Source organism: Lactuca virosa, chromosome 3, assembly GCF_052849685.1.
Source record: "Lactuca virosa cultivar CGN04683 chromosome 3, Lactuca_virosa_CGN04683_v6, whole genome shotgun sequence".
Taxonomy (NCBI): domain Eukaryota; kingdom Viridiplantae; phylum Streptophyta; class Magnoliopsida; order Asterales; family Asteraceae; genus Lactuca; species Lactuca virosa.
In genome coordinates, this window is record NC_136428.1 from 242,457,243 (window position 1) to 242,529,331 (window position 72,089).

Sequence of the window (72,089 nt, forward strand, 5' to 3'; positions counted from 1 at the left end):
AGTCAGCCCCGGTGGGTGTTTATGCCAACTGCCTTCGCATCCTTCGGCGTAGTTGTGTTGCTACTACTACGTCCTTCCCTCCAGATTTCTTTATTCAAGGCGTTCTTTCGCCTACCGTCTTGGTGTTGCGTGGTAATCGCCAAGATCAGGTGCTTCTTCATTCGGCGACACGTTCTTCGTTTTTTTGGCACGTGCGTTGTTTCCAATGTAGCGGTGGGCTGGTGGCACTGTGTGTGGGTTGAGGGCAACGATTGTGTATGACCTTGTGCTTGTACTAAACTTCACTGTTCCATGGATTGTCGATGGTATAGCCCAGAGCTGGAAGAGCGTTGGGCGTCCGAGGATCATGACATCGTCGGTTGGGCGACGTACTACCGAGAACTCTATTACCCTTGTGGTTGTTTCTTTCCCGTCATGGCGGACTAAGGTAAGTGGGAGGTTTATGGTGCCTAGTGGCCATAATTGATATCCTGTGATCCCGACAAGTGGACCCCCAGTTGAGGGTTTTAGACCTTCTTTCTAGGGGGCTGGAAGTTGGCAGAAAAAGTGTTCGTAAATAATGTCGGTTCTATTGCCATTATCGATTAGAACTCGATGAATTTGCTTTTGATGCACATAGGCCGTTATCACGATTTGGTCTCTGGGGTTCCAATTGGGCATTCGTGGGTCTTTTAATGAGAAGTTGATATTGAGGATGTTTTTAGGTAGTACCTCGATGTTGCCGTATGCCTCTTCGCGCACGCTCTGCTCGTGAGGTCTCGTGATGGTAAGAATCTCTTCCTTAATCTTGCGTTTCCCCCATCCTTTTGATCTCAAGTATTCCTCTAGTCAGCGTCGAACTTGGACCTCAAGTCCTTTGCAATTTCCGTGAGTTCGTCCGTTAAGTGTTTTTCTTCCACTTCCCTCCTCAGAACCTTGCACTCACCGGTGTCGTGGGTTTTGCTATTATGGTACTCACAGTATTTCCCTTTTTCTTTGTCCACCTCAGTCCAGTGGTTCCGGGGCTCGTCTTTTCCTCAAGGGAAAAATCTATGAGGTGGATTCTGCGAGTGTCGGTTGTGCTTGTTGTGGCTTCTGTCATGGTGATCTCGGTGATTGGGGATTATGCGGGAGTTTTCTTCTTCTTGCTTGATATACGCGTTTGCGACGGCCTTTAGGTTGGCTTCCTTCTGTTCATCACCTTTGATTTTCCGGAGGTACTTCTCAACTTTGTACTTGAACTCGTCTCTCGACTGAGGTACCGTCTCCTGCATTTTCTTTGACAAAGGGTCGGGGAGTAGACCTTGGGCTAAGACGCTAATTACAAGGAACTCTTCATGGCCCGGGACGTTGAGTGTCGCCAGCGTGAATCTATCGTAATATGCCTGTATCGACTCTTCCTATTTTTGCTTGCATGCCATTATGGAGTTTGCATCTCCCTTCCCTTTCCTTAGTTACATGAAATTGTTGAGGAAAATGTATCTTAGCTGTTTGAAACTTTCGATGTTGCCCGGTCGTAGTGCCTTGAACCACTTCTCGTTGTTTTTGGATAATGTAACAGGGAAATACGTACACACGAACCGCTTGTCCATCCTCAGTGATGTCATCGTCCACTCATAGGTATCGATGTGCTCGTCGAGTTCAGTTGTTCCGTCATACTTGTGGATATTTGGTATCATTTGCGAGTGTGGGATCTCATACTGTAGGAGCTCCTGGAAAAAGGCAGAACTGGTACTTCTCTTCGGGTTTTCCATGTGAGCGTATGGAAACCACCGTACATCGTAAACTGTTGAGCGTAATACGGGTTCCCTTATGGTTGATTGTAGATTGTTGCTTGCGAGATGTATGGTTGCTGCTGGGAGCTCGATTGCATGCTTTGTTGTAGTTGTGAGCTTTGCTCTAGCTGTTGAAGCATGTTCGGAATTGACCCCTGAGGCTGTTGAACGAAGGTGTTGAGTTGCTACGTCGATGACAAGTGAGGGTTAGACTCTTGCGACGGTGGTGTTTGGTGGTTGGATCTATGCGACTGTTGGAAATAGGGGTTGAACATCGGAGGTTGTTGAGCGAAAAGTGGGATATGCGACATTCCTGCTACTTGGGAGAACTGATAGCTTGACATTGGGTATTGTGTGGTGGACAGTATGGTCCCTGGGGACCAAGTGTTCATCCCCGCCTGTTGAAGTTGCTTTTGTGACTAAGAAAACGTCGGTTGCGACTGTTGAGTCGTTGTCGAATGAAGTGCTACGGTCGCGGTTGCAACCGGTTGCTCTGTTGTGACGGGTGATGGTCGCCATAGAGCATCGATTGCTGCCGATACGGTTCCCGTTATTGGACTTGGCATATGCGTTTCTGGCGTGTGGGTGGTGGCTTGTCTGTCTGAGGCAGATGGTTGTGTGTCATCGATCGACGGCATTGATCTGAGTGGGTTCGTTTCCCCCTGCCAGACACAGCATGTGCCTTTCCCGTCATTGTCGTCGGGTCGTTTTAAGGTTGTGTAACTCTTAGTACACGCCCGGATGGATCCAAATGTTGTGATATGTCTTTGAGCTTAACGACGTCTGTGGTGGTTTCGCCTTAATTAAGCCTGAGAATCATAGCAAAGAAAGAGACGATGTTAGTCGTCGTCTGGGAGGGGGTCACGGAACGAGACTCGGACTGTCTAGTCAGTAGTTGTATGAGATAATTAGGGTTTAATTTGAGATGGTGAAAGAGGCGATCCCTTCTTCTGGAGAAGAAGGGTCTATTTCATACTTGTCGTCACGGGAGCATGTCCCCGACAATACTTTTTAGTCTTGTATGGACCGTCAAGACGCGGAGGCGTCCTATTGGCAGTGCATGCACCACTAGTGGTTATCTGCTATTGGTGCAGAACCACCCAAGGGCAATGCTCTGAGCACTACACTTGTCACTCTTGGGTGGTTGGTACTGTTTTGGCTAGTTATAAACCGGAGCCTCTCGTTCTGGATTGGACCTTGGCGCTAGAGTGTCGGGGTATAAATGTGAGGCCGCGAGGACGAGGGCCCGGGCCTAGCACTAACGATGGGTAGCGACCATTAGCTAGGTCGTCCTTTAGATAACTGCTCTGTTATCTTTGACGTATTCCTGGAGGGATACGTTAACACACACACACACACATATATATATATATATATATATATATATATATATATATATATATATATATATATATATATATATATATATAAACAATGTACATAGGCATCCTAGTCCTAAACTTCTCGTTATAAGATTTTAATTTCTTATATTTTGGTTGTTTAGGAATAATCTTTGATTGAAGTCTTTTATTATTTGAGATTCATAAGACTTAAAAGATTTCTAAATTTTCTCATCTGTTATGAAGAAATTTAGGCAGCATAACGGCTATTTTTATAATATTTTCCAGGTTTCAACCAACATGAAACCCACAAATTTCATAATATTCGATAAGTTGCATAGATTAATATGATATATAATTTATTAGGTAATTATTCTTAATATCCGAGAATCAATTATGTTATCATATATGACGAATTTCATATTTCAGTAAAAATGATTTATATTTTTACAATAATTATAAAAATATAATAAAAATCGTTTTTATGTTCATTTTTGCACAACTTCATAGAATATATAGTTATTAGTTAATTTTTGTTATTATTCAACTAGTTATCAAATGATTGTTCCCACTCCGTTTTTTCAACTAATTTAGGTAATGTACTTTTATATTATACATTTTTAGTTTGAAAAACAGCTAAGTTATATATAATGTCATTTTATACATCCTTGACATATTCGAGACTGATATTTAACAAGGATCTTAATTTTCATAAATCAAAGAATGTACTTGCATACTTATAGCAATCTACTTATAATCTTGAGATTTTTCTTAATAATTAAATTCATATTTCACACAAGATGTAACATCCCAAAAACAGTGGTAAAATTTTTATTTTTCAAGCACCCAAAATATCATCAATTTGTTCCAAACAACCATAATACAAAGTATTCTCAACATCATAGTGAAATCAAAAATCAATGCGGAATAAAATCAAGGGGGATGTTGTGTGATCACGTCTGGTCATTCCTTTTCGAACTGGAAGTACCTGAAAATGTTAAACCACAAAACCGTAAGCAAAAAGCTTAGCGAGTTTCCCAAAATACCACATACCATATAAATGGGCTCAGCCCAACATATAAGCAGATGGGCCCAGCCTAGCATATAAATGGGCCCAACCCAACATACAAACAGTCCCATTCCAACATAAATAATAATGGGACCAGCCCAACATAAATAATAATGAGCCCCAACCCAACATACAAATTGGCTCATCCCAATATAAACATGCAAGAGTCACAACGACAACTAGCATAATCCAGTGGGCCGGCATTAGTGTTTTCGACTCACGAGTACAGTGAGAAGCTTAACTCAATCTGAAGACAAACAAATCTCACACTTGAGTTGTTGAAATTGGAATTCCCCACACTAATTAATATACCATAAGACCCTAATTAGAAATCAAAGCAATAATTCACACCCAAGGGTCATAGACCATAATCACTCTCTCTTTCTGGGTAAAAGACCATTTTACCCTTCCATAGCCATCATCCACCCAACTTGACCTAATACCTATTTTGACCAAAATTCCACTTTTGGGTTACGCCATGTGTACCATGCTCTACGCCCAGCGTAGAGCCTTTGGATAGAATCGGGACAAAATCAGGCTACGCCCTACGTAGCCAAGATTACTCCCCGTGTAAATGCTATGTTTTGCCAACTTCTTATTAAGTCCTTAATTCACAAGGACCAAACGTCCAACTCTCAGGTCTGGTCCCCAAATAACTGTTGGATCTATATGCCCAAGAATCATTATGGAGTGATATTGCTAATAATATATGATCCTATAGGGTCACACCTTTATCAAGTTGGCACATTTTGTATATTTATTATTAATATGATTATTAATAAATAATATCGATTCTTGTATTTTAATTAGGGAATAATTATTGTTTTGTAAAAAAAAAATTATTATAAGAGAGTATTACTAGTTATTATTTCATATGGTATGAATTAATAAGTCATGCACAACCTTTTGGACTAGTTGGATTCTTTTGTCTTTTAGCTAAAGACAAAGTTTATATATTATAAACTTGGAGTTTATAAAAAATAAATAATCTTTATTTTTAAAGAGGTATGGACGAAACATGATGATAGTGTGGGAGGTTGCATGTCAACCATCCTCCCTTTGTCTCCCATGCTTCTAAAGACTACCATTATTTTAGATTATTTTAATGGTTAGGCTTTACTTTGCATGGACTATATAAGATATGCATGAGGCTTGCATTTTGGCCAAGTGAAGCACTTCTTCTTCCTCTCTTTTCCTCTCTAAAACTGTGGGCTCTTCTTCTCTTCTTCCTCTCTCTCTCTCTCTCTCTCTCTCTCTCTCTCTTTTGAAGTTAGTTTGGTGGTTTAGAAGCTCTCTTGAGTTGTATCCTTTAGTGCTTATTTGATGTAAGCACTTAAAGGCTTAATACACTCAAGAATACAAGAAGGAACTATCATTCCAAGTGCCTTACTCTTGATGGTGGATACTTGTAAAGAAATCATACACTTTGATTTTGCTATCTTCATCAACACCCCAAAACCAAGTGGGTTAAAAGGCCTCAAAGGTTATCTCTAAAACATCCTATGGTTGTTTTTTATTCTAACCTCTATAAATAGATCCATGATGGTTTGGTTTTTTTATGAACTAAAAATAAACTTGTTATTTTTAAAGTCTTTCGTTGCCGGTTTTTGTGAAAAAGAAACTTTTATTTCATATCAAAACCCAACAATAACATCCTAAGTGATAAAGTCTTCAACTTTATTCCTTTGAATTGCTTAATGGAGCATAATACCAAACTATGTGTCTAAAACATACTTCAATGCCTAAAGCATAAGCATGGAAGGATGTGAGTGACCAAACTCCCATTTTTATCACTCTACAAGCTCAGAAATGTTAGAAAATGCCACTCATGAGGTATGGATTAGCTCATACTCACTTGGACCAAATTCAAGGGACAAAAAGGTTATAAAACTCATAGCTAGCTAGATCTATCAAATGAATCATCAAGGTTCAAGCTTTATACCTCTTGGATAATGTTGAAGAAGAGAAAAGTATGGATCTACAAGCTTTGGACTCTCAAGTACACCTTCAGTGGCCTCTTTCTTCACCAAAACACACAAGGATCACTCAAATGGTTTAAAATCCATACTAAGGGGCTAGGGTTTCGTGATGAATGAAGGGAAGGGCGGAGGTTAAGTATGGAGATGGTCTCAAGAAGTTAAGGACCTAAAATAGGGCTCACAACCCCACAATTAGGGTTTGAACCCTGCGTGCTTATGTCCTGTGTAGGGCATTAAACCCTTGCAAGGACTTGTTGACCTATGACATGCGTAGGTGACTACCTACGCCCCACGTAGGACCAATTTTCCCAAATATAAAACTAAGGCTTTAAAGAATATAAGAAATGTATCTGAAGAAACAGGTGTTACATAAGGTATAAGTATATCATATTTTAGCATTCTACTTTAGCTTATAAGATTCATTGATGTTTTTCTCATTTTACATTGCTATTTCATCAACATTTGACCAATAACAAGTATGATGAATTTTAACATGTAAAAAAAACTTGAAAAACGTCAAAACTTCGATAGACACGCATGTATTCTCCCCCAAATATGAAAGTCGTAAAAGAGTGGTCGTAGAAACTCACCCTTGAAGTGTGAGTTCGATTTGTGTTGTTTCATTTTTGTGAAGCTTCACATGATAAACCGCATCTTGATGCCTTTTTTAGCAAAAACAAACCTCGAGACTATTTTTGTAATATTTTAAACCAAAGGGACTGTTTTGATCTTTTAAAAACAATGTAGGGACTGTTTTTGGTTAAAATATACAAGCAATGGTTGATTTGGTAACTTAAATCAATGGGGGTTGTTTTTGACCATTTGATAATAATGAGGGGCTGATCTGGTCTAGCCAATAACCACAAACGATGGGGACTTCGGTCCTCATCTTCAACAAATAGAGAGGGAACGGACGATCGAACGGAGACAATCGAAGGGAGCTCCGGTGGTGGCTAGGAGATCACGGGGGAAGGGTGATGGGGTTTGTCGAGGACGGCGACCCTTTGTGGATTTACTCTTCGTCACTGTCGTCTGCAAATCGGAAGGAGAAGCATTAACCGAAAGTAGCAGTAGTCGACATTTGGGGGAACACCTCCGGTGCTGGCTTCAACTGGAAAAGGGAGAAGAATAATGATGGTGGAGGCGACGATTTGTGAAGGAAAGGAGGCGAAGGCGATCACTGTCATCGGTGGTGGTGAGGGAGGCTGCTCCGACGGCCTTCCTTGTCTTCCTTCCTTCTGTTTCCGTTAATGAACACGAAGGAACAAACATTAGCAAGTAGGGGGTGTTTGTGGTGGTGCTAGACGAAAACAAGGAGGAAAAATGAGGGTTGATGCTCATTTGGTCTCGATCGGAATCAACAACACATCCCGGTGTGTTTTTCTTCACAGTCGATCCAAGGGTGTTTGGCAGGTGTTACTTTGACGGGAGGAGGAAGGAAATGAAATTGAGAGCATGTGGTGAGAGGGAATACGGGGTTGTTGTCCTCACGGTGGTCGGAAACACCCACATCCGATGGTGTTGTTGGCCGAAAAAATGAAGAAGAAAGGAAAGGACAAGACGAGAGAAAGATGTGTACCTCTTACTTTCATTTGCAGCACCACCCCCTTTATTGAAAGTCTAGAGTTGACTTTTAGAGATATGTTGGGTTATAGTCAAATGTAATGCACTTTTGTGATGTAACTTCCATTTCTCGATTCTCATGCCATCTGTCACACCCCGAAACCGATGGCGGAAACGTTCCAGGGCGGAGGACGTCATGTGTAGCATCATAACCAATGAATAATAGCAATCATAGCAACACAACCAGTACAGTGCATACTAAAATAAAAATGTTTACATCAGTTCTGAAACTTGTTTGAATTACATCATATAACTTGTATGAATATAAACATTAAACTCTTATTGCTTCAACTCTTCAAAAACCCAGCAGGTACCTGTCTACTGACTTCCTGAGAATACAAGCAGTTTAAAAGAGTATCAGCATAAAGCTGGTGAGTTCATAAGCGGTGGTTTGTAGTGAAAATCGTTGATGAGTTCAGAAAATATTTGTATAGTTTCAAGAAAATCCGATATTTTCCTTAGCGAAAATGTAGTGTTACCAGTTCTGTAATAAACCATGAATATCTATATGTTTCCAAGAAAATCTGATATTTTCTTTAGTGAAAAGGTAGCGTTATCGATTTCGTATAAAACCATTAATGTTCGTTACTGAAAACTTAGTGATAAGCGAATATACTACCTCATGAGACTAGCTAAAGCTAATTATGAAGTATATTTTGAATGCTTAGCCATAGCGTAAATGGTTTTGTTTGAAAACCCTGGCCTGGCCAGTATACGTAGTGTGTTTTAGTTCTATTTAGTAAAAATAAAACCATTGAAGAGTGTCAGATTTGTAAACTAAAGGTGATTTATACATAATGTGAGTCGTATAACCATGCTTGATATGACTAGTGACCTTTCCAACGTTCTTCAGGCGTCGAGTTAAATGACATTTGTACATCTCAGGCGTGCCCGCCTAACTGTAGCTAGCAGTCCAGATGTGGGATTGTCAGTCCCGAATAGATCTATTCACAAATCTCACGCTCTCCCTCCAGGAGACTCTGGTTATACAGTGGTAGGATTTATCCATGTACACCTAAGGGTACAGTAGTGAAGTAGCGCCTCACAGTATCGTACAATCTAGTTTACATGTAGTGTAGTAGCGTTCTACCGTAGTGAAAATCTGTATGTATACCGTATATAATGATAATTACAGTTATGAAAAACCATGATAAAGTGGTGATGTAACTGTAAACTATTTCTGTCTTCGTGCATATGTTTAATAGTGAAAGTTTCTGTACTCGTGATGTTTAGAAAATCCCAAACTATACCGATTATAGTTTGCATGAATAGTAAATAGCGTGTCCGAAAAACTATGCAAATTTTTGTGAAAACGTCCCTTATGCTCAACACAGTACAAAAGGGTTAAAGTATGAGATTTGCATAAGTTTTGAAAACATTTATGTTTAGCTTGTATTCCCCCCCCTGAAAACATTGAAAATATGGAAAAATGTAGGGGTATGAACTCACAGTTGTTGCGTGAAATCGTTGACTGAAAATGAAGATCCTCGAGTTGTTGCACGACACTTAACGAAATCCTATTATCAAATAAATACATATATGTATCTAAATTAGCGATTTCGATAAATAAAGTGTCATAAGAACACTTGTATTCGGTTGAGGAATGTTACCGGGACTTGATCGAATCAAAGAGGGTGAGTTTTCAGCCAAAAGCACCACCAAAAAGATGTTTACGGCCGTAAACTCAAGAACAGAGTTTACGGTCTTTGAAGGTTGGACCGTAAACTCTAGAACAGGGTTTACGGTTCTTGAAGGTGGACCGTAAACTCAAGAAAGATGGTTCTGATTGCTGATTTCGAAGAGATGAGCGTTTCCAGACGTTCCAAAGTGACTCCAAACGTGGTTTCTCGATGTTTTCCGAAGCTTGAAGGCGTTTTGAGTGTTTACGGTTAAGATTCTTAGAGAGAGAAGGAGAGAGTTTTTGGCCAGAAATGTTCTAATGAAGGTGGGGGTATCGTATTTATAGGGGTGTTGTGGGGGGGTCCACTCTTCACTGACCGTAAACAGGTTTACGGTCGTAAACGAGTTTACGGCCGTAAACACGTTTACGGTCGTAATCTCATTTAGACCGAAAATGCTCGATTTTTTCGAAATAATCGGGTTTCCGTACGATTTTGGTTCTGACTCGTAAATAATTTAATTAAATATAACTAGATTATTTTCTAAACCAAAAAGTTTGACGGAAAAGTTAACGAATTTGAAATTTTATTAACGGAAATCACGAAACGGAAACGGGAAAAGTTTCGGGTTGTCACACCATCATATTGTCTCCTAAAATTTTTCTGAAAGTGTGCTTATTTTCCCGATCGTGGTGATTCCAAAAATGCAGACGAAATTCAGTTATGATATACAGAACTACGGGAAACATCGTTTAAAGTTTCGCGATTAATTGGATCTAATTCGATAGATTTTACAAATCTGATTTTGGTCGAGATTAAGATGTCATAAAAATGAAATTAAATAATAGACCATAGTATGAGTTCAAAAACATGCTCAGAAACAATTTATGAGGCTTGTAGTTATCCCAAACGAAGCAGTGCACAGTTCGTTTTAGGAAAATCAGATAAATACTTATTATTATGACTTGAAATATGCATAACTTCCTCATACGATCTCCGTTTTGGACGCTCTTTATATCCACGGAATCAGGAGAATATAATCTAGTCAAATTTCTCATAAATTAGTCTTAGGTATACTTGATGCAAAAAATTATTTTTAACGTCACAAATAGAATTGATTTTTAGTGATTTTCGATTCGGGTCTTCAACGATAGACGGTTTGTTGAGCAGTTTGAGACAATCTAAAAGTAATTATGAATATAATATCTTTAATATGCATTATAAACATAAAGTCACACATGATTGATCCTTAACATAGCAATTCACGGTGGTTTGACCGCCGAACTCTGACCGATTTTTACCAATTGTTACAAAATTCATCGTGATCTGAGACAGGGAGACGCTATCTCTCTTTCTGTTCATTTTGGATATGGTGGGGCTACATGTTGCTTTGATTAGAGCCCAATCAGCTAATGTTTTTAGGGGGGTTTCTATTTCTGGGATTGAGATTTCACATCTTCTGTATGCAGATGACGTCATGTTAATGTCTGTCTGGGATCCAGACAATATGAATCGTCTTATTCACATTCTTCGTTGTTTTTATTTGGCTTAAGGTCTTAAAATCAATTTGCAAAAAAAGCAAATTGATTGGTGTGGGTGTTCCTCATACCCAGGTCTCTTGTGTTGCTGACAGGATTGGTTGTGCTGCAGAAGTTCTTCCGTTTATTCATCTGGGTGTTCTGGTTGATTAGACTTTGACTCGATTTTCTGCTTGGTCTCCGTTGATTGATCGGTTTCGGACGAGGCTTTCGGGTTGGAAGGCCAAATATCTTTCTTTTAGAGATCGGCTTACTTTGGTTAAGTTTGTTCTAGGTTCGTTAGGAAGTTATATGATGTCGATTTTCCTTAATCCCATGTCGGTTTTGACTTCTTTAAAGGCTATAAGAGCTAGATTCTTTTGGGGTGCAGACTTGGATGAGAGGCGTATCCATTGGGTCAGATGGGATAAAGTTTTAGCAACAAGGGATGAGGGAGGTTTGGGTGTGGGAGCTTATTTTCTTTCAACGAGGCTATGATGTTCCGCTGGTGGTGGAGATTTTTTCACTCCCCTGATCTCATGTGGGCTCGTGTTATTAGATCTCTTTACGGTTATGATGGTGGTTGCAGAATTTTGATTACAATAAGAGTTGGCTCGGGTCCTTGGTCTGGGGTTATTCGTATGTTCACCCAACTTAGAGATAGAGACATCGACATTCGGTATTTATGTCTAATTAGGTTGGGCGATGGTCATCATACTTCCTTTTGGCACGATGTATGGGTGGGGGAGGCGCCTCTTGCTTCCATGTTTCATAGAGTGTTTGCATTGGATACTTTTAGACATGTGAGTATTAGTGATCGGATGGCTATGGGGTGGAGGCTTCATACTCTTAGACATCCTCCTAGAGGTAGTGTTGAGCAGGAGCTGTGGGATGGCTTAGTCTCTCTTACTTAGAATCTTCAGATTTAGTCGTTTCCAGATAGGTTGGGTTGGATTATTGATACCTCTTATGTCTTTTATGTTTCGTCTGCGCGTCGCTATATTGATGGTAGTATGCTTTATTTAGGAGGTGTTACGACCCCAGTGGAATAATTGGGGGGTTCCCATTAAGTTGAATGTTCTTTTATGGAGGATTTGACTTCTGAGTGAGTATTCCAACGAGGGAGGGGGAGGGGGAGAGAGAGAGAGAGAGAGAGAGAGAGAGAGAGAGGTGTATTCGATTCTTTGCCACATTTGTTCTCATTATATGGAGACTATTGACCATATATTTGCAGGTTGTCATGAACTCATTGATATTTTGGCACGTATCGCTATTTGGTGGGGTATTCATCTTCCCGATGATATTTTTATTAATTCTCACATTTTGTGGTTTGATTCTGTTTATATGAGAGCTGGCCAACATAAGGCCTTTGATGTAGTGGTCATGACTTCGTTTTGCACGATTTTTGGAACAGTTCCCCTAAGAAATCTTAGCTTTTTGATAAGGTTGTTTATAAGGCTTTTTTTTGGATTTCTAATAGACGTAGAAAAGTCATAACCTTGTATCTAAAATAACTTGGTTTAAATAATTAAATCCATATCAAAACAATGTAATGTACTCTGATTTTCTTTAAAACTCGAACATTGTTTAATACCATTACCTAAATTCAAAATACTAGATTGATATTATCTTTTGCATATGTTTTCGTTGTACATAAGGTACAATCCCCCAAAGCTTGATGTAAAACTCCTCAAAGAAAACATAAAACCTTTTAGAATCAAATTTACCAAGCAAATAAGCAACACAAGAAATTTTAATCCAACATATTACGATCCTAAACTATCTCAATCTACGATAAAATAATATACAAAAGTGTCTTTCAGGTTCACACAAACCCACCCGCTAAACAGATCTAAAACCATAGCAATTAATAAGAAAAAGAAAAATCAATGCAATTAGACTAGTACTAGCATGGCCTGTATTAAGGGGCAAAGTTGTAAAAAATGAGAGTGCAAGGGTCGAAGTCGAACCTGCAAGTTGTTCATACTTACTTCATACAACCTTTCTATTCTTTTGATTGATTGAGTGATTGCTTCTTCTTCTTCTTCTAGGGGGGCTGTACATGTTAGATTGTTGTTGTATTGGGTGTATTTACAACTATAGCCTTTGTCTACTTCTGGTGGTGATACCGCCTCTTCTCACACCGGTTGTTACGCGGGTCCCGCTTCCCCAATTCTCATCACCGGAATCGTCATCGGAATCTTTATTGGTGTTCCCGTTGTTCATCACACGGCTTTGTAACACTGCTTTTGTAGTTCCAGGCTTCCTTCCAGGAGGACGTTTCCTTTTAATATTTGCTGTGTAGACCGAGTAGTCAACTGTGTCTTCTCTCAACGCGTTCTTGAATTCCTGTTATTAACAGGAAATTAAAGTCAGGATACTTTTCACATATTTTTTAATCAAAAAGTGGTGAATTAAGTTATAACCTGATATCTTTGTAAAATCTCCTGGTAGGTGGTGGGTCGAGTAGTCTCTACCTCACCTACATTGAATGGGATATTCTGTCGTGAAAGAAACTCCCCTGGTTTTGGAGGGTCAGCTGGAGAAAAAGCCTACAAAATCACAATTTGCAATTGTTTATAATAAATCATAGTGAGACAAAAATGAATGATATTATTAGTAAAAATGAATGAGGGAGTACCTGGCATCGAGCATCATCTAAACTATAGATTATTTTCAGGTGCCTTTTCAGCTTCAGAAGTAGTTGCAATGCACATGCTGCGAGGCAGTCACCCTGGATAACAATGAGAAAGACCATAAGAAGTTAATCAAATGGGTTAACTACTAGAAAGAAATGAAAGTAAGAAGTGATAATAAAGAAATAGTCAGATACATGAAAGTTTCTATACCTGGATGTGTGGAAGATCATCCGGGGATATAATAACAACAGAAATGGCATTGTTCATTGATTGTTGATCAAGATCCATATGCTCGGTTTCAGTGACATTAACCTCAGTAGCAACCACCTCTTCTTTAACCTCAGTGGGAGCCTCTTCTTTAATCTCATTGGGAACCTCTTCTTTAACTGGTGCATTCTCATCTACAATGGGCTCCTCACCAGAAACAGGTTGAGCAATTGGCTCTGGCTCTGGCTCTGGCTCCTGTTGGACTACACTATTTTCAGGTTGTTTTGGGATTTGCTCTTGTAACTTATGTAGGAATGTCTTCATATTGGACTCGATTCCCCCTGACCTAACTTGTATAACTCTATTTATAGCGTAAATCAAATACAGAGGCTCTTCAGGTAACACGAAAGGGAGTAAAGAGAGTATCTCTGTACAGTATCTGAGAGAGAAAATGAAAGAGATTGAAATTAAATTGCAATAAAGAGTTTAGGATAGAATTGTGAGAGAAGTTGAAAACCAACATTAAAAAGGTGACAACTGAGTTATGCCACGCGGGGGTATCGAATTTGCGAACAATTGAGGACATGAATTTATTTCTTGATGCGCGATTTCCACGAATGACCTTGTAAATTCGAGAAACACCGAGTCTTGCATAAGAGAAGGAGCTTCCATCTGGTTTTCCTTTTGTGTTATTAAGTGTCTTGTTTTGGGCATTTGGTGTTTCGGGAAGACTTTGATTCATTGATTGCATGAAGATAAATGACATCTGTAGCCCATCACCTAGACGGCTTTCGAAAAAGGCAGGATACCTGAAAATATGGTTTATGTATTTATTGGCATGAGAAATACATGGATATTAAGGTTGTAACAACAAATTAAAAGGAGTGAAAGGGATTACTTCTCATTCATATTCATGAGCAAATGATGAGCAAGCTTTGAGTTTGCTTCCTGTGGATCTGTTTCAAGTGCTATCAGATATGGAACACATGTAATTGGATGAACTAGACCTTGGCGTAGAACTATTTCCACAATCTGTTTGACAGGAGCAGTAAAAATAGCAGTTTTAGTTAGACCAAATTGCCAGAAATAGCAACCTGCTTTACTCTCGCTAAAAATATTAGTAACTTACTTTATTTGTTGCATATTTGCTATTATTGATGAAGAAATGTAAAGAAAAAAAAAAAGAAATAAGATTGTGACCTTAAGAGCAGACTGGCGAACTTGTTCATTTGCATCCAAACATCTACCTAAAATGCTATTCCAATATAACTGAATGATTCCACCACAGATGTTAGTATCACCTGCACCAGCAGCAACAGGGACATGGCTTGCATCTTTACTATTAACAATTTTTTCATATTCAACTTTATCATTCTCCATCTGTTGTTCTGAATCTACAAGGTACTCAAACAAGTTCTGCAGTGATTGCATCTGATGACCCAAAAAAAAAACTTGATTAAAAAAATTTATTACAAACTAGGATCAAATCAAAGTTGCATGATATTTTCAAACCTTGATGCGAGCATCGGTGCTAGAAGAGAGTGTTGCTTCTAAGATATTTCCCATGTCTTGTTCCAACATACATTCTGGCTTTGCAATTAAAACATAGCCTAATGCCTGCAAACATGATAGTCAACATTATAAATAAATATATAAGAATAATAATAAAGATAAGAGAATAAAAACGATTGATTATTATTAATACCTGCAATGATCTGATTTTGAGAGCAAAATCCTCTGCATAGAAGTACTTTTTGAATAAGGTGAGGCTGCCAGAGACATCAAGAGTCTGTGTGCTGGAAAGTGACATACGTAACAAAGAGCTTCCATAGCGAATAAGCAATCCAAGACAGAAAAGAGATCGACACACTTGCTGAAAAAATAATCAGAAATCAACTTAGTTGATAGTTAAAAAGTTAGATACAGAAAATATCAAATTGGACATTGGTCACTTCACTAACCTGATTGTTTTCGAATCCCAGTGAATCCAAGCGTTTGAAGAATACTTGAATAAGATATCGAATAACAGATGCACCCTTTCCTGCAACTTTGCTCATGGAGCAAAGGCACCTGTAGGTAAATAGATTAGTATCATTAATACATAATAAGAAAATGTAAATGAGAAAGTTAAATGGTGACAAAGAAGCATAATTTGATGAGAGGATCCATTTTAGTAATCTATTTATTGACAATTAAATTTCAATCTTGATGAGGAAAAATATCAACAACTAAAACTACAAGGGTAAATTACAGTTTTCATCCCTGTGGTATGTTGAAAATTATGGATTCCGTTCCTTCCCTTTAACAAAGTTTTATAGCACTTTGCGTCCCTGTAGTGAATGTCGTTAGTTTTAATCCGTGAACCCAAATGTAAAATGACGATTTTACCCTTACTTTAAAACTAACGACATCCATTCCAGGGACGATAAGTGTATCAAAAACTTTGTTGCAGTGATGAAGAACACCAAGAATTCTTCAAAGGGAAGAAGTCGATTATTTCAACATACATACATACCACAGGGACGAAATTGTAATCTACTAAAAGTACAACGAGTTAAGGCATCAAAAGAGAGAAAGAAAAGAATGCACTTTACTTGATGCAAGCATGGACAACAGTCAAAAAAGAATGTCGGACGATCATCTGCTTCAAATCTTGTTCAAGATCTTCAATTACACTTTGAGGAAGCTTTCTTACCAAAGGCAAAACAGAGTCAATCACAAACACTATACTTTCCACTAGTTGGGCAACTGCTCGATTGTCAGCCTGATATAAAAATATTAAAGCTAAAGTACATTGCCAAAAGTGACAAATATATGTTGTTGCAAAATTACTGATAACCTGTTTCTTTAAATATGGCTGCAATGTGACCACAAATTGAGAAGGATTAGAGGCCGGTGCACAAAGTGCAGGATCCACTACACAGAAAGCATGCAAGAGCAGGACATAATGTAGTGCACCCACTTCCATATCATTAACATTCGTTTCCTCTACCTGCAGTTCACAGGTTAAATGTTATACAAGAAAAAAATAAAAAATAAAAAAGAGACAATACCCGTAATATCTTTTCCAACAAGCACTTGCACATGAGCTCGCATCGTTTTCTTACTGATGCAAGCATCACAGGACTGATTCCTGCAGCTTTAGCTGCTTGAGGCAAAAAATCAAGGGCTAAATTACGTTTAATAACTATGACAAGTAATTGATTATTGGGCCTTTTCCTCAGCATTTCAACCATTTGTTCAGTCTTCTTTGCTATTTCCATTGTTACAGAACTACCATCTGCGTACATTTGGTTTTGTGAACCCGAAGGCTCCTCAAACCAGAACTCATAGAATGTCTTGCACACAAGGTCCTGTAAATGCAAGAGGATAAAAATTTCTGTCAGAAAGTAATTAATAATTTTATATTTATGTAGTTATAAAACTAAAAAAATTACCTGAATGCTGGATTCTTCATCGCTAATACGAGAAATGATTTCAATGCAAGCACTGTTGAAGTCCAGGAAATTAGAATTAGAAGTACACATATCCCTAATGATCCTGATGGCTCGTTTCCTAACACTCACTCCAGTATCTTTCACTCTCTCAGCCACCTTCCCATAATACTGATTAGAAAAAGGAAAGGTGTAAATTAAAATAGAAATAAATCAAGCCGAATGTGGAAGGATGAAAAAAATTATGGCCATTTTACCCTCTGAGCAACATCAGGATGTGAAGCAATATATCGTCCAACAAGTTCCAATGCTGCTTCTCGTACAGATATAGCAGAGTCACAAAACCTTCCTTCAACAGCTGTTTGAACAAATTTATCACCTAAAACCTCTGGATCAGCCTCTACAATGATACTAACCTGTTTTTAGCATCAAATTGAAAAGAGAACAGTGAGGGGGACTTTTTTTTTCAATAAAAATGTGTTATGGAAGTTATTAGAAAACATGACTTACTGCACGCAATGCTTTAGCACGAATCACAGGAGAACCCTCCCTTAAACTTGCCTGTAATTCATAGTGTCAACTAAAAAAGAAGCATAAAGGGTATGTTTGGTTGGATGGAATGGATAAGGTAATGATATAAGTAAAGTGATGGAATGAATCATTGCATTCCATGATCATTGTTTGGTCAGCCTGTAGGAATGGAATGGTTTTTTAATACTATATGTAGATACTGTGTATAATTTTGAACTCTATTAGGAATGTCATTTTAATTATAATAAAATTGTAATTTAATTAAGGTAATGAAAATGGGTTATATTGTAATTTTTCATTAGAGTCCATGATGGAATGAAAAAACACCCCTTGGCTAAGGAATGAAAACTATTTATATGGAAGGAATCATGTTCCTTCAAGAATGGTTCATTCCATTCTGTCAGCAAAACAAAGAGGGTTTTTTTCATTCTAATGGAAGGAACCATTCCATTCCTTCAGGAATAGTTCATTCCATTCCATCAGGCAAAACAAACAGGTTTTTCTCATTCCATCCTTCTCCGATTCCATTATACCAAATACTATCAAGTAGTTTTATAGATACTAGAAGCAAATGATGAAAGATATCTGACCAGAAGCATGTGAAGAATTTTATCAAATCCTCTAGAAAAAGAGTTATTCTGTCCCAGTGCCAATGTTATCTTCTTGACAGAACTCCTAGTCAATAAAGATGAACCCATCCCAGAACCACGCACAATTGCTTTTGATTTTAGCCTGGCAAGGTAGTACAAAAACTTCTCTTGACCATTTGGATCATCTTTGTACCACAAACAAATATAAAACCTGCAAACATCATATGATTAATAAATATTGAATTCTTGAAAGACAAGAGTAAATTTTACATAAATAGCCCTCAAGTATCCACTTTTGCAACTTTGGTCCTTATTTTTGTCTTTTAAGTAAAATGACTATATTACCCTTTTCTGATCTGTTTATAATTATTTGTTACTTAAATAAGAAAACAAAATATTTTCCCAGAGAAGATGGTCATTTTGTGAAAAAAAAATCAGATGAAGGGTAAAAAGGTCATTTTATTTAGAACGAAGGCCGAAAATCTTTTGAAAAGTCAATCAACCTCTCGTAAAACCAAAACTGTGGAGAAAAAAATTGGAAAACAAAAACGCTTTTTGGGACCAAACTTGATAAAAAAAAAAAATAGCAATACTCAAGGACCATTTTTGTAATTTACTCTAGAAGATAAAAAGTAAATGATGAATGGTGAAAGAAGTAGAAAGTAACCATCTAGTAAAAATATGCACATCCTCAGCAGATGCAAAATCCTGAAGATGATTTAATAACATCTGTTGCACGATCTCTGTTTTTGTAACATCAGAGGTGTCCTTGTCCTTTGACTTTGACTTTTTACGGGTGTGAGTGCCTTCAACTCTTCCTTGAGTCTTACAATAAGATTGTAAAAAAAGGAGTTGTTTTTTGCAGAGACAGAGCTGACAAAACCAACTGCTACCAGATATGTCATGTTCTCTTACTCCCATACAGTCTACATGAAATAATCTCTGACAAGTTTCACATTGTTCCAATGGCTTTTCACTTTTTGGATCCAAACAAACAGAACATGTGTCGTCTGGAGGTGAAATGTCGGTTTCGTCCCTGCCTAGTAACTCTTTTACAATCCAGAATGTTTCCTTTTTACAGAGGACAGCTTCCCGTTTTAGCCTTGCAGCAACTGTACCAAGAACATCAATGGCAATGGAACGGGCAGCAACGTCTTTTGACTTCAGACCCGCGTTTTGAAGCAGTAACACACAAAGAACCTGCAACCAATTTTGAAAAAACCAATGGTTGGTTTTTGGTTTTTGGTTTTTGGTTTTTGGTTTTTGGTTTTTGGTTTTTTTTTTAAAAAAATGAGTTTTTAGGTTTGGTTGGTTTATTGTTTTTTAAAGTAGGGTAAATTATAGAAAAACCAATATGTTTTGGGCAGTTTTGTGATTTAACCACCAATACATTATTTTTTTCAAATCAAACCATAAAAATTTCAGATATTTTTCCAATTAACGATTCTGACTTGTTATAATGGGTTTCAACGGAAACTTTCCAAATTAACCATTTTGATATGTTATATCTTATCAAAATGGTTAGTTTGGAAAATTTTCTAAGGGTTGATTGGAAATAAAATAGATCATAAGTGGTCAAAGTACAAACTTGCCCAAAATATAATGTTTTTTTGGTAATTTTCCCTTTATAAAAACAGAAAAATAACCAAACTGAACAGAAATCCCATAAGACGTTTTGAAAATAGTTTCTATCAAAGAAGTGTTTGTAACTTTTTTTTAATTCACTTTATTTTTTTTATTGAACTATTGAGTGTTTTTCTAATTCAAATTTGAACTTAATTGTCATTTACTTAACTTGTACTCTTTCTTAGTATATTTTAAAGGGTTTTATGAAGAAAAGTCCCATTATTTTTGGAAAACTTTTGCTAAAGTCCTAAAAAAAATTTGAACAGAAAAGTTGCTATTATTTAACATTTTGCCCAAATGAACGAAAAAGTCCTTTTTATTTTAATAGGAAATGACAGATTATGTGATTTTCCCAACATAATGGGACTTTTCTGTTAAAAAAAACACATTTAGGACTTTATCAAAAAATTCCCCAAAATAATGGGACTTTTCTGCATAAAACCCTATTTCAAATATAGCATTCTTTTTTAAATATTTACCAGCATGGCTAATGTAAAAATACAAATACAAAAAATTCATAAAAAAAAAAAAACAAACAAAAACCTAATCACCTAAAAACCCAACTACAATGGGTCTTTTCTAAAAATCGGTTTCTAAGTTTTGGTTTAGGTTTTGACAAAAAAACAAACCAAACCAAACTCAACCCTAAATAAAGCACACACTTAAGTGACTACAACTCGTATATAGATTACCTCAAGAATATGAGCTGAAGCAGGGTATTCAGGTAAATTCAATGTTGTCAGAAGATCCATAACAAGATTTTCCAACATGACCTTGAACTCAGATGCATCTTGATTTTGATTCTTAGTATTTGCAAATCGTTGAAGCACACGACTCCAGAAAAGACAACATGCATCAGTTACTGCCTCTTGGGATTTATAAGGGTAACTAGAATCAATTCCAATTTCAAATAATGGATTGGAATCAGGTGCTTCCCTCAAAGAATCAGGAAGGTTTGCACTACAATGAATTAACTGAATCAATAAAGCAGATATCATTTGAATCTGCCTTTGTTCTTCATCTGCAAGGTGGTAAGTTCTAGGAATCTTCTTTGAAAATGGTATTTTCAAGAGCAGATGAAGTAAATCGTCCATCACGTATACTCGATGCTGAGTATATGAATAAAATATCTGCAAATTGATAATCAAAATTAAAACTAGATGTTTGCAAAAAAAATCAATACATTCATTTTCAGTTTTTATTGAAAATGATTAATGAAGAAACCCAAACATTAAAAATATAAACCATAAAAAGAAACAAAAAAAATAACTGCATACCCCGCCTATTAGACTGATTGCCTTCAATTGTAAAAGTTGAACATTATCCACCAATAAAGTGGAAAAGCATGTTTTCACTAGTTGTAAGATGCAACTATCTGAGAGGCGCTCTATCATTAATAAATCCTTTAGAAAACCAATTATGGTGCAAAGTTTCTGAAGTATGTTATGTGCTGCAGCAGAAGTCCTGAAAAAAAAAAGCCTTAATTAATCACTGTGTATATTGCTCATTCTGCATTTTGAAAACTAGGGTCTGTTTGGTATAATGAAATAAAATCACAAAGCAATGGAACGCGTCATTCAAACATATTGTTTATTATGTAATATAACACAACAAAATTGATTAAAAAAAAAGAAAAAAGAAAGATATTTTATTAAAAAAACTTCAATCAAATTAATATCATTAGATAAATTGTATACAAACATATTTCATGTCCCTTAAACTATATACTACACGTATTTCAAAAAGTCAAAAAAGAAGTATTTATCATTTAGAGAAAACTGTTTGACAAAAATAAAAAGTATTTATCATTTAGAGAATCATAATATATTTTTTTTTAAATTAGCTTTCAAAACAAGAGAGAGAATTTAATTGAGGTTTTATTTTTAAAGAAACACAGTGTTATTGAAGATTATATATATAGAAAAGTGATTTACAGTTATATTATATCGTTCCATTCCTTCAAGGAATGAAAAGGAAAACACCCTTCTTTTATTTCAGTTAAAACGGAATTATAATTTAAAAAAAGTTATTTTTCATAAATAGAAAGATAATTTAATTGAAGTTCCATTTTTTTATAAAACAGCAGAGTTATTGAAGATTATATATGGAAAATTGATTTATAGTTATATTATATCATTCCATTCCTTCAAGGAATGAAAAAGGAAACACCCTTCTCCCAAGAGAAGGAATGTTGTATTCCATTCCCTCTTGGATTACTACATACCAAACACTACCCAAATTCAGATGACTTTCTATACATACTTGTTTGTTCCTGATCTTTTCACTTTTGCATTCCTAGTAGTTCGCCTTTTCTTGCTAGCAGATCCAAAATCCTCATCATAATCATCATCATCATCATCATCATCATCATCGTCATCATCATCATCATCATCATCATTATCTGACAAATGCAACAGGGGGAAGAGATGGAAAAGTAAATTATTAGAGATATAAGTAAACAGATTGCCAACTCAGCATGAATATCTTTTTAAATCCCAAAAAGATCTACCGAGTTTTTTGCTCAAATTGCCATTGTCAGTTGGTTTGCTGGTGGGACGATGAGATGGATCACAAGCTACCATGACATCTGCTATTTGTCTCCTTGAAAACTCCACAATTCTTTCAATGATCTAATATGCAAATCAATAGAAACACAAGATTGAAACTATTCTCACATTTGGTCCCTGTACTTTTTGTTTTTACCGTGTTTAGTCCAAATTTGAAACTACTTTCACATTTGGTCCTTGTTTTAATGGTTCATATCGATTTTGGTCTATGGAACATTGAAATAAGGACCAAAACTAGAGAATGTTCTAACTTTGGACTAAACAAAGTGTAAATCAGAAAGCACAAGGGGCATTTTTGTAATTTGCTAAAAAAATAATGTATAGTTTGAGCTAGGGCACATACCTCTTCCTTGTAGATTTGCTTTGGCATGCCATTATATGCCATAATTGCAACAGCTGCATGGATGGACTCAAGTGCTACCATAATTGTAGACACTACATCCGAATAAGACTGGAAAAGATAACAATTGACCAGAATGGAAAACATTAAAACCAGATTATCAGAAACATATAAAAATAGTTAATGCATTTACACAAACTCAGTATTTATACAAATAGGAAAAAAGATGAACCAGTTGTTTGTTACATGCTTATAGGTAGTTAAGTAGTAGTGAAAAAAATGCATGACCAATTAGATTTAGAGCACTGTATACAAAGCAAAATTTTCACTGCTATAAATGGGTATACTTTTCATTGTATACAAAGCAAATTAGAAGTACAATGCCTCAAAAAGAAATTTTTGAATAGAAAGAAATAGAAGTAGGATTTTTTTTTTCTATAAGCATGTATATGTAAACATTGCACCACAAGAATTAAAGCATGAAGATAGCAAACTTACACTTTCAGATTGAGTAATGGATAAGCCTTCTGCACTGTGAATATGATGATCTAGAACTTTCAACATTCTTTCAAGAAGACCAACAGGGACAAAATGTTGAATTTTATTTGTTCGAGCTGCCATAACTTCTTTCACAAGAGTTCTAATATTGCCAACAGGCAGAAGTACCCATTCTGCTTCACCTTCTTCCCTATCATCCACAGTAATTTCTGCTTTCCCACATAAATCCTCAAGCACTTCACAAAATCTTTCCACAGCAGCATCTGAACACATAATTCATAAATCTTAAATATCCAGTTAAGACATAAGAAATTATAGGAAAGCAGGAGGGGGTACCTTGGAGTTCAGTGCCTTCTGGTTCAGTTGGTAATGTGTCATCAGATGTTTTCTTCCTGGCTTTTGGTTTTCTAGATGAAGATGTAATAGCATCCTGCAAATTCATCTCCATGATTAGAAAAATAAGAATTTAATAAAATAATCGACAAATGTCATGTGGAAATTACATGTTCATGTTGACGCTGAGTTTCTCCTTTGTCTTTCACAGGTTCGTTGTTAGTGGAGAGATTTTGCACTAACTGCTTCCTTTCAGATACCTTGTTTTTAGGTACAGAATTATTATACATTTGCTGCTTCGCAGAACCTGAGAAACTTAAAAATATCAATAAATGATAAGCAAGGAAAGCTTCAGATATGCCAAAATAGATAAATTGTATTATATCAATTAGTGGCCAACTTTTCTAGTTTCTCATAGATCTATCTTCCCTCTCATCAGTGTTGTAAAAATCAGCCTAGAGGCTAGGTGGATGCTGAGTAAGCAGCAAAATTAGGTCAACCAAGGTCAAAACCGGTCAAAATGAATAAGTGGTCAAAATAGTCAAATCAAAAAGTCAAAATTAATAAAATAAATATCTTAATTTATCTATTCTAACCCTAACTTGAAAAATCTTACCAAAAGAAGTTCTCATATGTCTCTCTCTCATAGATCATATCAACACTCAACAGTTAAACATTTAAGTCTATTAATTAACACCTGAGACTACTTTCAGTATTTTGTTCCATAGGAGACGTATACTATAAATAATAATAATAATCCTATTTTCAGGTCTGTAATTATAAATCACATATTATAGTTGTTTACCTATTTTGTAATGATATTGGTCATATATATAAATAATAATAATAATCCTAAAATTAAAATCTTTACAATTTAAGATCCCAACTAATCGAGTAATCGCCTAGCAACTTTTGCAATTTTGCCTCTCATCTATGTCACACACTTTCTTTAAATATGTTGTTCATTGTTTGCCCTACATTAAATACCAAAATCTCCTGGTCTAGAGTAAAGATGGTAATTAACTAATTATAAGGCATATGCGAGAAGGTTAAGAATCAATTTTTAGAATGCGTTCTCAATAAATGTTTATCTTTTATAGCAATTGGAATTAATAGCGAAAGATAACAGTTTCTTATCAGCATGTATCATAACTATTGTCATCTTCCAAGTGAAATATAAAAATAGACTGCTAACAACAGTAGCGATGACATCTAAGAGCTGAATATTCCATGCTACTTTGGGCTAATTATTAATTACTGAAGAAGAAATTATATATGCATCATGATACTCCCCCGTGTAATTGGTAAAATTCTTTTTCCTCAAAAACAAAAAGTCACTGAACATCTTCAGAAAATTAAGGCTGCTATAAGAATCAATGAACATTAGAATCGGCTTAACAGGCTTTGTTTACCTGGAGCAATGTGCTCAAATGCTTCAGGGTTGCATCTAAGAACCTCATTGTAAAGGTCTAGATGTCCTTCATGACCATAAGGTGACTGGGTTCCTTTCGTTCTAAGATTCCTGCAAGTAGTATTTAATAATATCAGGAAACAATATCACCAGAAGTGACAAAAGGTTCGCATTTGGATTTTGGAAGAAGAAAAGATTTAAGATAAATTACAAATTCTGGTCCTAAATGTGATATCTTGCACACATTTTTGCAAATTGCCAATAGGAAAAGACACAGCAAATGACAAAAAAATGTTTGTATGGGGAAAGAATGTATTCTTATCATAACAGCCAACAGATTTTCCTTTTATATCAAATGTGACCCTAGCCATATATCTCTTTTGTTGCAGGTCTAGTAAGTTGCATACCATCAATTAAAACATGTTAATATTATGCAGCAGCTAACAAAAAATGATGTAAAAGTAAAACCAACACCTTGCATAACATTTCTTACAACTTACATTGAAAATTAAAAATACTCTTCAGCACTTACTTCCATACATCAGATTCATATAGCATGCCAAACCATGCAAATTTTGTAAAAGCACACAACTTTATGTAGTATTACTTTCGTTTCTTAATATGCAACTTAGATACTCCGGAAAAAGAATAAAAATAAAAAATAAAAAGCTTTACAACCAACACTAAGTGATCCACACAAATAGGCTTTTAATAAGATGTCAATGAATAGGACTTCTGCAATGGTGCAAACATGGTGGACCTTGCAAGGGTGCCATTAAAATGGCCATGTAAAGGTGTAGCCTTGAATCAGCCTTGCATACCAGACCAGATTGTCATTGAGAAAGCCAAAAAAACTAATAAATCCACATTTCACCACATACCACATTCATTTTTAAATTTGGGAGATAACTTCTTATGAACTGTAGCATTATCCTACGCATATTAATAATTGCTTACACTTACAATGTAATCTTCTAATAGACCAAATGATATCAATAAATTTTAATGCTGTTCTTTGTTTTTTACGATTTGATCTCTTCCATAGTTCCATTCATATATTTAGTTACTTCATGTGCAATCCTTGTACTATTCAAGGTCTACAACCATCCTTCAGCGTGCTTTTAGTTTTCAATCCGCATAAATGAAAAATGTACCATTGACTTTTCCTGACGACTGTTCCCTCACAAATAAAGTTGATATATACTACTCTAGACTTGACTCCTTCTCACGTTTCACATTTCAGAAAACAGCAACAATTCGAAACATTTTGTTAAGAATGAGCAACATTGATTCAAATTCAAATGCAATTTCAGATCTCAATCTAACATCGCTTTACAAGTTGAGTTTCATTTTTAATTCAGCGTACACGTATACAGTAAAATTCTACATGACTATGTACGCAGAGCATGATAAGCAAATTAAAATTCACAATTCAAGTAGTTCCGATACTCACAGGTAAGACACATCAGTAGACTGGAGAAGTTTGGATATCTTGCTAGCCTGATCGGGAACATCACTACGATTTAACCGCTTGGCCGAACCCGTAGGCTCGTCAATTAACCGCAGGTCCTGGTCAAGAGCGCCGCAGAATACCGGCAGCGACGGCAACGGCAAGCATGGAGCGACTTCGGAATGAACAGTGTTGGCGAGGCTGATACCTCTAGGTATCCCTCCTCCAACTCCGACACGAGAATTCGACATTGAAATTAGTTTCTCCAAACAGAAAAATGTGCGAACAAGTTCATCAAGGGTTTAATCGCTGAGAATTAGGGTTTTCTGGTGAAATTTGGAAAACTGGTGTTCAATTGCTCAGTTTGGAGCCCTGGAGAAGAAATAGTGAGGAATTGGGGCTAAGGGCAGTTGAAAGGGAAAGAAAATATTTGATCTAATACGACTTTTGATCTCTTTTCAAAAATCAAAAATAACTAAACTGATTTTGATTTTGATTTTAATTTTGATTTTTTTTTTCAATTGTCTTGATTTTGTGATAATTAAGTCGAACTATTTGTACGAGTATTAATTAACCGCGTTTACTCGTATATTATTTGGTATTTTGATTTGATGTTAATAAATCGAATAGTCAACTTTGAGAAATATATACTAAATTTATATAAATATTGAACAAAATACTTTACTATAATAGTAATATATTTATTTGGGATATTGATCAAATTAGCATTTATATACGAGATAACTAACAAATATAACCATTTTTTTCTGTATTTGAAAATAGTCATTTTGTCTGTGGACATTTTGGATTAGTTGTGATTGTTCGAAAGTTGATGAGAATTGACGTAAAGGTATTCTGGAATCTTACATAAATACATTCTCTAATGTTATAGTACATTTTATAATGTTATCGAACATTCCGGACTAACATAAAAGCATTTCATAACGAGAAGTTTTGACTTTTTTAGCTATGGAAGTTTTAAATTTTCCTTGTATAGCCACCAAAATTCTAATTATGTTAAATAAATCATTGAAGTCATGATTTTGCTTCCATTTAGCCATTAAGACCTGTTTTAGCATGTTTAGTAGGTTTTATTTATGATTTATGACATAATTGACCATTTAAGTAATATGCTGACAAACACTACAGGACAGACCCTCCCGGAATCACCTATGAACAACGGTACGTTTTCCCAATAAAGATATTCAAAGGTGTTAGTCATTAATTATAGATTACTCTATCGTCCAAACAAGACATGTCATTCGTATAAAGACCAAGGATCGTGCATGAGAGCCACGAGGGCTTAGTGTACATATTAGGGTCATATATAATTGAGGTTCTAAAGGTTTAGAGTGCGTGAATCCGTTCTATTTCCTGTTCCTTGTGAGGGTATGGATTTAGGACAGAGCCCCTCAGTCGACTGTCTTCCATCCTTAACTATACATGCTTCTTAACCGCCAAGCGATTATAGAAAGACCTGGTGAGGATCATGCTATCCAATTTCATCACTAATAATCGAAACACTCCTACTATTAATACTCACTAAACGTGGTACAAGAACGTTCGCGGTAATGATAACAAGGATGAAATCGGGAACATTACAAACGAATACATGAAACACACTCTCATTTCCAAACAACCATCCCTTCCAAGTCAATCCAACCTCTATTACGACAAACTCTAAGGAACCCAACAACGACACTTGGCAGAGGTTGGCTTGATCCTCACCATAAAAATCTCATGTAGAGACCCTACGCCTTAACCAATCGACTAACTAAATCCTTACAACTTATAAGGACAGACCCCCGAATCATTCCTGGCATTTAGACTCCTAAGTACCTATGTAAGAAATACCACGCTCGTTCCTAGCCCATAATAGAGATAAGAAACGAGAAGCAAAGGATATCGAGGGTAACCTAGAGAATTATAATCTTTCCGAAGTGGATTCCAGAAGTCCTTTCAGAAATGTTATCTATACGTGGCAAGTCAAGTTCGGAAATTATACACGATCCACCAAGGACACCAAATTCATCCGGTCAAGGGAATGACCCAGTAAGTGTGAGAGTTACCAAACCAAGACTTGAACCTTAGAGAGCGCCTAATCAACTCATAAAGATGAAAGGCTAAGTGTCCATAGGACCACTGACTACTAAGAATCAAACGAACCCATCCTTAAGGATCGATATCCCCTATCCCGAAACGAAGACGTACTCGACCTGCCCCTAGAAACAAGCAAAGATCAACATCCTACTAGTTCAGAATCCCACAATAAGAAACTCCAATGGCAGCCTAAAAAGTAGGAGGCCAACTACATCACGTGACCTTAACCTTAGTGATAATAGTGTTCACCTTAGGGTTTGGAGGTACTACTTTTGGGACGTCCAGAACACGATCCTCATTAACCATGACCATTAATCCACCTCACCATAGAGGACGTGAAGTCAGAATACCTCTGTGTTGGGCTGAGATGACCAACACCCAACTAGCAAGAGGACAAGCATCGAACAACACTCTTACAGATCCCAAGATCATTCGGGAAACGACGGAGAAAATATTTCAAATCAAGGTACGACCCCAAGCATCGCGAGACCGACAAAAGGGCGATAAAGGGTAAAAGCCTCTGGAGTTTCAAGTAGGAGAGCGGGTGTTGTTGAAGGACTCTACCTAGAAAAGGAAGATCCAAGTTGGAAAGCGGGGCAAGCTAAACCCGCGATACATCGGGTCATTCGAGATTCTTGCCCGAATTGGTCCGGTGGCTTATAAGCTACAGCTACCTGCGGAGCTCAGCAACGTACACCCCGTATTCCACGTCTCAAATTTGAAAAAGTGCTTATCAGATGAAACCCTTATCATTCCTCTGGAATAGATCGAAATAAACAAGAATCTCCTGTTCGTCGAAGAACCAGTTGAGATAATGGATAAGGAAGTGAAGCGCATGAAACAGAGTCGCATTCCGATTGTGAAGGTTTGATGGAACGCTAAGCGTGGACCGGAATTCACATGGGAATGCGAAGACCAGATAAAGCAGAAGTACCCTCGCCTATTCTCTCGTTCGTAGTTCTATCTTTCAAAAGAATTTTGGGATGAAATTCCCTTTAACGGGGGGATGATGTCACAACTAGCATTTCTTGGCTAGAAAATTTTGTTCTCATGTAATCAACTCTTGTATAACTTGTAAAGCTAAGTAGATGTCATGTACTATACTCATTCAAAATCAACCATTGGAATCAAAACTCATGAGTGAAGTTCAAAACCTAATTCAACACATCTCACCTACTCAAATATGGGTTTAAAACCCTAATATCCCAGTTCAAACTCAGAATGGACCAGGATCCCCTTATTGGGCCTAATGGGCCAATAAACTCATAACTTGGTCATTATGGACTAAGAATCCTTATATGGGCCCTAGTTGGACCCATATTCATTAAATAATAGCATTTTGGGCCATAAGACTTCTCATAGGGGCTTATTGGGCCTAAAATGTCTCACCTTGTCATCATGGGCCTTAATGGGCCGTAAATGGGTTTATAAGCCCTATTGGGCCGTAAACCCCATTCTTTTATCATTATGGGCCGTAAACCCCATTCTTTTATCATTATGGGCAGTAAACCCCATTCTTTTACCATTATGGGTAGTAAACTCTCATATGGGCCCAATGGGCCGAAAATTTTCATGTTGGGCCTTATATTTTCGGTTATGTGCAATCTTAGCCCAACAATCAAAATTCCTTTCATACCCTCACTCTCATTCTCGATTTGCACAAAAAAAAAAGAAAAAAAAAACTTAACTAAATCAAACAACATGACACCTCATTATTAACTAGAGGACTTCCAAGTAATTACCTCACATATTTCCATGATTAAGCATTAAACCTCCATGTAATGACCTCCTTTCAAATCACTCTCCTCCTCTCTCTACCTCTCGGCCATAAGGATCCCCACTCACCCCTCTCCATTCAATTATCAACACTCCAAGAATTCTTCTCAAAAACCGTCTAAATTTTCTCTCCTTTTCACCTCCAAATATTCGTGAGTATTGGGTGTACACAAGAAGATCCCTTCAAACTTCATAAACAATGGTAAGTCTTGATGAAACCTCATTGTTTTGTTTCAATTCGATAGCAAAATCTTTGTTCTTACAACCTTATTTTCGTATATGAGGCTCTAGAACCACCCACATCTTCAAGATCTCCACTCAAGAAGCTTATTAGGACCGAGATCCTTCTCATTCTTCATCAAAAACCGAAAACCATCCACCAATGTGAGTTTATACCCTCTATTTTCAGTTTTTACTATGTTTTGGGGGAGAATACAAGTTGTTTTGTGTAGATCTATGTGTATGCATGATTTTGTGTGTTTTTCATGATATATGTGTGATTATGTGTTATAAACTCCATGAACTTGAAGATCTACAAAAATGTGATGATATTTGTAGAACATAACACTTATTTCAACTTATTATGCAAAGAAAAGGTTTTAAAATTCATCAAAGTTATTTAAAATTAAGAAAATTGCATAAGAGGGCCAAAAGTGACAAAATAACCAAAAATGGGGTATTTTATGTAAGGGTTATTGTCACTGTAGCCCAACAAAGTTACGTATAATGGTTTAAATGGTCTCTCGTGACTATTTTTTGCATTTTAAGGGCATAAACTTGTTATTTACCGATTGGGAAAGTCATCTTACCCATTTTAGCAGGTTAACCTGCCTCGTCACTTGCCATGTATACATATGAGGTAACCCACTGAGTCAATACCGGGTTGACTCGATGACACAGAAGCTGACACATGCAAAGAGTAATTACCGTCTTTAATTTCCACCAACACCCCAACAACCTTACACTGTCGATTCGATTGAGTCCCAGACACAAGTCTCGAATTATAAGGGGACATACGCATGTGGGGTTTGAAGTAAAACAAATCTGAAACTTGTTTACCATATTCAGGCAAACAATCCTCTGGAAGAACCCTTAAAAAGCAACAATGTCGGCTCCACCACCTTCACCCGACTCTTTAAATTTTGGTGAAGACATCAACTACAATGTGCTCCACTCAATCTTCTGTGATTGTGGTCCGAAGATTATAGAAAACCAAACTGAAATGAAAAGGTTGAAGGAGCAGCTTGGACAGGAGTATATCGTTTGCTGGATCGACCACATCAGTCTCCAGCACAAGCTGGATGACCATGATCATAAGTTTAAAGTCGTTGGTGTTGCTATGGGTGGCATGATGGTGGGGATGCTCTTGTTGCTGGTGGTTGTGCTCCATTTCCTTGTTAAGTTTGGGTGATGGGTTGATCTGCAGCTAAGGCGGTTCATGGTTAAGAAGGTTATTAGTATGTAGTGTTTGTGTCTTTTTTTTTGTATTTGTGTTTTTTTTTGCCGAAATATGTAAAAGACCTCTCTAAATGACAGGCATTTTGTAAGTGAAATCCAATGATTAATGAAAGACCTATCTAAATTATAGGCATTTTGTAAAGTTGGGTGATGTTCTTTGTTGATTGTTTTTTATCTTAATTAGTTGTTAATTTGCATTGAATAATTCGTTGAAAGTGTAATAGAATTAGGAAGAAGGAAAAAGTGGGGATGTTAGGGACCCCACTTGCCTTTCACAGTGGGGGTAATATAGTCTTTTACACGTACTACCCTTTCATATATACCAAGTAGTTTCATTCTAGCACATTGTTTTCTTCTTCAAATACTCTCCACTTTGAAGGTACATAATGAAGAACATGGAATGTGGATGTGGAGCCGAGGCTATAATAAGAACATCTCGTACTACCAATAACCCAGTAAGGCCCTTTTATGCATGCCCGAAAAAGGTAATTTACCATTTATTCAAATTCTGATGTTAACCCTACCTTTTTTAAGATGTATTAATTCAAGCAAATAGTTGGAATCAGGATGCTCGTTCAGGTTTTATAGCTTGGGTTGATGAAATGCAGTGCAACAATGAAGGTGTGATCATAAATGGGTTGTTTAAGTCGAACAAAAAGCTTCAAGCTGAGGTCTTTAAGTTGAAGGTTTACCTAATATGTAGTTGGGTTTTTTTCTGTTTAATCATGTACAAGTTGTAATGAAGGTCAATTGGACCACTTGTTATGTAACTTGTAATGCACTTTGATGTGTTTTGAAACTTGTAATGTACTTTATTTCGTTTAAGTTGTTATGTAACTTGTAATGTACTTTATTTCGTTTAAGTTGTTATCTAACTTGTAATGTACTTTATTTTGTTTAAGTTGTTATCTTTTAGCTTTGATGTGTTTTCTATGCACGAAATATGAACAAGCAAATTAAACAAAGTCAGTTACAACACAACCAAGTTAAAACATAACAACTTGTCCAATTCCAAACTTAATAACCTACTACAATCCAATTCTAAACTTAACACTTAAATCCAACCAAACACAACCAAGTAAAAAGATAACAACTTAAACGAAATAACATCCTAATCATTAAGCTCCAATGGGTTTGCACTAGTATCTCTTTTCCCATCTTTGCCCTTCACCCTCTTAGCAAGTTTCATCTTTATGATTCTCTCTGATTTCTTTCTTTTACATCTCCTTCCAGCAGCAACACCTTCTGCTCCTTGACCCTTTTTCCCTTCATGCACTGATTTTGCTCCTTGACCGTTTTGCCCTTCATTAACACCTCCTGCTCCTTCACCTTTTTCATTGACACCTGTTTTCCTTTTTTTAACATTTAGTTTGGGCCTCCTACCAACTTCAGGTTTTTGCACTTGAGGTCTTTCAGCTTGAGGACATGTGACCTTGTTATGCCCCACATTTTTACACACACTGCATGATATTTTTTTCCCTACCTTAGACACAGTGTGCCTTGGTAGCTTCTCTGATGCATCTCTTCTTCTGTTAACCTTTGGTCTACCTGGCATGCTTCTCTTCATTGGTGGAAGAGGTGGTATGAAGTCAGTAGGTGGCCACATATTGCTACCATTCATCCCCTGAATTAGATACTTATAGGTGTTCTTGTAGACTGCTCCATAGAACATTGTATCAACATAACCACCAACATCTCTATTTAGAAATGATATAGTTGCAACTGAATGCACACATCCATACCCATTAAGTTGTCACACTCTACAAGTGCAAGTCTTCTTGTCCAGGTCAACAGCATAGGACTCAGCCATGTTTCTTGTTTCAAATTGGTTTAGACCACTTGGTAAAACCTGCCAATACCTAATGTAGACATAACATAAGTAATTACATACAATTATGAGTTTAAAGATTAGAAAGTACCTTTGAGCTTTTTTTAATTGATTCAGTAGGAGTGTAATTGTTGGGCAAGGCTTGTAATCAGACCACGAACTACCTCACATGCGAATCTTTCAAAAGTTGATTTCACACATATCTCACATGCGAATCTTTCAAGGAACTCGATAAATTCCTTCTTGTCCATTCCATCACAATCAACATCATCAAACCTTTGCTCTGCTCCATCTGCGTAAGTAATAGAGGGGTACCTGGTAAAAATTCCAGCAAAATATAGATCAATCTTCATGAAAACGGCCATAGCAACAACAAAGTTCCCCGATTTGAGTGACTAACACTTGAAGAAAAGGATAGGACCGAAGAACATATCAACAACAAATTTCGATGCGGGGAAGTTAAAGAAGAAAGATTTACAAAGGGACAGTTGAGGGGTTTAAACGTACAATATCTCTCATTAACTCCTATGCACACGTGGCAATGACATGGACTAAATTAATCTATTTTGATATGAGGTGGAAATAAAAATTTGCTAGTTAGGATGGGGTCACCGGGTGACCCCTTCATTTTTCCAAGAGTGCCCTTTTAAAATAAGAAATAACAAGTTTATGCCCTTAAAATGCAAAAAATAGTCATGAGGGACCATTTAAACCATTATACGTAACTTTGTTGGGCTACAGTGACAATAACCCTTTATGTAACTCACGGTTTTTAAGGGACAAAAAGGAATGTATCTTGATAAATATGAATCTTTTTGATATTTGTGATCTTAAAAAGGGCTAGAAGGGTAAAAGTTCATAAATTGGCTTCTTTTAGGCTTTTACGAGTTTTTGGGCCAAGTTTGTAAAATTTTGGACTTTTGTGGGCCTAAATGTCATTTTCAACAAAGCTGTGCCAAAAATGTAAATTTTTTATAAGAGGAAACGAAAAATGTAAATTTATTAAAACTTGGGCCAAAAAGATGAATTTATTTATAAATGGACCGAAAATGCACATTTTCATAAAACCAAGCCAAAAATGATATTTTTGACAAAAGGGAATTAAAAATGTTATTTTTACTTAAAACTAGCCTCAAATGCAAATTTTGTCCTTAAAGGACCTAAATTGTCATTTTTATCGAAAAGGTGCCACAATTGTAAATTCTCGGTTTTTAGGACCAAAAATGACCTTTTACAAAAAGGTGGGCTTTTTATGTCACTTTGGTAAACAACATAGCTTAAACAACCAACGTAACAAACCACAGATCGATTTCAGTATTTGCGTACTTATTGGGCCTGAAAATAATATACATGTTAAATGGGTCTTAGTTGTCATTTTTTATGTATATTGGGCTTGGGATATATATATATATATATATATATATATATATATATATATATATATATATATTCTCATTCCTTTTGAGTCTGGAAATAATTTACATGCTTAGTGGGCATTAGTTGTCCACTTCATGTTTATTGGGCCTGGAATATACCTTATATGTTTTTCTTTTTCGCGTAAATTCGATTAAGGATCTAGTGGGACATTGTGTTTGACACCTATCGAGTGTACAACTGTAGCCTGTAGTTATAACCAGAGTCTCCTGGAGGGAGAGCGGGAGTTTGTGTATAGATCTATATGGGGTGACACCCCACACCTGAGTTGTTCGCTACAGTTAGACTATGCCAGTCTAGGGTGACAAAAACCTTACCTTATTCCGTCGGCGTCCAAAAACGCCATGACAGACGAAATTGTCATTATCTAGTATGTTTATAACGACTCACTTAGAGGAATTAACGTTATAAAATTTACGGGAAACCATCTTGTGATTGATAACACAGTAAAATACTCGCACTGGTACTCAACCTCAGGTGTTGAGATTCCATCATTCTCATAGGCAGACGACATCGGGTTGTCTGGGGTCATTCTCTTTATACTCTCACAAACATTAACACACATGCATTAATAAAAGATCGGACACAAACATTTCAAATATTTCAAACTGTTTTTCAAAAAATATCGGATTTTCTGGTGTTTACAAATCAATACAAAACATTTTCTCAAACATGCTTATGAACTCACCAACATTTTTATGTTGACCTTTTTAAATTAACTTGTATTCTCAGGAAACCGTTGAGCAGGTTGGGCAGAAAGAATTCATGGATATTTTTTTATGTTTTGTTTCATCATACTTTGAATATTTTGGCATGTAATATTGAAATACAATATTTGATGTAAACCAATGACAGTTGTAATATTACATGTGTGATGATGATGATGTTATGTTTCAATTATATACTCTGTGATGATACTACAAGAAAGAAGTCACCCAAGCCCCCAAACATTTCCGCCGCCTGGTTCGGGGGTGTGACATAGTGTGTGTCGTAGAGATGTTTATAGGTTGGGTAACCTTGTTATTTGGACTATTGGGAACCTGGTGGTTGGGTCAGGTGCGAGACTGGTAGCCTCAACGTTGGTTTGGGAACCTTTATATCTCAGTCTAGTGAGGGGTTGGCGTGAATCAAAAAGTATTGGGTGAAATGCAAGTGCAGATCTGTGGATCTCGGTTTATGAGTTGAGTATCGGGTTGGTTTATGGGAAAAATCTCGAGTTGGGTATCGCGAGTGTTTTGTGTAGAATCTTCGTTTCCGTGGGTTGAGGATTGGGGTATCCTTATGCCGATGGCATCGATCGAAGGGTTCAAGGGTAATGAATGGATTCAACAATGGGTCGGTATGGGCGATCTATCAAGGAGTCAGACCATCTCGAGACTTCAGATTTCAGATTGATTAAATGTGTTTATGTTGCAAGGAATTCTTCCACCTTCGGGTTATAGAGCCCTGCGATGGTTGGTTTTGGTTGCCTTGGGAAGGCTGGGGTATGCTCGGAGTTGTGGTCGTGATGCTCAAGTTGTGTGGCGTGTCGGGAATGGTAAGGAATGATTTCGAGGACGAAATCTAATTTAAGTGGGGGAGAATTGTAACATTCCGTTTAAAATTAAATAAGTAATAATACTTAAAACCCCGAGATGTAATTTATTTTATTTTCTTAGCCCTAAATTCATAATAATTTATCACTGTTAGCCTTGGGAGTTAAATGTTATAAACTCAGTAATTTACAGTGTAAATTGTAACATTTGGACTTGAATTGAAATGAATTTGGAAGCTGGGGGGCTGTGTGGTAATTATTGGGCTTAGCTTGAAAAAGATCTTGTGGAGAGGGACTGAACTTGGAAAATGGAAATAATGTTTGATAGGAACACGGGAATTAAACCCGATACCCTACCCCCTCGTTTTTTAATGCAAACCCTAAACCTAAAGCCTTCATACAGTCACCACCTTATTCCCTCCTTCCAGCCGCCGCCACCCCCTCCGCTGTCAAGGTTACGAACCACCAAGCCAATGCCCGCGGTTGTTGCTGACGATAGAAGGATTGGCGAGTCAGTGTTTGGACGTCGAGGCAGTTGGAGGTCGAGTGAGCAAAAGTCGTGGCCGTCGCTGCTGTTGTTCCCGGTTGGAGGCCGTGCACCTCCCTCTTCTCCGTCCCTTTCTGCCGATACGTCGTTGCAGTCGCTGCTCCGAACAGCCGATGTGTGTTGCTGCCGCCCGTCACTTCGATGGTGGCTGTGTTGGGTGCGTTTTTCTGTGTTACATCGCGTGTTGGTGATTGTGTGTTGCTTTTGCAATCCGTTTGTGGGTGTTGGTTGGTCGGAAAGCGAGTTGGACCACCATGACAGCCAACCATGGTGGCTGCTGCCCTTTATGCCTTTTCTGTCACCACCAGCCACCGTGTGTGGGCGGTTGTGTGTGCGTGATATGGTGTGTGAGTGTGTGTTCTAATGGTGAATGTTGAATAAGTATTTCTTAGTCAAATGTGAAGAAAAACCACCATCGCCGCGAGTGTGGTGGCTGCCGCCATGAGCCGCCGTCGACCACCACCGCCCAAGGTGGCAGTGGGTTGTGCCCGACCTAGTGAAACCCTAATTGACCTAAAAACTTAAGTTTGAATCTAGTTAGCATGTGTTTGGGTTGGAAACCCTAATTAGGGTTTAGAAAACCCTAAGCTTGGAACTTTTGTTTGGGACTTGTCGAGACCCGCGTTTTGGACCGTTGGATTAGAATTATGAATTATGCCCGACCACATTGTATGATTGATCTAGTAGAGTGATGGACTTAATGGATTAAGTCCTTAATGGGTTAAGTGTTTCTACTTAACCCTAATCGTCATTTTATGTGAAAACCCTAATTGTGTTTGGGCTCGAGTTGGGCCTTCTCTTTTGAGCTCAAGTGTTTGGGCTCTTGATGGGCCATTTGGAACAAGTGCAGGGACTAGGATATTTGGATGGGCTATACGGTAAGGTCCATGTAAGGGGTTTGGGGCCCAATTTGGAAAATTGGGCCATAATTGGGCCTTTATTGATTATTTGGCTTTTGGGCCTTCAGAGTGTGAGTTTGGGCCTTGGTCTTGGACCAAGCTAGGTTAGGGGTAAAATAGTCTTTTTACCCCAAGTGTGGAACTATGGCTATGTATTGGAACCCAATTGTTAATTGGGTGTTGTTTTGTTGTTGACAGTTCGGAAATCTGTCAGCCAGCAGCCAGGGATCGTCTGTGTGATTCGACAGTGCGATGTGAGTCTCGTCACTGTATTTAGCGGGTCGAAGGCACCGATGTCGACCCATAGTATGTTATGCTTAGTATGTTTGTTGTCTTCGTGACTCTTGCATGTGTTATGTATTTATGTTTACCGAGCGGGGCTCGATGCCAGGCGGGGCCTGATGAGTATCTTGTATGTTGGTTATCAGTATGTGTATTTATGATTACCGGGCACGACCCGATGCTGGGCTGGGCCCGATGACCGATATGTATGCTATTTATCTATGTGATTTTGGCATGTGTTGTGTGTTATATGTTTATGTGTTTATATGTTTACATTTTCTATGTTTATATGTATATGATATGTGCATATTTAGTTATATATTTTGTGTAGAATCTTAATACTTTTTGGCTATTTTATTTTAATTAGTGAACAAAAGGTACTTAATTATGTTTGAATTGTATTTTCAGCGTAAAAGATGTGCTCGGAAGCAAAAGGAAGCGGGAATAGCAATCGGAAGCTCGGGAATTGAAGAAAGAAGAAAGAAAGTCAAAAACCTGAGGAACTCAGCGAGTTGGACACTTACTCGACGAGTAGACACGAACATTCACGAACCATCAAGTACCTTACCGCGCACGGATTTTAAGTGAGGGACTCGGCGAGTCAGTCATGGACTCGACGAGTCGCCCAGTATTCAGAAAACTATATAAATGGCATAAACTCACGAGAGAAGGACTTCTCTCTAGAACCCTTGGAGACTGAATTGCGATTGAGAGTGCTGCTGGAGCTCTGGAAATCGAGGATCAACTTAAGAATTCAATTTTGAGGAGATCGAAAGGCACAAATATATTCTCTTTTCTTAATCTAGTGTTTACATTATGTTTAAATCATTAGGTTTAGTTTGTGAGATATTTTCTGCTATGAATATGTGCTAAAAACTCTTTGCTTCTGTTTAGGGTAGACAAACTTATAACTATTGTTTGAATTTTATGGCTTGGATTATTTAATTTGGTGATTTTTTTTGTCAAGCTTGTTAAAGATCCTCATGTGTTGATAATAACTATTTTCAAGTCTATTAAGCTGCATGAACATCTCTTAATTGATTGTGTCATATAATTTATGTGAAAACAATATTATATGCCTAAGAATAGTGAACATGAAACTAGGGGTTAATTAGGAAATAGGTAAGTCAATGTGTGAGCTTGTGTGACGAACAACCATACAAGAAGTTAATTGAATTAGTAATTTAATTAGCTAACTACAAGTCTCACTTAACCCGAATCAATAAACTAGGAAACTTATTAGTTTAACCAATTGGGCACTGTTTGAATTTGTAACGACGTAAATTTTCAAACAAATTTTTCATTTTAAAATCGCATACTTTTCATAACATATTGTATAAAAATCTCGTTTATTCAAATTACAAAACACAACTCCATTAATAATCCAGGATCCTCAAAACATAACTCTTTCTCTGGTGTGTACAATCAACCCGGTGCCGTCCCGCGATCCTGAGAAACCTGAAACACATAACACATAACACGGTAAGCACAAAGCTTAGTGGGTTCCCCAAAATACCACATACAACATATTAGCCACTCGAGGCTATAACTCTGTAAGACCTTCCGGTCAATGTGTCTCAGTGGGACCTTCCGGTCCCACAACCCTGGTAGACCTTCCGGTCCTACCCATGATGACCTTCCGGTCCTAACTCTGTAGACCTTCCGGTCATACTCTGTTCACCTTTCGGTCCAAACTCTGTTGACCTTCCGGTCCTACTCTGTTGACCTTCCGGTCCAAACTCTGCAAGCTCAGGACATAGCATATATGTATCACATAGATAACATACATCAAACTCTGTTGACCTTCCGGTCCAAACTCTACAAGCTCAGGACATAGCATATATATCACATAGATAACATACATCAAACTCTCTTGACCTTCCGGTCCAAACTCTACAAGCTCAGGACATAGCATATACATATCACATAGATAACATACATCTCATAACCCTTATAACCACATAAGACCTTCCGGTCACACATAATTACCACTCTAGGTAAAGTATAGTGAGTAGACTCACCTCGGCTAGCAGGTAAGCAAATAACCTCGCGCTCGGATCTCGAACTAGCCTCCTCCTAACACAAAGGATGAATATCTCTAATTAATACTCTTTTCACGACTCAGATAACCGGAGGCGATTCTTTCTCTTTCTAACTCTTTGAAGTGGATAAAAGACCATTTTACCCCTCCAAGGTCTCTATTACTTATGTTGACCAAAACCCCAAAGTCAACAGAAGTCAAACTCGAGTCAACGGTCCATATTTGACCCAACTCGTCGAGTGCACCCTTGCGACTCGTCGAGTCCCCTCGCATCGTCTGAATTCTTCCTAGGACTCACTCAGCTCGCCGAGTTGACTCCCAACTTGGTGAGTCAACACTGGGACAAGGCTACTCAGTCAAACCCGCTACGACTCGTCGAGTCATCCCATGGACTCGGCGAGTCGGCTCCATCGGATTTCCCATCCATCCACCCGAGGTCAGATCTGTAACTCTAACTCGTAGATCTAACCTCCTAATACTCAAAAGTCACGTAAAGGTCCGATCTTGATACCCCATGCATAGTGTATTTTGCTCTATATACCATTATGACTCCATTAAAGCTTCATAACTTCAAGGCTCTAAGGTTGCTCAACCATGGCTTCCTACTATCTGACTCTCTGGACCTTACAAGGTCCAGATCTATGGCATAACTCAGAAGAGGGGGGTTTGATGCACCCAAAACCCCACCAAAAGTGATATGAGCCCTAACTTCTCATACTCAAGGGATCTATTCAATAAATCAGGAAAGGTAGGGACTTCATACCTAGATCTGAAGTTGAAGATGGAGATGAAGTAGATCCACAAGCTCTCTTCTTGATCCTTGCAACACCCTTGATCTTCTTCCCAAGGAATGACCTCAAATGAGTCTCTTTCCCTCTCTTGCTCACCAATGACTCTAGGGTTTCTCTCAAGTGACGAATGACACTGAAGGGGGTGTCAAGGAGGCTATAAGTGCCTTTAAATAGGCCCAGGCCCGAGAGAATTAGGGTTTCTGCCAACAACGCTGACTCGATGAGTCATCTCTCCGACTCGTCGAGTCCCTTCATTATCCACGTCACCAAGTCGCGACCCTACTCGACGAGTGGAGGCACAAACTCGTCGAGTCACCCCAGGCAAACTCATACTCACATATAGAAATGTTATACCTCGGAAATCAGGATGTTACAGAATTGATCTGTTTTCTAAGGATTAGTAATAGTGAACATGGACCTAATCATATTAATCGATAGCCAATGACATATTAATCCATTGCACTTCCCATAAATTCAACCATAGGAATAAGTGAGTCGAACCTGAACAAAAGTCTCCTTTATTATTGAATTTAGTTGATTTTTATTTGCTTTAGTTGTTAATTGTTTTGTTTGAGTGTTAGTTAAGTGCTTAAGTTTCTAGTCTTGAAAAACTAGAGAAAACCTCTTTTCTTTTATTATTTGTTTTTTAGATAATTCTAGTAGTTAGTTTAATTATCGTTCACTGTGTTCGATACCCTGCTTGCTTAACTATACCACCAATTGACAGGTACGTTGCCTTTTGTGTGTCTAAATTATATTTAAAAAGTAGGACTAAAACTAGTGCGTTTAACACACATCAGTATACCGAGCGGGGCCTGATGACTTACATATTTGTATACCGAGCGGGGCCCGATGACGGGCGAGGCCCACTATATGTTATTGTATGTTTGGTATGTGGTATGTTGGGGAACTCACTAAGCTTTGTGCTTACGATTTTCAGTTTATGTTTCAGATACTTCGGTTTTCAAAAGGAAGAGCTCGAGATGATTGCAGGGCACACACCACATGTTTCCGCATTTCGTGAATTACTCTGATTTAATGATGTTTTGATAAATCTCGATTAACTTGGTTGTGGAAATGTTATGTATGTATTAACGATTTATTAATTTAAAAACGAAAATTTTATGTCATTATTTTTAGGCTGTTACACATACTTTCCTCTTGAAGTTTTTTTTTTTTTTTTTTTTTTTTTTTTTAAATGTTTTTGTTCTTCTCATTTCTTTCCTAACATTGTCATTTTCAAATCATTTTCCATTATCTTTCAATCATTCCAATGTTATCCCAACTTGGTTTAAGAATGTATTTGATAAATTTTAATTTTTTTTATCATAGATGTTTTTCATAGAATACATCATTATTCTTTTTTTTAATCATAGATGTTTCTCATAAATGATTTTTATTCTTTTTGTTGGTTGTGAACATGGGATTTTAGTTTGTTATTCTCATTTCAATCATTCTGATAGAATTCGATTGCATGGAAGTTGTTCTCAATGAATTTATCATAAAGGACCCGAAGGTAATAGAGAGAGATTGTGCATGAAGGAGAACATGATGATTAAAGGCCTAAAGGTTGGATGATGGTGTGTGGTATGAAGATGAATAATGATCATTGATATTCCAAAAAAAAAAAAATATTCATCGTCTTATTCTTTTAGAATGTATCATGAGCATATTCTTTTAGAATATACCAAATTTATTCTTTTAGAATCATCATGAATATATTCTTATTTTTTTCATGTAATTTACTTCAAGAATGTTTTTTTGTATCTCATTCTTCAAGAATGCAAAATAGAAATTGATACTCTTTCCAAGATTTTTCAAACTATTGATGTAGACTGGTTCAAAAAAATATAATTATTGACATGTTATTAGGTTAAAGAATGTTTTTTGTGACTTCATTAGTTGATGACCGGCATTCTCATAGAATATCATTCTACAATAATGTCATTCTGACAAAATAAAATCGGTTATAATTAAAAATATGTTAGAATTGAAATTCAATTAATTAAAAAATTTAGAATTTAAAAACTAAAAGATTCTATTATTCCTTAAAATCCAAAAATTTCTTTTTTTAAATACAATGTAATTGACTAAAATATCATTATGATAAATTTTGTGATATTATATGGTATATGTTATTCTATTGTAATATCATAGACCTTTGAGTCATAAGCATTCATTCTATTCATCCATTGGTCCAGAATTGTCCTTACGACCACACAATAGATGTCATCTATAGGGCTGTAAACGAACACGAACCGAACAAATGAACGAACACGAACGAGTTTTTTTGTTCATGTTCGTTCGTTTAACAAATTACATTGTTCATGTTCGTTCGTTTATGTTCGTGAACATCCTAAACGAACATAAACAAACAAACATAAACAAACAAAGATAAACAAACATATATGAACATAAATGAACATATAATATAGTAATGTAATCAAACACAATTAAACATATATGAAGATAAAAGGAACTTATATGAACGAACTTGAACAAACGTAAATGAAGAACATAAACGAACGTTCACGAACATAATTTAACGAACGAGGTCATTGTTCATGTTCGTTTGTTTAACTAAATGAACAAGAATTTGTGTTCATGTTCGTTCGTTTATTAAATAAACGAACATAAACAAACTTCCCGCCGAACGATTCACGAACAGTTCGTTGAACATTCAGTTCATTTACAGCCCTAGCCATCTGCATTATAACCTAGCCATATATATATATATATATATATATATATATATATATATATATATATATATATATATATATATATAATCATTTATAAATTTACTAAATCATTTTTGTAATATTCGAAAGTTTCATCCAATATAATACATTAATATGTATTTATTATCAAAAGTTTTTTGTCAAAGAAATATTAAGTTATAATCTATTTTTCTTAGAAGTTGTTTATCACTTATATTTTATAACTAAACAATTTTTAGTTTTTTTTATAGAATTGGCTAATATTCAAGTTATATACTTTTTAAAATGTCTTGCCTCTTAAAAATTGAATTGTAAAAACCGATTCAACCGAATTGTAATTTAGTTGGATGAGATCGAATTTTAATTTAGTTTAAACTATTTGGACATATGTTTTAACAACCAAATTCAATTTGGATTCAGATAAATATAAATGAACACCCATACTAAAAGCTAAGGCATCCCACTAGTTGTTAACATAAGTTATCAAGTTAGTTTATAAAATTTATTCATACCCTTATTCATTTTTTATTTGGAAAAATGAAAAGTATTATATATATTTAATTGAAAATGAGAAATTAATAGTATTTTGTGTGTACTTTTAATTTCCACGTTAGTTTAGGATATTGGCATATTTGATCCCTTTATTGGTAGTTTTATTGTTTAACAACTTAAGTCATTTTAAATTTCTATTTGGTCTATGACTTTTGTTCCCGACTTAAGTCCTACTAAATTTCTATATTAATATTTTTCACCCTTCTATTTTTATAATACTTTGAAAAAAACATTTTCTACCCCTCTAGTTTTTAAAATTTTATTTTGACCCCCTCCACTTTGAACTTTGTAAAATATCACTTTGATCCTTTTTATTTTCTAAGTTTTCGTGTTTACCCACCGTAGTATACATAAGTTGATTTTCTTTAATAACTTTCGTTCGTTAACTTAAATAAAAACTATTTTTTACATACTTATTTTTGTATATGTGTCGATATAAATTTAAGGTGGCCAACGTTTCAACGCAAATTTAGAAATTTCGTTGTTGGTTTAAAAAAAACACTTGTTTTTTTTAATGTACATGTGGTATAAATTCAATTTGTCTACATTTCAATGTAAACTTTGTTTATGTTTTCGTGTTTATTCGAGTTTAGAATATCTACACCTTTGGTCCTTCTTTGTATGTTTTTTTTTTGTCTACCATCGTCCTTCATATAAACCAGACCCACCACAAAATGAAAAGAGTAACTTTCTGGTTTAATCTAATTTTGTTGAAATGGTCATTTTCCTTAAAAAAAAATTGACAAATATTTAAAATTTGTCATCCAACAACCAGATCAATTTCATATGGCCCACCTACAAAATAGGCCACCATATATAAAACATATTTTGTTAATTTTCATACAATATTTTTGTAAAATATCTTTCAACCAAAATATTTCAGATTGTTAAAAACAATATAAAACTCTTTTTTATTATGAAATGACATCTTCAAATTTCTACCAAAAATAAACTTCAGAAATATGTTCTTAGATGAAAAAAAATCATGATTAGCGTAAAAATATAAACACATATATTTTTGTAGTGATGAATATATTTGCAGGTCAAATCTCATTTTTTAAAATTATTTTCCGGTAACGATATTGTTTGGGTATTTTTCCAAGTCAAACAATAATTCTGCAGGTCTACCTCTTAAATAATATACTTTTGTATTTCTTTAAATAAAAAAATATTTTTTCCGAAATCAAGTTTGTCAAGATTGTTTATATAAGATCGTTTTTTGCTTAGCAAAATCATGATCGTAAGATCCTACCAAAAGCATTTTAAAACATAAAAAATACATTTTCATCAATTTGTTATCGATTCAGCTATCAATAAATATTTTAAAACATAAAAATACATATCCAAATATCTAATACATCTTTTAATGATAAACAATTAAAAATGGGTATTTACATATCCAACAATCCGATCCAACAATACTATTGCGATCTTACCGAAAAACGATCCTAGTAAGACCATGATCGATTTACCTAGGTGGGATCATAGGATCATTCAATCCTACGATTTTAACAATCTTGCCCGAAATGACTTTTCTTTACACATATTGTAGGTCAAACGGTAATTTCACAGATTGTACTTGTAGAATTAGTGGTTATTCAGAAAAATAAAATCTTAATTTTTCTTTACTTTTTGAAAAAAACTTGACACAACTAATTACATTTTGTTAGAATATAATGATCCAAAGAAAGCAATGGAAGCATTTAAAAAACGTTGATCGTCACATAGCACCATGAATCCATATTTATTGAATTACAAGCAACACTAAGTTATAATGGATATTATGAATTGTGTATCTTGTCTTATTTGATTATAAACTTATACCATTGGCCCTTAAACTATGATCCTAAAAAAGCACATTCCCTAAAATAAAATAAAAATCGACTAAAAGTACATTCCTTCTACATCCAATTTGCACACTTCATTGCACAACACATTTAACAAATGTAAACAAACTTCAACCACAGAAACAAACATTTGACATAGTTGCATCAAGTACAAGAAATTGTTCATATCTTTCCACCATAAACACAAACTAATATCTACAACAATCATCAACAATCAAAAAGACCAATTTACCCTTATTCAATCAACAACATGTAACCAATTACTTCCAATCAAGCATATCCAACAACCAAAGCACCTCATCCTCCGAATTAGCAGCATCACAAAAGTCCATTTCAACCCCAAACACATCAATGATCCCTTCCTCCCCATGTTCCATGAACAACAAAGAAATCCAAGCCCTAATCCCAGACACAAAAGGGTAAATCGGGGAAAACACCAAGTAATCAAACGCAAGTGCTCTATAAGCAGATCGGTCAATATAGTCAAACATTGACTTATTGATTATACAAGCAACTTTATTGGTGTCTTTTCTTGATACAAGAACAGAAACACTAACAGTTTGAGTATAAGGAACAGCAAACTTTGGGTCAACAGGTAATGTCATTTTATATTCTGGACCTTCTAAATGGTACTTTAGGGTGTCACAGATGCCAGGTGGCGGGGTCCACATGCCCTTTCGAAGGGCGGGTCCTTGAATAACTTGTGAAAAGAGTATTTCATCATCTGCCCATATGTCAATGTAGAATTCAAGGTCATTTAGGGAGATTCTTGGGGGTAAAAGTGTCCTTCTGTGTTCGCGTTTGTAGAATGTTTTGAATAGTTTGTGGTATGTTACAGGAGGTGATGGATTTTTGCATGTTGAAGGCCATTTTTTTGCACATAGACATTTCCAGAAGTAATCATCTTGAGCTATTTGTTGCCAGTGTTTGCATACAGACATGCAAGAGGCTAAATCAGGGCCATTTAGTAGGGGAAAAACAGCCTTTAGTATTTCATCAGATGACATATTATTACTCATTGCTTAGAGCATTTGGTAATTCGTGAAGTGGGTAGTGGTTGACTTGTATGTTTGACCTGCAAAAGATTTAAAAGCTCTGTTTACTTTCTCCTATTTGATTCTGTTCATGACAAGACATTCATCAGATATTAAGAAATCTAAATCACATGATTAACTAGAATTATTCACCAATTGAGTCTTATATCTTGTAACAAAATAATATGTTGTAATGTTTGATGAGATTAAAGATACAACGCTTGAATTCTACTTTATCTAAAGAAAATGAGAATGATAATCAGATCAAACTGCGCAAGACACCATTTTTGAACACTAGTATACAAGGTCAACAAAAGAGTATAATCCACCAATATAATACGACTTCATATATCAACGAATGTAGAGATCAGTATAAAATCATGATCCGCATATACATACCAGATAATTCCAATGGATTGCGGTCGATTCAATTCAAAGTATCTTAACAGTTAGAAAACTATACTTTTGGAACCAAAACAAAGGAAATACCTAAAATTGTTATCAATCAAACATTCATAGAAAGAATACAGATGAAATAATCACCGTTTTGTCATGAACCAAACCTTGATTACAAGACTGTTAAGATCAATTTCATGGCAATCAACGACGTAAAATAAAAAGGGGCGATGGAATCACCTTTGGTTGACGAAAGACAAAAAGCCCTAGAAAATGACGAAGATGGTCGAGAAGGTATTATTTGAACCCCATGGTTATTGAAATGATTACGTGGACGCCGTAATTAATTATGGAGAAAAGGGTAAAAAGGTCTCAATTTTTCAAATTTAAAATTTAAATGTTGTTTCGATGTTGAGTATAAAAATAAAGGAAATTGATATAATTTTAATAAAAACTAGAAAGGTATCCCTTGCTTGCTTCGCAAGGACAGAATGTGTTTGTGATGTGCAAAAAAAAAAAAAAAAAATTTATTATCAGTTAGCCATTATTATGTTTTGATCAATATCTGAAACAGTGTCAATCAAATACTCCAGTTGATTACAAGAAAATATCATAATTACAGCAACCCACATCACAAAAACTGGTGTCAGGACTTAAAAAGGTATAAAATGCTAAAAATTTGGGGATCTGGAATCCTTATGGATAAAGTTTTAATTTGATATGTATTATATTTAATCTTGGGTGGAATATCTTTATGTATCAATCCCAGAACACAAAGAAGTTAAGAACAGAATTACAGTCAATGTTTGGTTTTTTAAAACCGATGTGATTAGACCCAAAAAAAATGCCACTAACCGAAAATGGAGCCATTTAAAACAAATATTAGATCAAAAAATCCAACATCAGTTCATATTTATGCTGAAATATTAACCCGTGGGATGATGATTACTTGCAAATAAGCCAATGATGGTGGCAACATTGTACTTCTAATCTAGTGAATAGAATTTGGAATAATGAATAGAACCGGTGTTGAAATACAGAGAGCAGTCGGTTGTATTTTTCCAGAGCACAACCTGCAATACAAACATTTGGACATATGCTGATTTAACATTTCAAAACCTATAAAACAGACTCAACAGTCGAGAATTTTCATAAAAGTTTAAAAATACTTCAATAAAGCTTGAAATTAGAATCGAAATGGGAAGATTAGATGCAATATATGAAGTACATTAGAAATATGATCCGAATAATCAATATTCATCCTTAAACCACAACTTTTGCTTCCGCAAGAAAGTCATGCATATGACTCTAATTCAAACACAATCAATTTTTTTTAATGAATTTACTCTTTGAATCTGCTGCAGAGGGATATTAAATAGAGTTTAAAGGAGATCAACTTGATTAAAGAAATCAACAACTATAGAGTTATAAACACAATTACATAAAAAAAATTAAAAAGTTAATGGTCGAAATTGAAAACCACCATGAATTAAAGAGAGCATAGTCACACAAACAGTAAACTAAACTCAGATCATTTACTAAACTCGACAGAAGACAATTAAGTTAATGGACATAACCTGAATCGCAAGTTTCTTAAAAGCTTTGCCCTTTCTACATCAGCAATAAGTGCCTTTAACTATAAACAAAAATAATATTCAACATTAATAAAAACCATCACATTCCAAACCAAAAAAGAATAAAACAAAGAATATATATATATATATATATATATATATATATATATATATATATATATATATACCTGATCATTGTCAATTGGTGCCTATGCATATTCTTTCTATCCAGTTGGATTGTTGTTTGTATTGGTGGTATTGGCAAGATAAAATCTTAGAAACTTCTCCAATTGTTTCGTGTCTTTACCTAACTTATTTTCCTGCTGAAAATCATAATTTAGATTTTTACATTAGATTTCACCTGCGACACCAATTACAACCCAAAGTTGGGGATCCTCTAGTTCTATGTACACTCGAGATGAACCCGAAAAAAAATAGATTGATTAAACTAAAATCAAGAAACCATTTTGCAGCAGGTGGAGGGAAATCGAAAGGAACCCGATACCTACCTCATTCACAGTCGATTAGATGACAAAGTCGGTGATTTTTTTTCTTCATATCAGGGCATTATACCTTCAAATACAATTGTATTCCTATTTTAACCTGAAAGAAAGAAATTACATACCAAAGAAACTTTCATATTAATAGAAGAAACAACAAATCAAAGTAAAAAAATAGTAGATCATTAGGATTTGGAGAAATAATCGAGATTTGAGCGTAAATAATATGTAAAATATTACCTATATGGGGTTCCGATGAGTACTCTCGTAGCACCGGTGGTGTAGGGTTTTTTGAAATTCCGACAGAGCAGATGATTTCGATTGTTCTTCGTCTTCTTCGTCGTGAAGGTTTTGAATGTTCAAAATTCTCTATGGGTGCCGACAAGGAAGGATGTGGTAGACCGAGAGGGATATGGTGGGGTTGAATCGGAGGACAGATGAGGGTCCGGAGTGGTAAGAGGAACCAAAAAGTGGTGGTTATCGGTGACAGATCGCCGGTGTGGGGGCCGACAATCAAGGAGTAGGCCGATTTTCTTGAAGAAGCGAAGAGAGGTGAAGCTGTGCAGAAGGGAGATGGTTCAAAAGTTGATGGATAGATAGAACAATCGGGAAGATATCGGGTGAGAGAATCGGTGGGGGAAGTTCGAAGATGAGACAGTGGAAGGATCGGGAAGAAGTGAAAAGCTTTAACCCCTTTAACCCAATTTTATACAAAGTGACACACAAACAAAAATGGAGGGACCGAAAATGTAATTTAAGGGACCAAAACTGGCAAAAATGTCTCAGGTTTACTGTTCTTTTTCTTCACAACTTTAATATATATATATATAATAATAACTAAAATTTTTTTTTATTTTTTTTTATTTTATAAAATGACCACATGCTCCGGAACATAGTATTTCGGAGTGGCGGTATCCGTTCCAGAGATCTTATTCCGTAGACACATTTCGGACCTTGCATTTCGGATTAAAACCTTAATTTTCGTCTCCTACATATATATGTGTTTGCATGTGCTTAGAACCTTACATTCACAACCTTAGGCGAACCAAGTAATTCATAATTATTTCTTATAACTGCTTCAAAATGAGTTTCTCGGAGAGTGAGCGCGAAGAAAGCCTTAACAACCTGTCTGTTTACATTCACAACCTTAGGCGAACCAACCCGCATACTTACACTCACATCAAAACTGATTTGATGGATCGTTTCGAAGCTTGTTTTGTGGCTATTGGATGAGTAGTATGTTTGTTTTCCACTTTTTTGTTTCTTTAAAATTGATAATGTTTCTACATCTAAACTAATTGGTTTGTGTTCCCAAAAAAATGCAAGTTCATGCATTCATAGGCTGCTTCTTGCCTGTCATCTACATATGTAGTGTCCGTCTTGGAGGGGACTACCTAAAAACAATGTTTGTAGCGGTTGCTATGGACGGGGACAACCAGATGTTGGATTAAGGTGTCTAAGGTCCTAACTAAATTGGTATAATGTTGATGAATAAAAGTAAAGTCATTTTTTGAGTTGCCCTCATAACTAATAAATCGTCTACATTGATTATAAGAGAGAGATAAATGTTTTATTAATATATTATATGACTGATATATTAATTAGAAATAGTTATAATTAATTTAGAATTAATTAGAATTAATTTGGAATTAATTCTGGGTTAATTAGAATTAATTAAAAGTTGAAGGACTATAACTGTAATTGTTCAAAAGTTGAGCAGACGACAGGTTCTAGAACCTTTCTGTGTTGGACGATTTGGAGGTTCCTCTTGGAGCATTTTGGAAGTCTTCATGAAGATAATCAAGGAACTAGATAATTACCTTATTTGAAATAATATTATTTTATGTTCAAATTAGGGTTTCTAGGTGTTTCCTAATCAGCTACAAATAGGGCCTTATACCTGAGGATTTTCGGCCATGCTATAGATCATACTAGATCCGAAAATTTACCATCTCTCCCCTCTCTCCTAAATCTTCTAGGGTTATTATGTTGTGGGTGTGAACCATTGAAGGCTTGCACATAATTGAAGCTAGTTTTCAAGAGGCTATTGGATTGATTTAGTTGGATCAAAGGGTTTGTTTACAATAACAAATCAGAGGTATGTTATTCCTTTTGTGAATTTCGATTTTAATTAGGGTTTAAATGTTTTGTTGTTCAATAGTATGTTGCTTCAACAGAGTTATGTCATGGATCAAATTAGGTTGCATGTACCCTTAAGAGTTTAAGGTATTTTCCGCATTATTACATGTAAAAACCATCAGTGGTATCAAAACATTAGGTTGTCTAACAATTGAATGTGCATTAGTTGAACTTGAACAATTGAAGGATTGTAGAATCGCCATTCTGTTGCGTCTCCACGTCGTGGGCTCTTCTGCCATGTCGTGGCCAATATCCGATCCACATTTTTTCTTCTCCTGCCACGACGTGGAGTCTTATCTGCCATGTCGTGGGGGACCTCCTGTTCAACGAAATTTTATTGATAATTGAAATTTGATCAGGATAATTGCATTAATTGATATTGTTTTAATTGGATAAAATCTGAATATTTAATTTGGTAATCTGATCTCCTAATATCTCGAATCGTTGAATTATCCACATGATTTAATTAAATTTAATTATTTGATTAATTAAATGAAAAAATGATTAATTTTGAAATCATTAATATAATTTCTGAATATTATTTTAAATGTTTAGAATATACCCTTATATATATATATATATATATATATATATATATATATATATATATATATATATATATATATATATATATATAAAGTTTAATACTATATGTATAACATGAGTCAGTTGAATCAATAGTAGGCCTCATTCACGAAGTCATACTCTAAGGGGGGGGGGGGGGTATAAGGAAACCACCTATAAAATGACCATCATTGGGTGTCCACTCTCACCTACTGCTTCCTTGTATGGTGGATGGTCGTTAGCCGAACGAGTTCAATAGGACATAACCTCATTAAAAGTATAATGTTATAAAGTAATATAACCTTTTATAAATTTCCCACTCTAGTTACTTTAAGAAAAATGTGAAAGTGTATGCTAATCTATGAAAACGCACATCAATCTTTATGAGTCGTTAGTGGAGCGTGTGTGGTTAACCAGCAGACTAATTAGAGACTATAAAATTGAAATGATGGCATAAATAAAAAATTATCATTAATTAATAGAGCATGTGTGGTTTACTAGCACGTTAATTTGAGATGATAAAAGGCATTAAGGTTGTTAAGCAGGTTTGAATGGTTATTCACATCTTGTTTGTGATCCTCGGTATCCTAGTCACAAAATTGAAGAGAATAATTGAGATTAAACACGCCATTGATAAGATTCCATGAATCTCAAATGATCTAGGAATTTCATATAGATTGGAATTGGTAAAATGCATTACCTACCTTAAATGAACTCGTGATTAGATTACGACATCCATTTTCTTAATTTCAAATTGCATTATCGTATCCTAGCCTTGAATATTAATTTGGGATAAAATATCACGGATTGAATCAACTAACTAAAATCTTGTCTTTATTTTCACAGAGAAATGTCTTCAAGTGGCGAACTTCCTCCTCCTCCACATCCTCCACATCCTCCATCAAACCACAACTTCACTCTACTATTGGTCCTTGCTAAGGACAAGCTTGTCGGTCCAAACTACATGTCCTGGATAAGAAATATGAAGATGATGCTTCGCTACGAGAACAAAGAGTATGTTCTCACTAATCCAATTCCAGAAATCGACAAAGAAACTGCCACTCCTGAAGAGATTGCCGAATATGATCAACGCGTAGATGATGCCACAAAGGTCTCTTGCATTATGATTGCAACTATGGCACCTGAGCTCCAAAAGACTTATAAGGATTACTGTCCATATGAACTTAACACGACCTTGTCTCAAATGTTCCACAAGAAGGCGAGAAAAGAGCATTATGAAGTGGTGAAGTCCCTTATGGTGTGCAAACTGAAAGAAGGGGAATTTGTGTGCGCTCATGTGAAGAAAATGCAGAGGCATGTGGAAAGATTGGAAAAGCTAAATGTGAACTTTGATAAGGATCTTGCCATTGACATGGTCCTCAACTCTCTGCCTAGTAGTTATGATCAGTTCATATTGACCTATCATTTGAACAATACAGAGGCCATGTTGATTGAGCTTCATAATCTGTTGCAAACAGCTGAGGCAGGAATGAAGAAGTCTCATTCCAACAATTCTGCAAGTGCCCCTGTCAAGGCTGTCCAACAAAGCAAATGAAAGAAGAGAAAGGCCTCTTCCCAATCCAAATGGAAAGGGAAGGTCAATCATGGAGAGTCCAGTGGATCAAAAGCAAAACCCAACTTCAATACTCCTCCTGTTGCTATTTTAAAAGAAGCCGTGTGTTTTCATTGTGGCCAAAAGGGCCATTGGAGAAGAAGCTACCCCAAGTACTTGCAAGAAGTGAAAGTTTCCACGGCCAAAGCAGTTGGATCTTCTTCTGGTATGTATTCTTTTCAATTCAATAATACTAATATTTCAAATTCTTGGGTTCTTGATACAGGATATGGTTTCCACATTTGTTTTGATATGCAAGAAAGGAAAGTGAAGAGGTCGAGCATGGGAAGCTAAACCTAATCATGGGTAACAAGCGAAGATCGGCTGTTACCAGGATTGGGACTTATGAGCTTATGTTTGATAGTATTAGGGTTGATTAAGATAATTGTTTCTATTCGCCAAAAATGGCTCGAAACATTATTTCTTTTCATGTTTTATTTAGACAAGGATATCTTTATGGTTTTGATAATAATGATGGTACTATTTTAGCTTATTTTAATGGTGCATTTATTTTCAAAGCTTATCCTTATGATGGTATGTATGAAACTATTGTTTGTGTAAATGAACTAGGACACCACAAGTAAATGTTGTAGCTCAGAGGTGTAATCGGATCTTACTTGACATGGTTCGTTCCATGATGAGTCATGCTTCTCTTCCAATATCATTTTGGGGGTATGCCTTAGAAACCGCTGCCCACATCCTCAATCTTGTTCAAACTAAGAAAGTTTCCAAGACACCTCATAAAATGTGGACAAGGAAACTTTCCTCTCTCGCACATATCAAGGTCTAGGGTTGTGAGGTTCTCGTTAGGTGAGAAACCTTAAACAAACTTGAACCCAAAGCCGAGAAGTGTTTTTTCATCAGTTATCCACAAAAAATCCTTTGGATACTTGTTTTATAGACCCAATGACAATGTGGTGTTTGTAGCTCGAAGAAGAGTCTTTCTTGAGAGAGAGCTCATTTCCAAAGAGGCCAGTGGGAGCACGATTGATCTTGAAGAGATTCAAGAGTCATCCGATGAAGCAACTTTCAAAGATACTATCTCTTAACTTGAGAATGAAACTGTTGAGCCCATTGACAATTCATTGCCCATTCCTCGGTCTAGTAGGGTTAGCATGCCACTTTCGTTCTGTGGTTTCCATATAACTACAGAAGGTGATACATTTATTAGTGATGCAACACTGGTAAATTTGGATGAGTCTTATAACTACAATGAAGCGATGGCAGGCCCTGAAGCTTCTAAATGGAAAGAGGCAATGGATAGCGAGATCCAATCCATGTATGATAACCAAGTGTGGACCTTGGTTGATCAAGCACCTAGTTCGTAACACCGTAAATTTTCAAGACAATTTTTCTTTTGAAAAACATATGATTCTCAATACACATTTTCATAAAGCATCATTTGTTTAGTTTACAAAACACAATCCCTTGTTAATTACTTAATAATCCAGGATCTTCGAAACATAATTCTTTCACTGGTGTGTACAATCAAGTCGGCACCGTCCCGAGATACTGAGAACACCTGAAACACATAACACATAACACGGTAAGCACGAAGCTTAGTGAGTTCCCCAAAATACCACATATAACACATATTAGCCACTCAAGGCTATAACTCTGTGGGCCTATTGGCCCTAACTCTGTGGACCCTCTGGTCCTAGCTCTATGGACCTTCCGGTCCTAACTCTGTAAACTCTGGAATACACACATCATAAATCACATAGAAATAATGCAGTGCAACACATCACATAAATAGCATACAAGATACTCTGTCACATAGCTCTACTTACCACTCAAGGTAAAGTATAGTGAGAAGACTCACCTCGCATGTTGTCGGATACCCTCTTGTGCTCGATAATCCGACCTAGCCTCATCCTATCAAAATGATAACATCTCTAATCAAAAATCCTCTCATGTTCTCATCCCTAATAATGGGTAGAAGACCATTCTACCCCTCTCTGACCTCTCTTGAATCAGCTTGACCAAAACCCCAAGGTCAACTGAAGTCAACTCTAGTTAACGGTCAAACTTTTGACCAGACTCGTCGAGTGCACATGGGTGACTCGGCTAGTCCAAGCGTGTCCTCTGAATCCTCCTATGGCCTCTCTCGGCTCGTCGAGTTAACCCTTCACTCGACGGGTTACCACGGATCACGAATTGCGGGGCAACCTGACTCGACTCGTCGAGTCCCCTTATGGACTCGTCGAGTCCCCTTATGGACTCGGCGAGTTTCCTCCATGGCAACACTCAAAAGACCTTCTGAGGTCAGATCTGTTTCTCTAACCTATAGATCTGACTTCCCAATGCTCAATTATCACGTAAAGGTCCAATCTTTAAGCTCATGCACCACTCATAGGGTCTTATTTGGCGAAATAGCTTCTAAAATGGCAACCTAGGTTTACAACTCCAATGGAACAGAATAAAGTTGAAAGAGTGGGACTCCCTGGACCTCTCAAGGTTCAGATCTGAGGTTTCCCACCTCAGATCATGTCTCACTTAGCTCATAATCACAAAAGAAGGGGAGTTAAACCCTAAAACTCCCAAGATCTTGAGGTCTAACCAAAAATAGGTGAAAAGGATGCAAGATCATACCTCTTACAACAGTCCCAAGCGAAGAAATGTTAGATCCACAACCCCATCTCGTTCCTTGCTTGAATCATGCTCTTTCCCTTCCATAAAACCCACCAAATTACTTGATTTCATCATAAGAACTCTCCCATGGCTCCAATAGCGATTTAGGGTTTCTCACAGAAGATATGGGGCGCGTCCAAGGTCATAAGTTCCTTTAAATAGGCTCCAACCCTGGAACTTAGGGTTTTCTCTGCCCAATACCTACTCGGCGAGTCCATCCTTGGACTCGTCGAGCCAGCTCATTAAATCCACGCGACAATCTCGACTCGACTCGACGAGTTGGTCCCTCAACTCGTCGAGTCCCTCCTCAAATCTCAAGATTAACATACACAATCATGTCCCTGGAAATCCGGTTGTTACAATTCTCCCCCACTTGAATTAGATTTCGCCCTCGAAATCGCTCCTCCACCACATATAGATCTAATTCAATAACCAAACAGCACCATCGAAAGGGTCTCATACCACACAACTATCTTCCTCTCTGGACACCTGAATCCAAACAGGAACTGCTCCCTGGAAAAGGACAGACCCATCTGCCACTATGCTACCCTTCTGACTTCTCAAGAATCTGGAACTCTAGTAGCCTGACATACAGCCGGACCGCCCTCTCCAGATGTCACCACGTTATTCGCTCCTCGAATAACAAACCCCGATAGCTCACTGTCCCTCTGATTCTCTAGTGGGAACCGATAAAACAAGTCCATGCCCAAAATTGGCTACCGATCACTCGTTCCAGACATGATAAACAATCCAGATCATATACCAAGGAGTGGAAGGATCACATCACACCAGGGACTTATCCACTGTACTGCAATCACAACCCTTCTGAACAACGAACCCTCAACACCCTGTCCTCAGACACGAACAATGACTATGCTTGTTCAGAAGCGTCCCCCGACATCTGACAAACATAAACCTCAGCTCCCTTCTCAATATCCCTTTCAAGACTGAGCACCAGGTCATCTCCCGATCCAGCAATTGAACCTCCAAAGATTACCCATTGCGTGTACTAAAACGCCTCACTGACTTCCTTATCAATGCAACTATCTCTGCCCCGTGTGACACATAAGTCACAAAGTTCGCTTCACCTCAAGCGAATATGGAATTCGACTCACTCTCGACCTCTACCGTCTACTGCTCATTAGTTCCATGCGTTTCGCGGTTTTCTCATACCAACGAATTGACCCACTCAGGTCTAAGACACCGGATGGAACCAATACCCCCTTCCAAACGGAATTCATTTCTGTATCCGAAATCTCATTCTGCCTACTCAATACACAACTAGAATCGAACTCAACTCGAGAGTCTGATCCGACACAGAGTTGGAACCACTCGTCCCAACGAACCACTCAACTCATGACTCATGACCCGCAACCCATGCGTTCCTCACTTATCCACTTCCCTTTGGTTGCGAAAACCACTACTCAATTCAGAATATAACGACTCCCGACAATTATGGAGACCCCAGTCTCACCCCTGGTTCGACCCCAGGCTTCCACACACTCAAATATTAGGGCTACCCAAGCCTAAAACTCTTCTGCGTTAAGCTCTGATCAGAGAGCACTTCATCACAACATTCTCTCGCTGACTAGTGGGTACTACGGCTCCCTGCAGTATCACAACAATCTCTTACTGAATAGTGAGTACTACGGCTCCCCGTAGCATCACCATACCCCTCACTAAATAGTGAGTACTACGGCTCCCCGTGAAATCACCACAACCTCTCACTGAATAGTGAGTACTACGGCTCCCCGTAGCATCACCACACCCCTCACTGAATAGTGAGTACTACGGCTCCCCGTAGCATCACCACACCCCTCACTGAATAGTGAGTACTACGGCTCCACGTAGCATCACCACAACCTCTCACTGAATAGTGAGTACTACGGCTCCCCGTAGCATCACCATAACCTCTCTACACTGACTCATTGAAACTGCAGCTCCCCGCAGTCTTACCGCACTTACTCTTACCACTTCACAATCTCATCCTCAGGTTGACACCACCCTGCGATCATTAACTCATGCTCTGCGGCCCAGCATAGATAGGTACACACATACCCATCCAGGCTAAGCATCACTACTTCGGACGACCACCGTCGTGACAAAACCTCTTTTTCTCGCTGCAATTCACATTCTCAAATAAATCCATTTGATGTCAATCAGCTGAAGGGTCCCCACCGGAACCATAGACACTTGATACACCACTCATCATCTCAAACTCAAACTCAAAATAATCCGAGATTTTAGGACATTAAACTCGGATACCCCGGAATACCATCACAACGCCTCGCAGTGTCCTGACTCTACCACTGATCTCATACTCATGGCATCATACTCAGATACCGCATTGCTTCCTCGGAACCTCGCAACCGGTCTTTCTCTCGTGCCACTTGTAACCCCGGAATACTCCATCCCCCAATTTAAAACACGGAGAAATTGCCAACGACTCAGAACACGAAGTTGACAATCCGAAACTTCCTTCTCTATTGCTCAAAACCCATGCAAGAATACTCATAACGACCCTGAAGTTGGTTGCCCAATCAACTTCTTCCCTTCCCATACTGCATATAATAGCCCATACTCTGAACCAGAAATTCTCAACCGCCGAACTAACCTCACAAGCCAACCACCTCGAATTCACCATTTTAACCTTGAAGGATTCCTAACCACCATAAGGTCTCCGACCAACGACCACTTGCCGTAGAGACACTCATCCTTTCTCAAACACATACCACATGCACTATCTCACTCTGCACCTCTCATTGACCACCAATAACCATGGTCTCAGGAATCCGTACCGCATGCCTCTCTATCCAGTTCTCTAACTGTTCTTGAACAAATCTCTTATCTCTTCAAAAGGTACCCGGTTCGAACCATCACCAATTGGTTCGCCAACAATCTAACCCACATACTGTTTTTACCAATCACTTCGCACCTACTGTTGGAAGGTGATACGCAATGCTCGATGATCTCCCCGATGGAGGTCAAGCAATTCCAAATACCCCGAATCTCCGATGAAATCCTCAGAAACTTCTCATCATGACTACCTCTAGTCCTTCAAAATCTCGTACCATCCCACTACCGGACATCTCAACTGTCCAGTCGTAGCCCTGACTCTCAGTCTGAAAATAACGAACTATCATATTCCTCATCCTCGACTCTTCAACCAACGTTCCATCACGTGGGTTGTAATAAGAGTGGAGTCCTCATTACCACACTCGATACTCATCATAGACAATAAGAGCCACTGCCCCAATATCCTCTTCTTGATTGTCTGCCGCTGCAGCTAATACATGCCCTACTATGCTCAAATAGGGTGTATCCTTGTCCTTAATCATCTCAGTCCCCGCTGACAACCTGCTCATGCTCTAACATTACCTCTCGGCAGACATACTGCCCAAATACTCTGATGAAAGATCGTAACCAAAGCTAGCCCACAGGGCTCACCCCCAATCTTGGAAACCGAAAATCTCAATACCTCTCCTGTTCCCCACAGGAACAGAAATAACACCGCTCAGGTCGCAGAAAATGACATCTCCACCATCGGCTGATTGCTCAACTCATGCCGTAATCCTCCATAACCGCCATCTCTACTCATTCTTGAGTCTTGCGACTCTAATTGGCATCTCACCAACAATCCCTCAGAGCTAACTCAATTTCCCTTTTAATGGATGCTTCGCTAAAACTCGTTCATCATGGCCCTCTAGCCCCATACTCTTTCACCTCTAATCTCGGTCTAACCAATCACCACGGAATAACTGGTAGAACCAATAGCACTAACTGCCACGGGTCATGGTACTCGAACCATGTGGCCACCTCTCGATCTGCTATGAATCATGGTACCCGAACCATGCTATCTCTTCTCAATCCGCTACGAATCATGGTACTCGAACCATGACATCACCTCTCGATCTGCTACAAATCATGGTACTCGAACCATGGAATCACCTCTCGATCTGCTACAAATCATGGTACACGAACCATGAAATCGCCTCTCGATCTGCTGCAAATCATGGTACTCGAACCCTGGAATCACCTCTCGATCTGCTACAAATCATGGTACACGAACCATGAAATCACCTCTCGATCTGCTACAAATCATGGTACACGAACCATGAAATCACCTCTCGATCTGCTACAAATCATGGTACACGAACCATGAAATCGCCTCTCGATCTGCTGCAAATCATGGTACACGAACCATGAAATCGCCTCTCGATCTGCTGCAAATCATGGTACTCGAACCATGGAATCACCTCTCGATCTGTTACAAATCATGGTACACGAACCATGAAATCACCTCTCGATCTGCTACTTAAAACCTCCAGAATGTTCCCTGTATCGAGTATGGGTCCTCTGCTTTCAGTAGTACGGGCCCATACTACCTGCCACATCTACCCATACTTTCCACACGGACCATCCCCGAGTTCCTAAGTAACTGCTCGACCTTCTCAATCACCAACCCCGTCATGCGTGTTCGCTCCTCTGCGAAATATCCTACTCTGTCAGCGTACTCATCTGACTAGGGTCACCCTTTCCTAGGCTCTTCCTAGGTTCTCACACTTCTCCGCCATCAGCTGCTGAAGAACTCCTTATGATGCCAGCCATCCACCTCCTGAATATCGTCATATTCACTTAGTAGCTGGCTCTCATCATCAAGAGTTCCACAAAGCACGAAGCAAGCAACATTTGGGCATCGAATAATCTCTACCAACATGCAAAACCACTCTAGGTCATTACCCACTTGCTCTCCTCATACTAAAAGGTTACCACCGAACCCAAGCAACTATACCCCACGCGGGCATCTGACTACTCCCTCAGTAGACTCCACAATGCTCATCTAGGTATCTCTCCTAGATTACTCCTCTACTCAAATCCCCTCTCTACAAGGATTCCCGATGGATACTCTTACTCAGCATATACTCGAAAGCGCAACACAGATAACAACAACTCCTAGGCTAAGGCATCACAAATCAGGCCACTCTAGTCCTAAAATATGAAATACCTAGCCTATCTCTAGCATGCATAATATCTCATAATATCTCATAACACATAAGGTAAGGGTATTTTGGGAAATCACCGTTCGGGCTATGGCTGATTGTACACACTGCTCTGTCTCGTTTTCTCTTATAAACTCTTGCTCATTTTAGAAAAATCATTTATTTTGAAATTTTTCCTCAATTCCTCAGTTTGAGTCCAGATATACCCGAAGGTGCATCCGAATCCCTCAAACCAAGGCTCTGATACCAACTTGTAACACCGTAAATTTTCAAGACAATTTTTCTTTTGAAAAACATATGATTCTCAATACACATTTTCATAAAGCATCATTTGTTTAGTTTACAAAACACAATCCCTTGTTAATTACTTAATAATCCAGGATCTTCGAAACATAATTCTTTCACTGGTGTGTACAATAAAGCCGACGCCGTCCCGAGATACTGAGAACACCTGAAACACATAACACATAACACGGTAAGCACGAAGCTTAGTGAGTTCCCCAAAATACCACATATAACACATATTAGCCAATCAAGGCTATAACTCTGTGGGCCTACTGGCCCTAACTCTGTGGACCCTCTGGTCCTAGCTCTGTGGACCTTCCAGTCCTAACTCTGTAAACTCTGGAATACACACAACATAAATCACATAGAAATAATGCAGTGCAACACATCACATACATAGCATACAAGATACTCTGTCACATAGCTCTACTTACCACTCAAGGTAAAGTATAGTGAGAAGACTCACCTCGCATGATGTCGGATACCCTCTTGTGCTCGATAATCCGACCTAGCCTCCTCCTATCAAAATGATAACATCTCTGATCAAAAATCCTCTCATGTTCTCATCCCTAATAATGGGTAGAAGACCATTCTACCCCTCTCTGACCTCTCTTGAATCAGCTTGACCAAAACCCCAAGGTCAACTGAAGTCAACTCTAGTCAACGATCAAACTTTTGACCAGACTCGTCGAGTGCACATGGGTGACTCGGCGAGTCCAAGCGTGTCCTCTGAATCCTCCTATGGCCTCTCTCGGCTCGTCGAGTTAACCCTTCACTCGACGGGTTACCACGGATCACGAATCGCGGGGCAACCTGACTCGACTCGTCGAGTCCCCTTATGGACTCGGCGAGTTTCCTCCATGGCAACACTCAAAAGACCTTCTGAGGTCAGATCTGTTTCTCTAACCTATAGATCTGACTTCCCAATGCTCAATAATCACGTAAAGGTCCAATCTTTAAGCTTATGCACCACTCATAGGGTCTTATTTGGTGACATAGCTTCTAAAATGGCAACCTAGGTTCACAACTCCAATGGAACAGAATAAATTTGAAAGAGTGGGACTCCCTGGACCTCTCAAGGTTCAGATATGAGGTTTCCCACCTCAGATCATGTCTCACTTAGCTCATAATCACAAAAGAAGGGGAGTTAAACCCTAAAACTCCCAAGATCTTGAGGTCTAACCAAAAATAGGTGAAAAGGATGCAATATCATACCTCTTACAGCAGTCCCAAGCGAAGAAATGTTAGATCCACAACCCCCATCTCATTCCTTGCTTGAATCATGCTCTTTCCCTTCCATAAAACCCACCAAATTACTTGATTTCATCATAAGAACTCTCCCATGGCTCCAATAGCGATTTAGGGTTTCTCACAGAAGATATGGGGCGCGTCCAAGGTCATAAGTTCCTTTAAATAGGCTCCAACCCCGGAAGTTAGGGTTTTCTCTGCCCAATACCTACTCGGCGAGTCCATCCTTGGACTCGTCGAGTCAGCTCATTAAATCCACGCGGTAATCTCGACTCGACTCGGTGAGTTGGTCCCTCAACTCGTCGAGTCCCTCCTCAAATCTCAAGATTAACATACACAATCATGTCCCTGGAAATCCTTTGTTACATAGTTGAAAGACAGTAGGGCGTAAATAGATCTTCAAGAAGAATATTGACATGGATGGTAATGTACAAAATTACAAAGCTAGGCTTGTTGTAAAAGGCTTTACTTAAACCCAAAGGATTGACTATGATGAGATTTTGTCACCAGTTGCCAAGATTAAGTCAATTAATGTAATGCTTGCCATATCCGCTCACTATGACTATGAAGTATGACAAATGGATGTCAAAACTGCTTTCCTTTACGCGAAACTGGCTGAGGATGTTTACATGGCTTAACCAGAGGGTTTTGTGCATGCCAAATTCCCTAATAAAGTGTGCCAACTTGAGAAGTCCATCTATGGAATGAAACAAGCATCTCGTAGTTGAAATCTTTGCTTCCATGAAAAGGTAAAAGAGTTTGGATGTTCTAGAAGTGAAGATGAATCTTGCGTGTATGTCAAAGCTAGTGGGAGCATCGTAACTTTTCTAGTTTTGTATGTGGATGGCATACTCCTAATAGGAAACAATATTCTAAGCTTGCAGGATGTGTAGTTGCGATTAATCGAGTATGAGAATCAAATCAGAGTAAAAGATGAACACGAGAAGTAAATAAGGTCTGGTTCAGCTCATATTACTTCCAATGAACACGAGTGCAAAACAATAGTAAAAATGGGAAAACTCTACTATCAACTCTATGTTCAGCTCCTATTTATAGGAGGCTGAAAGTACAAAAAATACTAAGGCTAGACATTATGCTTTGTCAAAATGTGCCTTAGCAAATACATAGAAAACATACGAAACAGACAAATACACAGATTTCGACATATTACAAGACATTTCGACTCTACAATCTCCCCCTTTGTAATCATGTCGAACTTCTCAATTCGAGAGAATATGTGCAGCAAAATGCATCATCCTTCGTATCTCCGAGTACCACGTCATCATCTTCCTTAACTCAACTTTATCCCCATCATTGTTCTTCTTGCAATTATTCATACGAACAATGAAGTTCGTATATTACGAAGTAGTATATCTTTCTATCTCTGAAGACTGGAATAAAAACCTCTTAGATTTGCCATTCTTATCTTTTCCAGCAAAGACCATTCCAAAGGGCTTCAAACAAATCTCTCCATCAACATATTTCTTCAGTTCAACTTGAGTCTTCGACAATTCCATAGCCACTTTCACTTCCTTTCCAAGAGCCGTTGACAATTCAACATCTGTCAAGGCTAGACAATCATAATAATTATCTATGAAAATTTTGATATGACCAAGACCTAGTCTCAAAATTTCCATATCAGTTCCTTGAAGTTGAGCAGCATCCATGTCTTTCAGAATTAATGCAACTTGAATAAGATCATTCAAGTTCATGAGAGGGAAATCTGCTATCAAGAAATCACATGCAACATTGTTTGCTTTAACAACATGATAACGAAAATTCTGTATCATGTTCTCAAACATTACATCTTTCGTGATACTCAACACCCTTTTGATCTTGATGAGTGACCACACTTCTTCTTGTTCCTTTCCCAAAACTGCATGAAACCTAAGTTTCATATGAAGAAAGTCATCTTTGTTCTTGAACTTCTCTATCACCTTATATTGAGCAGTAATGAACATCATTTCGTTAACAGGAAAGTCGAGTGGATTCATATCAGAATTTTCGATAGAATAACTCCTTCGTGGTTTCTTCTCGAATGCATACATTTGACTGTATGACACTCTGGCTTCAATGTTTTCGTAACTATGCAACTTCTTTGGATCTCCCTTATCCATACCAGGTGGATCACTTTCACGAAGTCTTAGTATGCTCTGTATCTGCCTTTGCTTCTCCATTTCAGCTTCAATTTCAGCCTTCTTCTCTTCTTTCGATTTTTCAATCACAATTCCCTTCCCTTTTCCATCATCTTCAGAAGGTTTTGGTTTAGAAGAACTTGAACTTCCTCCTCCAGTAGTTGGACCAATTACAATTCCCTTCAGAATGGGTCTTGTTGTTGTCTTTATGGCTTATGTTGTATTCACCTTTGGTATTATAGGTATTGACACTTGAGTAGATACCACTTTCGTTAATTCACCAGTAGAAACAAGCTTCTCAACCTTTTTCGACTTTTCAACCCCTTTTGTAATTTTCGAAGATTTTCCTTCTTGAATTTTCTTTTCTCCACCTTGCACCCCTATGACAACAGGTGGGGCACCAGTGGGTAACATGTTTGCAAACTTCGAAATGGGAGCAACAACCTTCTGAATGGCTTGATCCAAACTATGTAACTTCTGAGTTAAAAACTCAAGAGTTAAAAATAAAGTTGGAGCCGGAGCCGGTTTCGACACTAACTCTTTCAATTCACCAAGTAAAACACCCATCTTGTCGAAATTCTGAGCATCTGTTGTATCCTTTGCGTCAAACTTGGGAGCTAGAGCTTGATACAATTCAATAATCGTTCTGACTGCAGCCGCAATAGTGTCAACATTCGACTGTATTGTTGAATAATTGGAATTCAGCTCATTCAGTTCTTTGGAAACTTCAACCTTCAGCTCCTCAAGTTTTCGATTGACATCTTCCCGTACTGTCTTGACATCTTTAACAAAAAGAGCATGTTGTTCTTTTGCTGTCAAACGAAGATCTTTGAGAGCAGAATTAAACGCATCAGTCTGAGCTTTGACCTTCAATTCGTTATTTTTATCGATACCATCCAATTGTTTCTACATTCGAAGCTCCATAGCCTTGAGCATCACATCAACTTCTATCCCTGACACTGAATTCTTTGCACCAGAATCAACTTGTGATTGAAGAATAGAATTGAGTTTGCAATTGAGAATCTTGAACCGCTTCCCCGACATCAGCATATGATCAGGAATGTTCTCCTCTTCAGAATCAAATGCTAAGTCTTCAAATGTTCCTCCGAAACCTCCTCCATCTGTTTCATCATCAGAATGTGGTTTTGGTGGATCGGTGGATTGTGATGGAAAAAGTGTAGTGAAAGGTTGTTGTAATACTTGATCGAATGTTGGTGAATTATTGGTAGTGGAAGTGTGTTGAATGAAAGGTGGAAGTGAAACAAAGGTACTTGAAATAGGTTCAGGAATACCTTGAGATGATGGATTAACACTCACCACAACATGTGCACCCGTATCAGATACGTTTGCAACAATAGGAGAAATTGGAACCTTCTCAGGAACTGATTTGGGAACAACAATTTCGAGTGGATTTGTTGTTGTGGGTAACAAAACATTTTCAAGGATTAGTGGTTGTGAGATTTTTGGGGAATTCGAACCCAAAGGTGATTCTGGAATGATCTCACTATCTGAGGACTCATTTTAAACCACTAACTTTCGTTTCTTTCTCTTCTTGTTGATATGCTTTGCTACATCCTCAGCTCTTCGCTTTTTGGATGATGGTGAAACTGGTGCAGGATTATCACGAACTTTCACTCCTTGTCGGTTAAGCTGAGGTTTGCGAATAGTAGGAGATTGATCTTTTGATGAAGTTCGTTTCTGATAAGTGAAATTCCTTACTCTTTTAAACACACCTGATTTCGAAGGGATGAATTCCTTCGAAGATTCAGGAACAACTTTCTCCTTAGGCTTCTCAGTTTCAATTGCAATCTTCTTAGGAGATTTGGTCTTAGGTTGTTTTTTAGGAGTTTCTTGAACAACAACCTCTTCAGGAACCTTATTTGACTTCTTCGACTTCTTGGATGAACCTTCATCACTTAGTTATAGCAAAATCCCAGTTTCAACTGAAGGATTAACATGTTCCAAGTATGCCACCAATACTGGATTTGTTGGATCAACTTTCTTTAACATCCCATCAGGAATTCGAGCAACATTTGGGAATTCTTCTGAATCATCTGCAACAGTCTTTGGAAAATGATACTTTGCGAATTCTGCCTTAGCCTCATCAGCAGGAACTGGAATACCTTCTTTCTCATATACATACTGAAGAACCAAACTCCAGTAACGTGCACACAAAATTCCTTTTACCACATTCATGTTTTCCAGGCTCTTGATAAACTCTTTCCAAATTTGAGTGGCATAATCAACATTGAGATCATAGTACAGCCCTGCTACCATAGCATAAACTTCCATTCTCCCCTTATCAAGCCCTACACTTCGCCCAGTTAAGCAACGAAGGTATATCCCGAACAAAAAATTCCATATGCAAGGAAGACCAGATTTCTTGAAATCACTGATCTTAACGAGTGGTGGCTGATGACCCATCTCGTTAAACATGAACATAACTTGATCAGCAGTAGGTTTAAAGAATGGAGGAGAATTTGGAATTACCAAGATTTGAGGAAACAACTTCTTCGTGAGTCGAATTCGCTTTTCATTCACCAGATTGAATGTGATTACATCAGTGGCTTTGCTGTAAGAAGCAGTGGAACCAGCCATTGATAACCATGAAAACGGGACTTCAAAAGCATTGAACATCGCAGTGGCGAGACCTGAATGTTGAAGAGCAACAATCAGCATCTTGAGTTCTTCAGGATACATTGACACATCTCCTTCAACCTGATAGTTGGTGCTTTGAATCTTTATAAGTGGTTGAGATGTAATTTCTTCAGTAGTGGAGGTTGGATCAGCCGCCATTGATGAGGGTTTGGAGAAATTCTTGAAGAACAGAGAAATTTAGGGCTTTTTGATCGTCTGTGAATTTGAACCTGTAATTATAAAAGGATATAGGAAATTCCTTTTATATGTAACCCCTATTGAATTCCAAATGTTTTCTTGAAAGAGTAAGCCACGTATGTCCTTGAAAGTCGCACCACTAGCCGTTAAACGTGCCATGTCAGATAAAGTTCCTTGAAAGTCGGGCCATGTTGCCAAACCGTCACATCAAACTGTTCGTGAGTACCAAGTGGATAAGATCGAAAACCTTCGGCATGGAGGTTAGGCTCTTTCGTCTTTGGGATTAGAGACGAAGTCATATGCTAGACTGTCGAAATCATCAGCCTGAGTTGGTAATACTCAGAACCTCAAGGATTTCGTGAGTGCAGTGTGCCAATAGAATAAGATAAGAAGCAAACTAACGAAAATTTAGGATTTGTGATGTCGAAAAATAAAATTTCGACACAAAGGCAGTTAAACCCCGGGCAAAGGTTGCTTCGTTAATTATGTAACATCCCAAAAATACCAGCTAAAAATTTCATTTTTAAATTAGGTTAATTCATAAAAACATCGTTACAAAACATTCATAATATTAATATATGTCTGAGAACCGGTAACATCATAGTAAAATATTCAGAGTACATCCCAGAAAATCCATAGTGCGGAAAACATGAGAGTGTGTGATATGCCGCTACCGCGCCGACTCCTCTCCCCTAGCTGAAGAGGTACCTGAAAACAAAACTATAAAACGTAAGCACAAAGCTTAGTGAGTTCCCCCATAATGCCACATACCATGCAATCATATAATGAACAGCTAAGAGATACGGGCCTCGCCCACACCCATAGAGATACGGGCCTCGCCCACACTCTACTAACTAGGAGATACGGGCCTCGCCCACACTCTGCTATCCATGGAGATACGGGCCTCGCCCACACTCCGCCACTAAACCATAACATACAAGTATCACACAGACAACAAGTATAAGCAATTCTATCATACTGGCATATATCACAATCAAACTCAGCTATAAGATACGGGCTCCGCCCACACTCCGATACTAATATATCGTCTATACGGGCCGGCCTTGGTGCCTTAGACCCGTCCCTACTGGAAGGAAACTCACCTCGAGAGTAGGTGCCGAAAACCTGCTCAGACTACGCCTGGCTGCCGCACCGGTAATCCCTCCGGCTATAAATCCGTAAACATGGATTAGGTACTCATAAATACCCCTAAGGTCAAATGACTGGTCAAAGTCAACTCCTTGGTCAAAGTCAACCTTCTGATTGACTGGACTCGCCGAGTCTATATGGCGACTCGCCGAGTCCTTCTATGTCTAGCCCGACTCTGACTCATCGGGTCCCTGTTCCCACTCACCGAGTCAGCCCGACTCGCTAGACGGGGACAATTAACAAACCCGCGACTGGACTCGCCGAGTCCAAGGGGGTGACTCGCCGAGTCCGACGAACAGATCTTACAGATCGCTCCAATCTTCCATCAGAACATCAACCTTGGAGATTTGGAGATTCTGGGACTATAGCTACACGTTAAATTGCTAATTCCACGTGCGACTACGGAGGGTTGGACCTCCTACACTTAAACCCTTCTTATCCTAGTGACTGATCATATGACTTGCCGAGTTTGAAGAACAACTCGCCGAGTTCAAGGCTATATTCAAGGGACTCGCCGAGTTTGAAGAACGGCTCGCCGAGTACCAGGCAATCTTCATAGGACTCGCCGAGTTGTTTATCCAACTCGCCGAGTCTAAGGCCATCTTCTTGGAACTCGCCGAGTGCACTTTGACACTCGCCGAGTACCCTTCGACTCTTCACCCATTCTGGCCAAAACTGAGACATGCAATGGTTCCAAACCATAAATCTAAGCTCCTAGGGTATAAACACACGGAGTTTGGGAGGTTTAAGGTCTTGAAATCCACATGTAAGGGACAAAAAGGGAATCTATTATACTAAAGATTAAGAAGGAGCTTTCTTACCTGGTTAGGAGCTTCTCCCAGGGTAGATTTCGGATCTACCACACCTCCTTGCACCCTCCAACTTCCTCCTTCTTCTTCTAAGCTTCAAACTTCCTTCACCAAACCAAAATCACTCACAAGGATCAAAATGGGCTAGGGTTTCGCTCTACAGTTCTTCTGGAAGAGAATGGGACGAAATGGGTGTTTTAGAATGGGTAAAATAGGGTGAAATGTCTGAAAATAGAGTTTCATCCAGACAGGTGGACTCGCCGAGTCCATGCATCGACTCGCCGAGTTCACCGCTCAAATCCCGTGTCCACCCTGCTGCTACTCGGCGAGTCGGGACGCAGACTCGCCGAGTTCGTGGCAAAAAAAGAGATAAAAACTTAAATAAAATCATACCATGAACCCGGTGTTACAAATCTCCCCCACTTATTTTAGACTTCGTCCTCGAAGTCTGCCACTCCCTTTCAGAACAGCTCCGGATAATGCTCCATCATCTCATCCGCGGGCTCCCAAGTCCATTCCGAGCCCTTCCGATGCTGCCATTGCACCTTCACCAGCTCCACCCTTTTGTTCCTCAGTTCCTTCGACTTCCGGTCTAGGATAGCCACAGGCCGCTCGATATAATTCTGGCTGTCATCAACCTGGATGTCCTCCAAAGGTACCACTGCTGAATCGTCCACCATGCACTTCCACAGCTGGGAGACGTGGAAAGTGCTGTGGATCTGACTGAGTTCGGCTGGCAGGTCCAGCTAATATGCCACCTTGCCCACTCGGGCTGCAACCCTAAACGGTCCAATATACCTGGGACCCAACTTGCCCCGTTTCCTGAATCGGATGACGCCCTTCCACGGCGACACTTTCAGGAGAACCATATCCCCGACCTGGAACTCCAGGTCTGATCGGTGCCTATCGGCATAACTCTTCTGCGGACTCTGAGCAGTCTGAAGCCTGCTCCGGACCTGCTGAATCTTCTCTGTCATCTTGAGCACTACTTCGGTGCTCCCCATGACTCTCTGTCCAACCTCGCCCCAACATATCGGGGTCCTGCACTTCCTCCCGTACAACATCTCGAAGGGAGGGCGGTCAATACTCGCGTGATAGCTGTTGTTATATGAAAACTCGGCTAAAGGAAGATAGGTATCCCAGCTACCACCGAAGTCTAAAACACACGCCCGCAGCATGTCCTCCAGAGTCTGGATGGTCCGCTCGCTCTGGCCATCCGTCTGCGGGTGAAAGGCTGTACTAAAATGCAGACGAGTACCCAACTCGTCATGAAACTTCTTCCAGAACCTGGAAGTGAACCGCACATCCCTATCCGAAATCACTGAAACTGGCACCCCGTGCCGTGCCACCACCTCTCTGATGTAGATATCGGCAAATTTCTCGGCCGAGATGCTCTCCTGAATCGGGATAAAGTGGGCGCTCTTGGTCAATTGATCGACGATGACCCATATCGAATCCACTCCCCGCGCGGTTCTGGGAAGCTTGGTGATGAAATCCATCGCGATGTCTTCCCATTTCCACAGCGGGATATCCAACGGCTGCATCTTGGCGTGCGGTCTCTGGTGTTCGGCCTTGACCTTCCTGCAGGTCAGACACCGCTCAACGTACCATGCTACATCCCGCTTCATGCAGGGCCACCAATAGTTCAGACGAAGATCCCTATACATCTTCGTTGCCCCTGGATGAATGGAGAATCGGGATTTGTGCGCCTCCTCCATCAGAACCTGGCGTACGCCTCCGAGATATGGAACCCACACCCTGCGGTGTAATGTCAATAATCCCCTGCTGTCATGGTCGAAGGAGGAAACCTGTCCCACAATCCGCTCACTCTTCCGATGTTCC

The 72,089-nt window shown here is 38.0% G+C and overlaps 3 protein-coding genes across 5 annotated transcripts; 1 reads left to right on the plus strand and 2 right to left on the minus strand.

Annotated features, from left to right (window-relative positions):
* Positions 1–12,596: 12,596 nt before the first annotated feature.
* On the minus strand, positions 12,597–26,953 carry EMB2773 (PHD finger family protein). Its single transcript, XM_079086162.1, has 28 exons — positions 26,531–26,953; positions 25,079–25,188; positions 23,837–23,973; positions 23,670–23,763; positions 23,334–23,596; positions 22,839–22,946; positions 22,438–22,558; positions 22,191–22,329; positions 21,206–21,392; positions 20,621–21,058; positions 18,970–19,502; positions 18,303–18,513; positions 17,692–17,742; positions 17,439–17,597; positions 17,185–17,352; positions 16,801–17,100; positions 16,587–16,739; positions 16,342–16,511; positions 15,709–15,817; positions 15,453–15,620; positions 15,260–15,364; positions 14,948–15,178; positions 14,646–14,779; positions 14,269–14,556; positions 13,751–14,186; positions 13,543–13,635; positions 13,328–13,453; positions 12,597–13,250 (listed from the first exon to the last, which is right to left on the minus strand). The coding sequence occupies exons 1-28, from the start codon at positions 26,776–26,778 to the stop codon at positions 12,999–13,001; spliced, it is 5,532 nt and encodes a 1,843-aa protein (XP_078942288.1). The 5' UTR covers positions 26,779–26,953; the 3' UTR covers positions 12,597–12,998.
* A 19,472-nt stretch (positions 26,954–46,425) lies between these two features.
* LOC145167082 (F-box family protein) lies at positions 46,426–48,088 on the minus strand. Of its 3 annotated transcripts, none has more exons than XM_079086163.1 (2): positions 48,007–48,088; positions 46,426–47,411 (listed from the first exon to the last, which is right to left on the minus strand). In XM_079086163.1, the coding sequence occupies exon 2, from the start codon at positions 47,353–47,355 to the stop codon at positions 46,597–46,599; it is 759 nt and encodes a 252-aa protein (XP_078942289.1). In that variant the 5' UTR covers positions 47,356–47,411; positions 48,007–48,088; the 3' UTR covers positions 46,426–46,596. The 3 variants fall into 3 exon arrangements, with proteins under 3 accessions (XP_078942289.1, XP_078942290.1, XP_078942291.1); XM_079086164.1 differs by having other exon boundaries at positions 47,914–48,022; XM_079086165.1 differs by lacking the exon at positions 48,007–48,088 and adding an exon at positions 47,934–47,957.
* Positions 48,089–53,393: 5,305 nt separating this feature from the next.
* LOC145164485 (uncharacterized) lies at positions 53,394–54,098 on the plus strand. Its single transcript, XM_079083199.1, has one exon. It carries the CDS (start codon positions 53,394–53,396, stop codon positions 54,096–54,098), a length of 705 nt encoding a protein of 234 aa, XP_078939325.1.
* The last annotated feature ends 17,991 nt before the right edge of the window (positions 54,099–72,089 follow it).

Excerpts from the sequence above, each read along its gene's own strand:
- EMB2773 (XM_079086162.1), bottom strand. The coding sequence starts at position 26,778 with ATGTCGAATTCTCGTGTCGGAGTTGGAGGAGGGATACCTAGAGGTATC. Across the intron at positions 22,330-22,437 it reads CAATTTGAGCAAAAAACTCG|ATAATGATGATGATGATGAT; the intron begins GTAGATCTTTTT and ends TGCATTTGTCAG. Across the intron at positions 21,393-22,190 it reads AAAAGATCAGGAACAAACAA|GACTTCTGCTGCAGCACATA; the intron begins GTATGTATAGAA and ends TTTTTTTTTCAG.
- LOC145167082 (XM_079086163.1), bottom strand. The coding sequence starts at position 47,355 with ATGAGTAATAATATGTCATCTGATGAAATACTAAAGGCTGTTTTTCCC.
- LOC145164485 (XM_079083199.1), top strand. The coding sequence starts at position 53,394 with ATGTCTTCAAGTGGCGAACTTCCTCCTCCTCCACATCCTCCACATCCT.